The following is a 72089-nucleotide window of genomic DNA, read 5'->3' as shown; positions in this document are numbered from 1 at the left end:
CGAGGTTAATGAGTGACCTCGTCCCTCGTGGGCGTGACGTTGTCAGATCAAGTGTATTTGGATGTCCTATGAGTTTACACCCAATCGACTAGTAATATAGGAGTCGCCATTCAGTTTTTAACGACAATGAGAAAAACTGACAAAACCCGGTTATCGTGACATAAAGGGAGTGTAATTATGTTCGACCACGACGGCCATAGGTTCCCTTGTGATCCCTGGTGTGGGGATCGCTCAACGTACACCCGCAGGGCAGAGATTGAGAGTTCGGGGGACTGTAGCTACCGAGAGGAGTGCTCATCGATAATACTCCAGAGGCAGGTTATCCTTACTAGCTCAGCATAAATAATTGAAGGGACATGTGTTAAACTATTAAACTATTCTGAATTGATTTTAGCAATATGCAACACATAACGCTAAATCGATCATGATTATCTTATTTAGATTGATTTAAGGTACCTAGCATGATAATTCAATTGTCCAAGGTATTATGTTATTAGGCGTGATAGATCAATCAAGTTAACAGTTTGACAATTTTATAAAAGGGTGATGAAAGCGATTAAATGATATGAGGGACACATTGCAACGCACCCTTGAGAGGTGCGTTGTGGTTCTCAGAAAACTAACCACTTGGCTTTGCTATTTCTCCTTTTATTTAATGAATCTCGGGTTTCTAAGCAATGTTCCAGTATTTAGGCTTAATTCATCAAGCTACCAGGGGCAGGATGCGTTCGGTTCGACTTTTGGGACGATTGCGACAGAACGCTGGATCAATTTCGCAGCGTGAGGCTTAGGCTTAAGGATAGAGTCAATACTCAGGTTATGCAATTGTGTGTTCTTTTCACGTCGGTTTTGAGGCTGTATTTATAGGAAAAGGGTGTGTCGAAAGATAGATTTTAAGATACGGATCCAAAAAGAATCCGGAAATAAAACGGCCCCAGGCATTTTCAGCGCCCAGGGCTGGGCGCCGAAGATTTCGGCGCCGAGATTCAGGCGTTGAAAATGGGATCTGGGCCGAGTTCTTTGTCAGATTTGGACTAAATACGGAGCTTTTGAGATTTATCCGAGTCTTTTAGTGCGTATTAACTTTATGACGGAAGCGTCTGGGCCCGTTACGAACTCTAGGTTCGTTAGGAATTTAATTAATACGTAACTCTTATTTTCGAATTATATCAGGAATGCAAATTCTATCTCTTTTAGGATTTATGTTGGAGTGCAACACCTAATTCAGACAGGTTTCTATCTTTTATGACTTTGCCACTTTTAACAACTACCTTTTACGGCAGTTACTATTCTTAGCAGGTTTCTATAAATAGCAATTTTGGCTGAAATGAAAGGGTGATTGAGATTCGTTATTTTATAGGAGACGCGTTGCCAAGTGGAGATTTATGTTCTCATCATCGAACCTTCCCTTTCGGGAATGGGGACAAAAGTAGGTGTCTACACTTTTCCTAACAAAAAAACCTCAGTCAAAGTGGGGGCTTATAGTGGGTATATACACCCGAGAAAAAATGGGCAAATTTTTTCTAATTTTTTGCAAAATTATCATGCATGCATACAGCTACAAATTTCAAGGCACACACAATGCATACAATTCCAAGCATTCAAACATACAAAAGTCAATCTTCAAAAAATTTACAAACCAATTCAAGTTCAAAACCATAAAACCATACAAAAATTCAAGTTCCAAACCATACAAATCCATACAAATACAACCCAGCCTATACAAAATCAACCCAGGCAAGCTGGAACTCGTTTCCATGCAGGGTCAGTCTGAGTCATCATCAGCGGTGACGTCCACCACAGGCTCCTTGTCCGTGTTTTGCCTCCTGAGGCGCTCCAGATCCCGATCCAGCTCTGTCCCAGGGGTACTAGGATCCTGCTCCGAGATACGAAGTGTGCCAGGAGAGGGATGGACTCCCTGCTGAGGAGAGGGATACTGATAAGCATCGCCATGTACTGGTACGACCCAAACATCTGAGCCTGACGCATCCTCTCCATCTCCGCATAGTAAGCCCAGGAATCTGCACCCCAAGGCTGAGGACCACTCCCTCCGAAGTAGTAACCGGGAGGAGAAACAAAGGGCCTCGAACTGCTTGCACCTCCAAACGAATGCCTGGTAGGATCAACATGTACAAAAGAGGCAGCCCTCTGATCAGCATCCGAATGCCTCTGATGAGCTCCAGCACCGGACCCCTGCCCTAGGTCCAAGCTCGGTCCCTCCTGCCTCAAGGACGTCTCCGCCTAGGGCTCCCTATCAACAAAGCCTCTGCGGTCTCGACGGCGCTCCTATACAAAATACAATTTCAAGAATCAACATTCAAAGTTCAAATTTCCAGAATACAAATTTCGAGATCAAGTAAAGCACCTCTCTGTCCCGGCCAGAAAGCTTCAGGGTCAGCTTGGCACAATGCCTCTTCCAGGAATCAATCAAGAGCATCCAGCGACGCACTCTCGCCCGAGGCGCCTGCATACAAAATTCAAGATCAAGTTTCCAGATACAAGATTACAATCAGTTTCAAGAAAATGCAACAGTACTTACAGCGGCATAATGCTCAGGTACAACATCATACGATCTCCGGTGCGGAGGAGAAGCTACATGAATGGTCACCTCCACCTATTCCCCGTCCGGGTTCTCATAGCGGAGGATCCTATCAGCATGGGGAATGTCCTCAGGGTCAACCTCCTCCTCCTACATACAATCATACAAGAATACAATCATACAAGAATTCAAGAATATAAGAATACAAGATACAAAGTTCAAAGCTCACCGGCGGTACAAAGCGTACTGGTGGACCCAGCCTCCTCAGGAAGTCGTCATAGATACCCTTCCTCTGTACAAAATCCCTCCAAGAGCGGCAAACCGCATCGCCCCTAGCGTTGACGTAGAGCCAGGCAAGATCTTCATCCGGCGCCAGCATGGACTCCGGTGGGTCCTTGGGGACAAGCCTATTCTGCGAATGGTGCTGAAGGGACACTCGCTCCCCCAAATACCACATATGACGGTACACCCCTGGAAGCAAAACCCGCCGTCCAGACAAGAAATGGGCGCGAGCAGCCGAGGCAGGTACATGCGCATTGGCAAAAGGACGCCACACGACCTGCAAAGCAAACAACTCAGACAACTATACAAATACAAATACAAGAGAGCAAAATAGTACAAAAAGATTACCTCATCAGCAGGTAGAACTCTCCAAGCTCTGCGGGAGGCCGCCAGAGGCACCCTCCTGCGCACCGCTCCTATCCAAGAGGCAACATACGGGTAAGCCGCAACTCCAGTACGATCCGGCGCCAAAGTCGGAAAGTGCTCATATATCCAAATCTTTCAAAAAGCAAGCAAAGCATCAGTCAAGTTCAAGATACAAACATACAAGTACAAGGTACAAAGTACAAGGAGTCTTCAATACCTCAAGCACACTCCACAGGGCAGCCATGAAGGAAATAATGCCCTTGGTCCAAGTATGCATTCTATGTTAAGTCTAATAAATGCGGTTCAGTATTAATTAACAAGTTAATAATTCAGTAAGATCAAGTGAGCTGAATGCCTAGCTAGAGGCCGCTTCAGTTCAAGTGGAATTAATGATATTAATCCACAGCTTACTCTTGACTGAACCCGTAGGGTCACACAAATAGTACGTAAACGGATCAAGTATTTAATGGCATTGAATACTCCATCTATGAATATTCGGAATCGACGGATCTTGGTTTCAGTGGGAGCTGAGATCGTCACAGGCAAGAAATGAATACTCCGGAAACGATGATATTACCGGAAACGGAAATATGGATCGTATCGGAAATATAAATATTATCCAAGTCGTAGATGTTGCCGGAAACGGAAACATGGTACGTATCGGAAAATATTATCGGAAATGGAAATATTGCCAGAATCGGAAATATTGCCGGAAACGGAAATATTGTCAAAATCGGAAATATTATCGGAATCGGAAAATAATTCCGGAAACGGAAATATTAAATATTTGTTCGAAACGGAAATTAATTCCGGAATCGGAAATATTAAATATTGTTCGGAAATGAATTCCGGAATCGGAAATTTAATCGGAAGCGTATCGTACGAATAAGCATCGGACGAGGCCTGCCGGACGAGGGCCCAGCACGAAGCCAGGCCATCGCCCAGCAAGCCAAGCGCGCCACACGAACAGCCAAGGCCACGCTAGGCCCAGCGCAAGGCCAGGCCCAGCAGGCCGTGGCAGCGCGCACAGCGTGCGCAGCGCGCGCAGGAGCTACGTGGGCTTGTAGCTCGCGTAGGCCTCGCTGCGTGGGCTGCTGCTCGCACGCACGCGCATGGGCGGCCCATCGTGGCTGCCGTGTGTGTGTGCGTAAGTGTTTGTGTTCATGCACGATTCCTAAAACGTGCAGAGTTCGGTTAATGATTAAATTCCTAATTCTATTTGATAAATTAATTAATTAGAGTTCTTGTAGGATTCTAGGTTTAATTAATTTGTATCTGAATAGGATTCCAATTCCCTTTCCATACCCCTATAAATATGTGGCCTGGGTTCACAATTTATAACGAGTTTTAAAAGTATTCAAAGTGAGTTTTTGAGAGAAAAATTCAATCACACATCTTGCTCAAAAGTGCCGAAAATTCTAGTACCTTAAGGGCGATTCTAGTTGGTCAATCTTAAGGCGGATCCGGACGTGCTGTGGACTATCTACGGAGGGACGACACTTGGAGTCCTAAAGACTTGTTCTTGCTCGGTTCGGGCGCAGCTAGGGAGGGCACGCAACAAAGAGTATGCATCTAAATTATGCTATATGATTATGTGTAAATAATATGTAATCCTGGGTTAATGGTTGTTTCCGCATGATTTATGTAATATCATATGTATCATAACCTAACAGTGGTATCACGAGCCCCTTATTATTTTCATAATCTAATTTGCATAAACATGGTTAAATATTACAAATTTGCAAGAATTAAAAGGGGTGATTATTTTCGTAATTGTTAATTAATTGCAAATTGCGTTTATTTAATTATACGTACGCAGTTTTTCGGCAGTTTCTTCGTTACTCATCCAAATCGAGTGATTTTTGTGTCAATTCCGCATGTAAAAGGCATTCTAAAATTTTGACAAAAACAATATTTTTCTGCCGAACTCAGAATTCTCAAATTCGAAGCCTAACTATGACCTTTCGAAGGTTTTAGTTTTTCGAATGCAAAATTTCGTAAATTTAAGATGTTAAATTAAATATTTGCGATTCTTGTTGATAAATCTTGAATTTTTGATTGACCTACTGTATATATTTAACAAGTTTGAATGCCTAGCCTTGTTAATTATGCAATCTAATTTGTAATTATGATTAATTTGTTGAAAATTAGAATAATTTAGAATTAATTTGATTTTCATAATTAATTATAATTTAATTAGAAACCTATGATTATAAACCACCATAAAAATTGTAAATTTATGATAAATTTTAAATTTTTATGACCTAGACTTGAATCCATGACAATCGGAAATCAATTGGATAATAAATTTTCGATTTTTTCGCCCTAAAATTATGAAATTAATATTATTTATTAATTTGTCATTAATTTTAAATATAAATTTTAAATTTTTATGCGATTCGTTCATAAAACTTGCACGCACAAAGCAATGGACGCTTCGTGTTATCCTTAAGGGGTGTTGTATAGTGCGGGCATGCGACGACGAGCAAGGGAGCTCGTCGCCCGTGCGGCACGAATGCAATGAGCAAGGGCGTAGTGCACGAGCACAAGGCAGCAGCCCTGCCTTGTGTCGTGGGCCACGAGCTATGAACAAATGGGCATGGGCGAAAGGCAAGCCAAGGCAGTCGCGTGTGGGCAGCGAGCGAGCTGCGCCACAACGCGCACTGCCTCGCGCAAGAGCGCGCAGCCTCGCGCGCAGCGAGCGCAAGCTCGCGTGCCACGAGCGCTGCGCCCAGCGTTGCTCGCGCACACAGCGAGCGATGTCGCGCGCCCAGCGAGCGATGGCTCGCGCGCACTGCGAGCGCTGGCGAGCGCGCACTGCGAGCGATGGCTCGCGTGCGACGAGCGCTGGCGCGCGCGCAGCGAGCACCACAGCGTGCAATGGCTTGCGATTGGTAGAGCAGCAGCTATGCGACGAGCGCATGGGCTGCGCGCATATGGCCAGCAATGGCTGTATGCGTGCGGCCCATGGGCGTGCAATGCGTAGGGTGTTTGCGTTACGATTAGATCGTTTTGAATGTTTAATTTGAAAATTTCAGTTCACGTAATTTTAATTAATTTTAAAATTAATAATTTAAATTATTTTCTTGGATTTTAATTTTGAATATTGTAATTATAATAAATGTTATTTATTCTAATTATTTTACTAAAATTAAAATCATGAATTAATTTAAATAACGACTAAAATTAAATTAAACTTTTTGGATTCAATTATAAATTTATATGAGCTTTAAATTTTAATTAAAATTGTATGTTTCCGGTTAGACTAGAAATACATTTTTATGTTTAAAATTAGTAAAGCATATGAATTTATTGGTTTAAGTGGGAGCGCTTTTTAGTCATAAACTCTTGATTAGGTCTACAAATCCTTAAGGTTAAAACAACTTGATTAGAATTAATAAGGACTGAATAATTGGTAGATTATTGGTGCCCTTGATTAATTGCTGCAAATATTTACGTGATGCATAATGTGTTTTATTAACCAGCTAAGTGGGCCATTCATGATAATGAATGGGTGAATGGTATATATTGTATATGTACTGTTTTGGAGGTTATGAAGTGACTAGTATGGCCCAAATAGGATAGAAAATATGGTCTGCGTACCATCAATTTGCATGTAATTGGTCTAAAGTACCAAAGTTATTTTTCAATTCAAATATGGTCTGCGAACCATCAAATAGTTGTAATTAGTTATAGCTTATCCTATTTGAAGAAAATAGTGCCTCCCACGGAGATTTTCAAGACGGACTTTGAAGTCAAAACTTCAAGATGAAGTCGGGCCATACTAGATCACATTTATCTTATGCATGTTTTAAGTTATTTATCGCTTTTAAATATGTCTTAAAATGCATGAGATCAAAAGCTTGATTATATTGCATGATTAAGGATTTTAGTTTACTTAAAATCTAACCAACATAGTAAGAGCCTTAAGTTCCAAACTTAAAAAAAATTGAGTTAAAAGGTGCCATGCCAAAATATACACTTGCTTGGAAATCCTTTACATCAATCTAGTAATATTTTTCGCTCAGCGAGGTGTTACTTATTGGTCCTAAAGGGGCAAGGTATACAAATAATTGTGAGTACATGTTAGTTTTGGTGAAACTCAACGATATAAGTAAGGAGTCCTTTTATGTCGTGGCAAAATCGATAGGTTTACCTAATAAGTTCTTAGACGTACCTATCAACCAAGAATAGTTTCTAGACTATTAGCAAAAGGCTTTTGCTTACCTAAGATGTTCTAGGATTAAGTCGACAAACTGTGCTTAGTTCTTCAATGATTTTAGGATCTTGGAATCATTTTATTCACACCTGCCGGAACACATAACTTGAATAAAATGCTTAATAAACATTGAATTATGCATGTATGCTAGAATTTAAGTTTATTAAGAGAAACTGTGAATGATTATTTATTTGTTTATACTTTTCAATTGTAGTTTTAATATGGCAAACAACAATCAAAACATCATCATGGGTTCTGAGCTTATGGTCAAGCTGAACCTGGCAAATTTTCTTGAATGGGAAGCTAAGCTAGTTGAAATAGTCAAACTCAATGGACTTGAGTATGTACTGTCACATCCCATGCCAAGCTACTATGCCAGAGACATGACCCCTGAGAGATTTTACGCCTGGGATGCGGATCTCAAAAAGGTTATGAGTCTCATGCTGAACAATATCCCTGATGATTGGGCTAAAAGGTTTGTAGCCTATGAACCTTTTACGCTCATCAAGAATCTGAGGGATATCTGTCGTGGAAGTACGGAGGACAGGGACCTGAACGTCCATGAGTTGATTGAATCAATGTCTGGTCTAAAGGTTAGTTCTCCCAACAGGTGTTATAGGATGGAGGTCCAAGAAACACATGTTCAGCTCCTTCGCACTAAACAGAGGGTAGGCGTCCCACTGAGGTTCCATGTGGATCTTATGTGTTCATACTTTGATCGCCTAAGTCTACTAGGAACACCAATAAGCGAAAGGATGGCAGTCTCTATCTTGCTCAATTCACTACACAGTGGGTTTGGTCGCTTCAAGCAACTATACCTAAGTGAACCAAGAGAAGAAACAGTTGCAGAATTTGTTCACCTTGTCAGAAAGGCTGAAATAATACTGGACTGTGAAGCCAAAGATTTACTCAAGGCTAGAAGGAGACCGTTCAAGAAAGGTGGAAAGTCCAAGGGCAATGCTAAATCAAAGCAGGACAAGTCCACATCAAGCTGTCTTTATTGTGATGGAATAGGCCATTACAAAAGAGAATGTCCAAAGCTAAAGGAAGATCAGAAGAACGGAACAGTCGTTCCATCTTCAGGTATTTTCGTTATAGACTGTATACTTGCTAATTCAACTTCTTGGGTATTAGATACAGGTTGTGGCTCACACTTATGTTCCAATCCACAGGGACTAAGAAGAAGTAGAAAGTTAAGCAAGGGTGAAGTCGACCTACGAGTGGGAAATGGAGCACGGGTTGCTGCATTAGCTGTAGGAACTTACTATTTGTCGTTGCCCTCCGGGCTAGTTTTGGAACTGGAAGAATGTTTCCATGTTCCAAGTCTTACTAAAAACATCATTTCAGTTTCTTGCTTAGATGCTAAGGGATTTTCCTTTTTAATAAAAGACAATAGTTGTTCGTTTTATTTTAAAGAGATGTTTTATGGATCTGCTAGATTAGTCAATGGACTTTATTTATTAGATCACGACAAACAAGTATATAACATAAATACCAAAAAGGCCAAAAAGAATGATTCAGATCTCACCTATCTGTGGCATTGTCGATTAGGCCATATAAACTTGAAACGCTTAGAAAGACTTCAAAAGGAAGGAATTCTAGAACCATTTGACTTAGAGGATTATGGTAAATGCGAATCATGTTTACTTGGCAAAATGACAAAGCAACCTTTCTCTAAAGTTGGAGAAAGAGCAAATGAACTATTGGGTTTAATCCATACAGATGTATGTGGACCAATGAGTACAAATGCTAGAGGTGGTTTCAGCTACTTTATCACTTTCACTGATGACTTCAGTAGGTATGGTTATGTCTACCTAATGAAGCATAAGTCTGAATCCTTTGACAAATTCAAGGAATTTCAGAGTGAAGTAGAGAATCAATTAGGAAGAAGATTAAGGCACTGCGGTCTGATAGAGGCGGTGAATATCTGAGCTATGAATTTGATGACCATCTGAAAGAATGTGGAATTCTATCAGAGTTGACTCCTCCTGGAACACCACAATGGAACGGTGTGTCGGAACGGAGGAACAAAACCTTGCTAGACATGGTCAGGTCAATGATGGGTCAGGCCGAACTTCCATTAGAATTTTGGGGACATGCACTAAATACAGCTGCACTCACTATAAATAGAGCTCCGTCTAAAGCTGTCGAAAAGACTCCATACGAATTATGGTTTGGAAAGCCTCCAAATGTGTCTTTTCTTAAGATTTGGGGATGTGAAGTATACGTCAAACGATTAATTTCAAACAAACTTCATCCAAAATCTGACAAATGTATCCTTGTGGGCTATCCAAAGGAAACAAAGGGGTATTACTTCTACAATACATCTGAGAACAAGGTATTTGTTGCTCGAGATGGTGTCTTTTTGGAGAAAGATCACATTTCCAAAATGACAAGTGGGAGAAAAGTAGACCTCGAAGAAATTCGAGTCGAACAACAAACTCTAGAGAATGCTCAAGATGACATTCAGGATGAAACTCAGAGATCTTTAGAAGAATCTGGTGAGAATCATGGTCAATCTAGAAATGTTACCCCGCGTAGATCGCAAAGATATAGATCTCAACCGGAAAGGTACTTAGGTATTTTGACGAACGAGAGCTATGACGTTCTATTACTTGAAAATGATGAACCTGCGACTTACAAACAAGCTATGACGAGCCCTAGCTCCAAGCAATGGCAAGAAGCCATGCAATCTGAATTAGACTCCATGTCTGAAAACCAAGTATGGGATTTGGTCGATTTGCCAGATGGCTACCAAGCCATTGGAAGCAAATGGGTTTTCAAACTGAAAAAGGACAAGGATGGGAAACTTGAAGTTTTCAAAGCTAGATTGGTTGCAAAAGGTTACAGGCAAGTCCACGGTGTGGATTACGATGAAACCTTTTCACCAGTTGCAATGCTAAAGTCTATTCGGATAATGTTAGCAATCGCTGCATATTACGATTACGAAATATGGCAGATGGATGTCAAAACTGCTTTCTTAAACGGCGTTTTAACAGAAACTGTGTTTATGACACAGCCTGAATGTTTTGAGGATCCAAAGAATGCTAAAAAGGTATGCAAGCTAAAGAAGTCAATCTACGGATTGAAGCAGGCATCCAGGAGCTGGAATATACGTTTTGATGAAGCAGTCAGTGACTTTGGTTTCATCAAGAACGCAGACGAATCTTGTGTATACAAGAAGGTCAGTGGGAGCAAAATTGCTTTCCTAGTATTATATGTCGACGACATATTACTTATCGGAAATGACATTCCTATGTTGAACTCTGTCAAGATTTGGCTTGGAAAATGTTTTTCGATGAAGGATCTAGGAGAAGCACAGTACATATTGGGCATCAAGATTTACAGAGATAGATCTAAAAGGATGATTGGACTTAGTCAAAGCACTTATATCAATAAGGTGCTTGATAGGTTCAAGATGGCGGACTCCAAGCGAGGCTACCTACCCATGTCTCATGGAATGACTCTAAGCAAGACTCAGTGCCCAAAAACACTTGATGAGCGTAGACGAATGAATGGGATTCCATATGCATCATTGATTGGTTCAAAAATGTATGCTATGATATGTACACGCCCGGATGTTGCGTACGCACTCAGTGCTACGAGCAGATACCAGTCAGACCCAGGAGAGGCGCATTGGACTGCTGCCAAGAACATTCTGAAGTACCTGAAAAGGCACAAAGATGACTTCCTGGTCTATGGTGGAGATGATGAATTAATTGTTAAAGGCTATACGGACGCAAGTTTCCAAAACGACAAAGATGATTTCAGATCACAGTCTGGGTTTGTCTTCTGCCTCAACGGAGGAGCAGTAAGCTGGAAAAGTGCTAAGCAAAGCACCATTGCGGATTCTACAACTGAAGCGGAGTACATTGCTGCACATGAAGCAGCAAAGGAAGCTATATGGCTAAGGAAGTTCATAGGTGAACTTGGTGTAGTCCCCTCCATTAAAGGACCAATAGCCCTGTATTGTGACAATAACGGAGCTATTGCACAGGCAAAAGAGCCTAGACACCACCAGAGAGTCAAGCATGTACTTCGTAGATTTCACCTTCTACGAGAGTTCGTTGAAAGAAAAGAAGTCGAGATAAGCAAGATTGGAACTGATGACAACATATCAGATCCATTAACTAAACCTCTGCCGCAAGCGAAGCACAACTCGCACACTGCAGCTATGGGAATCAAGCATATTGGAGAATGGCTTTGATATCTCTGTTTAATGTTTTAAAGTTTTAGAGTTTAAATCTTTGTAAAACATTATTGGTTAATCATTCACAATAAATGAAAAGAATTCATTTTTCCATTTAATTTGTGGTTTATTAAATGATGAGTCCCTTCAATTTGACGATATATTCAAGATAGACTGTCAGGACCAGTCCTGTGACTAAGAAATGTCAATCAAGTGAACTTGAATGTCAAAGGTTGAAAATGGTCCCTAATCGGAGTTTTCTATAAAATTGGACGCATAGAAAACGTTAGACGATTAGAATGCAAGATGACTAGTAGTTCTGTTTCTTGAACTATGTGGACATGGCAATGTCATAATCATTTGCATAGATACTTACTTTGGAAAGACTAGTATCGGACAAGACCTATGAAACTTTACTGTAAGAGATGAAAATCTGTCATAAGTAAATTTCATTAAATTATTAGACACTAAATCCTCAATACCTGAGTGATTTGAGATTACTTGTTTGAGAACTGGTTGCTTTGACGTTGACCAACCGTCGCACCGTAAAAGGAGGCTATAAAGGCAACGCTCAGGTAATCACCTATCAAACGAAGTCTAATCTCAAGATCGCAAGATTGGGATTGTCCTCCCATAAATCGGGATGAGATGCTTAAAAGTTGTACAAGGCCACTCGGAGAGCTAGAAACTGTGAAATGCATGGCCGTGCTCGGATGAATCATAGGCTATGATTATCTGTTTATTTGATCAGTTGAACTCTGAAACCGAGGAACACCTCTGGACATAATAAGGATGACAACTCTTACCTTATGTTCAAGAGCAAGCATCGAGCGACAAAGGAATTAGGAAATGCACACTTGTCCCTAAGGACAAGTGGGAGACTGAAGGAAATAATGCCCTTGGTCCAAGTATGCATTCTATGTTAAGTCTAATAAATGCGGTTCGGTATTAATTAACAAGTTAATAATTCAGTGAGATCAAGTGAGCTGAATGCCTAGCTAGAGGCCGCTTCAGTTCAAGTGGAATTAATGATATTAATCCACAGCTTACTCTTGACTGAACCCGTAGGGTCACACAAATAGTACGTAAACGGATCAAGTATTTAATGGCATTAAATACTCCATCTATGAATATTCGGAATCGACGGATCTTGGTTTCAGTGGGAGCTGAGTTCGTCACAGACAAGAAATGAATACTCCGGAAACGATGATATTACCGGAAACGGAAATATGGATCGTATCGGAAATATAAATATTATCCAAGTCGTAGATGTTGCCGGAAACGGAAACATGGTACGTATCGGAAAATATTATCGGAAATGGAAATATTGCCAGAATCGGAAATATTGCCGGAAACGGAAATATTGTCAAAATCGGAAATATTATCGGAATCGGAAAATAATTCCGGAAACGGAAATATTAAATATTTGTTCGAAACGGAAATTAATTCCGGAATCGGAAATATTAAATATTGTTCGGAAATGAATTCCGGAATCGGAAATTTAATCGGAAGCGTATCGTACGAATAAGCATCGGACGAGGCCTGCCGGACGAGGGCCCAGCACGAAGCCAGGCCATCGCCCAGCAAGCCAAGCGCGCCACACGAACAGCCAAGGCCACGCCAGGCCCAGCGCAAGTCCAGGCCCAGCAGGCCGTGGCAGCGCGCACAGCGCGCGCAGCGCGCGCAGGAGCTACGTGGGCTTGTAGCTCGCGTAGGCCTCGCTGCGTGGGCTGCTGCTCGCACGCACACGCATGGGCAGCCCATCGTGGCTGCCGTGTGTGTGTGAGTAAGTGTTTATGTTCATGCACGATTCCTAAAACGTGCAGAGTTCGGTTAATGATTAAATTCCTAATTCTATTTGATAAATTAATTAATTAGAGTTCTTGTAGGATTCTAGGTTTAATTAATTTGTATCTGAATAGGATTCCAATTCCCTTTCCATACCCCTATAAATATGTGGCCTGGGTTCACAATTTATAACGAGTTTTAAAAGTATTCAAAGTGAGTTTTTGAGAGAAAAATTCAATCACACATCTTGCTCAAAAGTGCCGAGAATTCTAGTACCTTAAGGGCGATTCTAGTTGGTCAATCTTAAGGCGGATCCGGACGTGCTGTGGACTATCTACGGAGGGACGACACTTGGAGTCCTAAAGACTTGTTCTTGCTCGGTTCGGGCGCAGCTAGGGAGGGCACGCAACAAAGAGTATGCATCTATATTATGCTATATGATTATGTGTAAATAATATGTAATCCTGGGTTAATGGTTGTTTCCGCATGATTTATGTAATATCATATGTATCATAACCTAACAAGCCATGCTCGGCTCACTCTCCGGTGCAGTCCGGGAAGCCCACTTCATTTCATACAAGAGGTGGCCATATGCCATACCACCCCAGTTGTAGCTCAATACAGCCCTCAAGTCCGGCAGAACTGACAGGAATCTAATATGCACCCGACTGTTCCTGCTCGGGGCCACAACTCTCCTCACCAAAGCTAGAAGGAAGAGCCTAACCCTCTGCTCTGCGGACACACCCCCACCACAGATAGCATTTACAATCACCGTCACGGAAGCATGGGTGTCATCCTCTGACAAGTCAACAACAGGGCCGAGCAAGTCCCTGGCAGCGGCCAAGCGCCACGTCAGCTCCGAATCAAAGGTCACATTCCTCTCAGAAAAAGGAAGACCCGTAATCATAGCAAACTCAAAGGGGGTAATGGTGATCTCCCCCCAGGTTATGTGGAAGGTGTTGGTGGTATCCCACCACCGCTCCAACAAAGCCCACAGCCGGGGTTTGATCCCCGTTCTCCTCGAAGTGCCTCCCATGGCACGCCACAAATCAGCCAGGCCCGTCTGTGACCAGATCTCCATGGCCTCCTCATCAGCACGGAGGGCTTTAAAGGCCTTTTGAACCTCCGTCAAGGACCCAAAAGTGCGAAACGGCTTTCCATCGGCCTACAGGTGAACGAGTCAGCTCAAAACCTATACAAGTACAAAACACAAATTCAAAACATAAGTACAAGACTCACCAAGCCAGCGCAAGGCCGCTGAGACAAGTGGAACTCCGGTCGAAATACCAGGTCGGAAGGACTCAACCCAGTACCAACGAAAATAGGTGTTCCCCGGGGAATCATACCCCCATCCGGCGCATTTATCGCAGCCGCATCATCATCCGAAGCATCCTCCTCAGCGGCTCGAACCACCGAAAATTCGGCGAGCTTCCTCCGAGTATGACGAGGCATACTAAATCAAGCGGAGTACAAAGTGTCAAAATTCTAAACTGGGGGTTATCCTATACTAGCCCATGCAAAATCGAAATTCAAAAGGCTATCCTATACTAGCCTATACAAAGTCAAAAATTCAAAAATCCCCAGCATTAATCCAGCCAGGGACCTCTAGTTCAAAATACGAGTTCCACACCAACGCCTAGGCTACCCACGCCGAAGCAGGTATACGAGTTCTACACCAACGCCTAGGCTACCCACGCCGAAGCAGGTATACAAGCTCTACACCAACGCCTAGGCTATCCACGCCGAAGCAGGTATACAAGTTCAACATCAACGCCTAGGCTACTCATGCCGAAGCCCGCGTCCCAAAACTCTACAAACAACATTTAGGTATCCTAGCTTATTCTCTACCTGAGACCCCGCAAGGTCACCAGTGAGACCACTATCTACAAACACCAGGTACAACATTCAAGTCTACAAGTTCCAACAGTTTAAGTTCGGGTGGCTATCCAAACAATTTTCTACAAGATTCAAGAAGCCTACTATCATGCAATCATCATTTCAAAGTACAAGAAAATCAAAACTACATGCAATCCTAGAGTTATTTCATAAGCAAAAAAACATGAAATACTTACACGGACAAGGCAAGAACAAGATCAAGGGGAGAGGTTAATCGACCTTTGAGAGAGGAAAGCAAAGAATTTCAAGTGAATGTGCCTCAAAATGGCACAGAGAGGGGTGCTTTTATAGCACAGCCCCGGGCCTGGCGCCGAGGCCCGCGCTGGGCGCAGCCTGCTGCATGCGCAGATTCTGCCGCGCGCAGTCTCCCGTGCTGATTGCACGTCCTTTACTGCTACGGTCTTCCGCACCAGGCATCAAACGTCGCATCAGGCATCTTTCGAAAATACCGGTATACACCCGTATCTCCCAGTACAAACAGATGAATATTTCAAGAATACAAAGTCAAAAAAATACAATGACTCAGGTGTTCGACTCCCAACGGACCCAAGCTCCAGGAAAGTCAGCCGAAATATCAAAATCTTAAGAGCCAGTAAAAAGCTCCCCTCTGGGATGATGACGATACCATTATCCTTACTAGGCGGTTGGAATAACTCCGTGTGGAAATCCCAATTGCTAATAACATCTCCAAAATACAAGATCCAGAGTCCAATCCCCGAGGTCGTTCCCCTCCCGGAACTCAATACAAAATACATTCTTCAAAAACCAATTCCAAAATCCAAGTACAATCACATCTAGTAGACCATTCCATTGGTATTACTAGGCCTTTTCCACTCAAAATCATATAAGGCAAGTCAAATTCGGGTGCCAACCCACGAAACCGAGCAAGCTGGGCCCCGCCCCGTACAACCGGAAATCAAAACCCGCAACGGCTTGTTTTTTTACGCAAAATCAAGTCTTAACCTCCAAGAAAGAACTACGTGCCAAGCATCGTACTATTCGTACGGGGGTACACCCATACAAGACAAATCAAGGACGGCATCTTTCCGTCCTTTTTGGCGGCATTCATGCCACGTCACCAGCGCCCAGCGCTGCCAGCTGCGTGTTGCGCTGGCGATGGCTGTCGTTTAGCAGCCTCTTTTCCTATAAAAAACCCCTAATTCCCAGCATTATGGGAGGAAACTTCAATATACAACGTCGTAATACAAAAATTACGTCTCAAATTCAAGTCCAAAAATCCTTCAAAATCACATACAAACTTCAAGTTCTAAGCAATTGGGAGCTCTAAAAGGAATTCTTGCCTAAACCTAAATAGGTAATTCCGAATCCCACAATATCCAAACATGTTTCTTTGATTTTCCTACTTCAAAAATGATTAGCAAGTTGGCATTTTTATTACTAAAAATGTCACTTGCAACAATCATACATCTTTTCAAAATGCAAACTTTTCAAAATACAAAATGCAAACTTTCAAGATTCAAGGATGTTCAAAGTTTCTTGCAATCACCTCTTTGAACTAGAATCACTTTCAAGTATGGAGTAATCAAAGATGATACCTTTCTAGCTTTAAAGGTTTAGTCTTTTGAGATTCAAGACTCCATTTTTCAATATACAAGTTCAATTTTTCAAATTTCAAGATCCCACAATGTTTAGGGTTGCTCATGACTACTTCCCTAAACTAGGATCCTTTCAAAGTAAGAGAACATCAAAGATCTAACCTTTTCAACATTAAAAGGCCCGATCTTTGAGATTCAAGTCTCTTAAGTTTCAATATTTCAAGTACAAGTTCAATATTTCAAGTTCAAGTTCAATTATTTCAAGTTCAATATTTCAAGATTCAAACTTTCAAGTTCAAATTCTATATGCAAAATCTAGGATACTTTGTGGTGAGCAAATTCTCCCAAGTTGAGATTTTTGGCTTTGAATTCGTGTCGGGCGCACTTATTTATAAGGAGCCGCTTGGCGTTCGAATCTCATGTGCCCAAGTACAAATTTCAATATTGCAATTTCGATTATGCACCTTTCAATATTGCAATTTCAATTATGCACCTTTAAATACCGCAATTTCAATATCGCACTTTCAATTCCACAATTTCAATATCGCACTTTCAATTCCGCAGTTCAATTCCGCATCTTTACTTGCCTAGTCTTTCTAGGCAATGTGGACCTACTCCCTAGTCCTTTTCTAGGGGATCTTGTATTTACTAATTCCGCACTCATTTACAATTGTGATGTTGCTTTATTTGCTTTATTTCTTTCATCACCATACATGCTAAATACAACAAAATGCAAGGTTACATCACGCTTAACGAAGATAATTTCTTGGACAAACCAGCCTTCGGTTCCTTTAAATTATCTTTAAAGCAAAGTGACCACCATACAATTAGAAATTCTATTTGCTCTAAATTTCAAACCCACATAGTCTAATCTAGGGTATATTTTCGAAAATGCTATGTCACGTACTCGAATAATTTCTAAAGCTCGCAGAATAAGCATCTCGTTCCCGTGCCCCGATCTCACCCATCCGTTTCGAGGATTCAAAGCCTTATCCAAAATAGAGTCACTTGTGGTCTTTCCAAACGAGACTTTAAATAACGTTTGGTGGCGACTCCTTCGAGGTACAAAAATACAATGGTTTTCGAAAAAACCGCCACTTGTAGGTAAAGAGCATACTTGCGATGCGAACTCAAAAACACCCCCTACAGATGTATAATGCTATGATAACAATTGTGGATAATTTAATGTTTAATATTGTTTGTGGATGCTATAGTAATAATGGCACTTGTATTGTAAACGTGATTAAAATTCATGTTATCAATTACACGCAAATCAAACTTTTGCATTGTTTTTCTAGCATTTACCCTACATTTGTAGATGTCATTTTTTACGTATATTCTACAAAATATTTTTTTTATACCTTGGGGATCGTGTGCGCTAACGCACGGTTCAACAACTAGTTTATAATAAAAATTATGAGAAGGAACTTTTTAAGAATTGGAGAAAAGATCTAGATTAAGTTGATTGAGGGGTTTATTGATTGATTTGCAGCCGTATGTGGCAATTTGCAATTAATTATCGCCGTATGTGGCAAGATGGTAAACGTCCTCATATCTAGTGTGACTATTAAGAAGTTTATTGAATGTACTGTCAGGGGCTCTCGGGTACACATTAATTAGACTATCAGGGTCTCCCGGGTCTATCTATTGTTCAGTAGATTTTCAGGGGATCCCGGATCTACTTAGAATGGAGAATTACAAGAATTTGGGAATATAAGAGATAAATATGATTAGAGAAAGAGCTCTAATAGAGAACCATTAGTAAACTCTAGTACTTACTTAACTACTAACATGCACCTACTAGAAAAAAGGTTTATAACGACAAACATTTTCGTCGTTATAAGTCTAAAAAGTCGTCGTTAAAACCTTTAACGACGAACAAAGTTCGTCGTGAATTTTGTCGTAATAGCTTCCGACGTTATTAGCATTAACGTCAACGTTCGTCGTGAATTTTACACCACGAAATCATTGTTTGTCGTTACTTATTAACGACAAGTTTGTTCGTCGTTATTTATTAACCACAAAATGATTGTTTGTTGTCATTATGTATTCAATGACGTCAAACAAACAACAAATAACGACAAACAAAGTTGACGTAAAAATAGAATCAAATTGACACACTAATATCCGTTGAACAATAAAGACTAACTATTACGTCATTGATATTAAAATTATATCATAAGGATATTTTTCCCTCAAACTTTATTTTTCAAGCTATTACTCCGTAAATCTTTCTTTGGATAGAAGATCTATTGAATGAAATTGAAAACAATAAAAATGACTTAAAAATTAGACAATAATTTAATTAATCCTCTAACAAAAAATTTGAAAATCAAAATCAAGCTTCACACAAATTGAAGCCAATAATCATTTCACATTGATGTACAATAAAATCTTATGTCTAGAATGTATACATTTCCTATTCTTAAACAACAGAGAAAAAAAAATCAAACAGAAACTAGTCCAGACTCATAGCAGCTTCTTTTTTTCACAAGGTTTACAAACAGAGAAAATCACTAAAAAATACATAAGCTCACCTTTTCTAGCCATGACAACCAACTGGTGAGAAGTAGAGACACTACTCCTAACCTTACAAAAACTATAGTAGGAAACAACTTGTTGTAAGCCTAATGTCATGAGTAATAGAAACCAGTTTTTGCAGACAAGCAGACCATCTCTTTAGAACAACACAAAGAAGAGCTGAATCCACGTGGATCTTGATAGTGCTTATATTGATGCCTACAACAGCCTTCAACCCATGTAAAATTTCCATTCCTTCAGCTTGTAAGGGAGAATGGACATAAATCATTGTTCTTCCCCTAACTTGGACATAATCATCCAGAACAATCACCCAACCAACTCTAGAATTATAGCCATCTTTTTCTCGTCTTATTGTTAATTTTCCAATCTCCATCAGTAGCAAGGACATGATCCGCAGTGGTGGTAGAATCTGCATTAGGATTGCATCGGTATTAGCAGAGCCACTCAATGGTAAATCAATATTAAGGCTCGGAGTATTAAAATTGTTGAGGAGACTACCAGTCTACCACTACCACAGGTTGGATGATAGGCATAAAAAGCTTATATCTCCCAAACTATTCTGCATGTGAAATGAAAATCCTCACATACTGGTTCATCTTACTGCTAACAAGTGCAAGACTAAAGATTAACTTACCTGCAACCCCTTGGGTATTTTTCATAGCTTTTAGATGATACCGCTTGTATATTTCCTTTAATTAATATTCCACCCTGATAAAAAAAATATATATAAAAAAAATATATTTATACATAGATCATATCTACTACGTTCGGGGTTAAAAGTTAAGGAGTATCACTAAAGACTCCAAACTGGAAAAGATATTACTATATAAGACACCAATTCAAATCATAACCTTGTCTATTTTATAATTATGATCAAAAAATTATTTCCATAATAAATGCATAATAGGTAAGAGTCGTCATAAAATCACAAATTATCAATACGGTTATCAATAGGAGCATTAAAGTATAGACATGAAACAAACAAGTGATCATTAAAACTGATCAGCCTCAGAGCGTAGTTCTACTCTATATTAACTGATCATTAGCCAGATAAAATAAAGACTATATAGTTTCATCATTTTGTCTTTTTTAGTTCACCTAACCTTCTTAAAAATAATTATAAAAAACCTTAATATCCCTTCTTCTATTTTATTTTGGGCAAATTTGCCAAAAACAACCTTTTATAACCATCTTTTTTCAAAAAACAACATTTTATCATTTTTTTTGCAAAAACAGACCTAAAACTAAAAATAATTTGCAAAAGACAGCCCTTTCCCATTTTCAGGCGTTGACCTCAAATTTTCCGGCTTGACTTTCACGTTTTTACTTCTTGCACCCACTTCCCTCCCTTTTTCTCACTTACACCCATTTGGAGCCAAAATAAAACCCAATAATTACACTTTCCCTCCCTTCTCTCTGTTCTTCATCCTCGTTCTTCATCCTCCCCCCAAAAAAATTTCCTCTCCTTGCTTTATCATTTGATTGAAATTGATAGTTTACTGCTATACTAAGTGATTTTCGAGACTCTACCACTAATTTTTTATAAGTTTTGTTCATTAATTTTGCCTAATTTCAATGTAGGAAAGTTAGGGTTTTTGCCCCAAAATTCTAAATTGATTCAATTTTTTTGAAGGAATTGCAGGACCATGGCTCATTTGAATCAAGTTAGGTGTGGATGTGGTTTTCCTGCACCAAAGAGGACCGTGTGGACTCATGAAAACCCGGGAAGGAAGTTCGTGGTGAAGGAAATAATGCCCTTGGTCCAAGTATGCATTCAATGTTAAGTCTGATAAATGCGGTTCAGTATTAATTAACAAGTTAATAATTCAGTGAGATCAAGTGAGCTGAATGCCTAGCTAGAGGCCACTTCAGTTCAAGTGGAATTAATGATATTAATCCACAGCTTACTCTTGACTGAACCCGTAGGGTCACACAAATAGTACGTAAACGGATCAAGTATTTAATGGCATTAAATACTCCATCTATGGATATTCGGAATCGACGGATCTTGGTTTCAGTGGGAGCTGAGATCGTCACAGGAAAGAAATGAATACTCCGGAAACGATTATATTGCCGGAAACGGAAATATGGATCGTATCGGAAATATGAATATTATCCAAGTCGTAGATGTTGCCGGAAACGGAAACATGGTACGTATCGGAAAATAATATCGGAAATGGAAATATTGCCGGAATCGTAAATATTGCCGGAAACGGAAATATTGTCAGAATCGGAAATATTATCGGAATCGGAAAATAATTCCGGAAACGGAAATATTAAATATTTGTTCGAAATGGAAATTAATTCCGGAATCGGAAATATTAAATATTGTTCGTATCGGAAATGAATTCCGGAGTCGGGAAATTAATCGGAAGCGAATCGTACGAATTAGCATCGGACGAGGCCTGCCAGACGAAGGCCCAGCACGAAGCCGGGCCATCGCCCAACAAGCCAGCGCGCCACAACGCACCAGCCAAGGCTGCGCCAGGCCCACCGCAAGGCAGGCCCAGCGCGCGCCAAGGCTGCGGCAGCGTGTGGGCCTCGTGGCAATGGGATGCGAGCTCGCGGGCTGCGCGCGCGCGCATGGCGCCCCTCGTGGGCTGCTGTGCGTGCGTGTGTGTGTTTGTGTGCTATACGAATCCTAAAGCAATCAGGTTTCGACATATGATTAAATTCCTAAACCTAAAAGGATGAATTAATTAAATAAGAATTCTATTAGGATTCTAGTTTAATTAATTCGTATCCTAATAGGATTCCAGTTCCTTTTCCATACCTCTATAAATAGGTGCCTAGGGTCATAATTTATAGACACAATTAAAGTATTCAAAGTGATTTTTGAGAGCAAAAAATTCAGTCATTTACTTGCCTACATTAGCCGAAAATTCTAAGTACCTTAAGGGCGATTCTAGTTGGTCAAGCTTAAGGCGGATCCGGACGTGCTGTGGACTATCTACGGAGGGACGACACTTGGAGTCCTAAAGGCTTGTTCTTGTTCGGTTCGGGCGCAGCTAGGGAAGGCACGCAACAAAGTGTATGCATCTAAACTATGCTAAATGATTATGTGTAAATAATATGCTTTCCTGGCTTTATGGTTTTTCCGCATGATTTATGAATTGTCATATGTATCATAACCTAACAGTGGTATCACGAGCCTCTTATTATTTTCATAATCTAAATTGCATGAACATGGTTAAATATTACAAATTTGCAAGAATTAAAAGGGGTGATTAATTTTCGTAATTGTTAATTAATTGCAAATTGCGTTTATTTAATTATACGTACGCAGTTTTTCGGCAGTTTCTTCGTTATTCATCCAAATCGAGTGATTTTTGTGTCAATTCCGCATGTAAAAGGTATTCTAAAATTTTTCGGCCGAACCCAGAATTCTCAAATTCGAAGCCTAACTATGACTTTTCGGAGGTTTTAGTTTTTCGAATGCAAAATTTCGTAAATTTAAGATGTTAAATTAAATATTTGCGATTCTTGTTGATAAATCTTCAATTTTTGATTGACCTACTGTATATGTTTAACAAGTTTGAATGCCTAGCCTTGTTAATTATGCAATCTAATTTATAATTATGATTAATTTGTTGAAAATTGGAATAATTTAGAATTAATTTGATTTTCATAATTAGTTATAATTTAATTAGATACCTATGATTAAAAACCACCATAAAAATTGTAAATTTATGATAAATTTTAAAATTTTATGACCTAGACTTGAATCCATGTTAATCGGAAATCAATTAAATAATAAATTTTCGATTTTTCGCCCTAAAATTATGAAATTAATATTAATTATTAATTTGTCATTAATTTTGAATATAAATTTTAAATTTTATGCGATTCGCTCATATAACTTGCACGCACAAAGCAATGGGCGCTACGTGTTACCCTTAAGGGGTGTTGTATAGTGCGGGCATGTGACGACGAGCAAGGGAGCTCGTCGCCCATGCGGTACGAATGCAATGAGCAAGGCCATGGTGCACGAGCACAAGGCAGCAGCCCTGCCTTGTGTCATGGGCTGTGTGCGATGGGCGAATGGGCGAGGGCGAGAGCAAGGCACGAGCAGTCGCGTGTGGGCAGCAAGCGAGCTGCGCCACAGCGCGCACTGCCTCGCGCAAGCATGCGGAGCCTCGCGCGCAGCGAGCGCTAGTGTGCGTGCGACGAGCGCTGCGCCCAGCGATGGCGTGCAGCGTGCTTGTTGCGTCGTGCGACGAGTGCTGCGCCCAGCGATGGCGAGCAGCTTGCTTGTTGCGACGTGCGACGAGCGCTGCGCCCAGCGATGGGCTGCGGCAGCATGATTGTTGCGTCGAGCGGTGGCGCGCGCAGCGAGCACCAGCTCGCGTGATGCCTTGCGATGGTGAGCAGCAGCGATGCGACGCAGCGCATGGGCTGCGCGCACATGGCCAGCGATGGCTGTGTGCGTGTGGCCCATGGGCGTGCGTTGCGTGGGATTGTTGCGTAGCGATTAGATCGTTTTGAAATTTTAATTTGAAATTTTCAGTTTACGTAATTTTAATTAATTTTAAAATTAATAATTTAAATTATTTTCTTGGATTTTAATTTTGAATGTTGTAATTATAATAAATTTTATTTATTCTAATTATTTTACTAAAAGTAAAATCATGAATTAATTTAAATACGACTGAAATTAAATTAAACTTTTTGGATTCAATTATGAATTTATATGAACTTAAAATTTTAATTAAATTTGTATGTTTCCGGTTAGACTAGAAATACATTTTTATGTTTAAAATTAGTAAAGCATATGAATTTATTGGTTTAAGTGGGAGCCCTTTTTAGTCATAAACTCTTGATTAGGTCTACAAATCCTTAAGGTTAAAACAACTTGATTAGAATTAATAAGGACTGAATAATTTGTAGATTATTGGTGCCCTTGATTAATTGCTGCAAATGTTTATGTGATGCATAATGTGTTTTACTAACCAGCTATGTGGGCCATTCATGATAATGAATGGGTGAATGGTATATATTGTATATGTACTGTTTTGTAGGTTATGAAGTGACTAGTATGGCCCAAATAGGATAGAAAATATGGTCTGCGTACCATTAATTTGAATGTAATTGGTCTAAAGTACCAAAGTTGTTTTTCAATTCAAATATGGTCTGCGTACCATCAAATAGTTGTAATTAGTTTTAATTATAGCTTATCCTATTTGAAGAAAATGGTTCCTCCCATGGAGATTTTCAAGACGGACTTTGAAGTTAAAGCTTCAAGATGAAGTCGGGCCATACTAGATCACATTTATCTTATGCATGCTTTAAGTTATTTATTGCTTTAAATATGTCTTAATTATGCATGAGATTGTGGCTTAATTATGTTGCATGATTAAGGATTTTAGTTCACTTAAAATCTAACCAACATAGTAAGAGCCTTAAGTTCCAAACTTAAAAATTGAGTTATAAGGTGCCATGCCAAAATATACACTTGCTTGGATATCCTTTACATCAATCTAGTAATAGTTTTCGCTCAGCGAGGTGTTACTTATTGGTCCTAAAGGGGCAAGGTACACAAATAATTGTGAGTACATGTTAGTTTTGGTGAAACTCAACGATATAAGTAAGGAGTCATTTTATGTCGTGGCAAAATCTATAGGTTTACCTAATAAGTTCTTAGACGTACCTATCAACCAAGAATAGTTTCTAGACTATTAGCAAAAGGCTTTTGCTTACCTAAGATGTTTTAGGATAAAGTCGACAAACTGTGCTTAGTTCTTCAATGGTTTTAGGGTCTTGGAATCATTTTATTCACACCTGCCGGAACACATAATTCGAATAAAATGCTAATGACTTGTTTAAATTGCATGATTGCTTTCATTTTCAAGTTATTATTCATGATAAATGTTTAGACTTTGCATGCTTCAATGTATGTTTTAATTATTGTTTATAATTAAATATCTTGCACTGCAATAAATCCTTTTAGAAAGGTAACAGTAAATTTCCTCAATTGGTAGTGAATCCAAGAACGATTCACGGAAATGAGAGAAAATGAGCAATTTAAATGTACGTTTCTTTTAGCGACTTTTATGGTTGTTTTCGAATATCAAAGTCGAATGGCAAACCGATTGGTGCTTGTGAATTCAAAATACAATGTAGTTTTGAGATCATAAAGCATTGGGTTTAAACGCTCAGCTTTACCAATGGTTAACAACCTAATATCTTTGTCCATTTAATTCTCGAATGAGTCTAGTCCCTAGACATTCGAATAGATCAATGCTTAGAGAACTTTAGAAGCTTCTGGTAAGATCATCTAGTTGAAACAAAATATTCAACATAAATTAAATGGTAAGAACTTTGTTGGAGTGACATTGGACATGTCTAACAAAGTATAAAAGTCAACACTAGAGAATTCAATTCTTAAAACTATAAGAAAGGGTACAAGAAATAGGAAAACAAGGAACAAATGAAAGGAACTTACAATTCCGTTTCTACCTAAAAGTAAATGTTTAAAGAACAGTGACCTAGCAATCAAACTTCCTTGGTATCATATACCGCTTGAGGTTCTTACTTCGGTAATAACTCAAACAATGGAAGCTAGGATACACTAATGACCTACAAGTGGGAAATGAAGCATGGCAATGCTACATTAGTTGTAGGGTCATCTAGTTTGTTTTAAGTCCTTTCAAAGGCTGGAACTTAATGGCTATTTTGTTCCATAATCAACATACCTTAATTTCTGTTTTCAAACACAGAAAGACTCACATTCAAGAAAAACAAAAACAATGTTTGTTTGTTTATTTGAATGAAATGGTCAATTACAGGTTGAGTCAATATGCTTGATTAAAACAAACAACTCTTTAAAGAACTTTACTAGGTTCAAATCAATCTCTTGATTTGAGTTCCACTAACCTTTAGCATTGTTGCTTAGACCATATCAACAAGTTAACATTCATAAGCTCTATTTTGATGGACTTTTGAAAGTTGATTGATTTCTAGATCAATTCAAGACAAGCTAGTCTTACTTGTTGAAAGTAACAAAAGATATGAACTATTGTTAGAACGCCTAGACAATAGAGTTCAAAGCTAAAGAAAGATTTTATGACTTTATTATTTCACATGGATTTGAGTGAATATAGGTTTATTTACTCAAATGTGATATAAGTTGAATCTGTTTGGCTAGTTCAAAGATTCAGAAGTATAAAATCCACTTGGCAAGAAATCATAAAGATCTAGGTTAGATCATGTTGATGATTACTTGAGACCAAATATGATCATCAATGATTGTGTGTTGTAATTTCACAATCTAGGTCCATAAGATATGGCATATCTTAGTTGGAATAATCGAAGTCAATTAGTACTTGATTCGATTAATGATGAATCATAAAGACTTTTCCTATAATTTCTAAAACAAAATGCTCAACTACCACCAAACTAAACCAAATTCGTCAAAGCTATTGAAAAGTAACTTCAGAATAACTTTTCATAAAATATATCTAGAGAGTTGCAAAACTCAGTGGGAGCTTAGTGTTTGTCATTCGACAAACTAAGGCCCAAGTATAGATATATGTTTCATTTATTCAAATGAGGCACAAGGGTATTGTTTCTACCACGAATTTTTGAGAACATAATGTTTGTTTGCTCGAAATAATGTCCTTTTGGAGATTCGTTTCCAAAATGACAAGTGGGAGAAAATAGACCTCGAAAGTCTTCGAGGCGAACAACAAACATAAACGGACATTCCGGAGGCTTTTCGAAATGCTTCATAAAATCCGAACTTATTCTGTAAGGACTTTACAAGTGGCTTTAAAGAATAGACATCTCTTAGAAGACTTTACAAGTGCTTCAAGGAGAACAGAATATTCAAAGGACTTTCAAGCGGCTATTGATATTCTATTGTTTGATGTTCTATACCCAAGTAGGCATAGAGTTCAAATCACTGAAACTATGAGATTCTTCTATTAGATAGTGAAGAAACATGGAGTTCAGGTCACTGAAGCTATGCAATTCTTCTATTAGATAGTAAAGAAACCTACAACTTGCAGTCAAACTATTAATGAGTTTGTGACCTGTAATAAAGCTATGACGAAACCCAGATTCCCTAAAATGGTTAGAGGCCATATATAGACTCAAATGTTTTAAATGGTTAGAGGCCATAAAACGTACTCAATGTTTTGATGACAAAATTGAAATTTTGTTGATTTGCAAGAATAGTTTCACACCTATTGGTTGCAAGTTTGTTTTAAGGATAAAAACCATCAAACATGAAATTGTGTTCACAACACAAAGCTAGATTAGTTGCTAAAAGGTTACAAGCAAATTCACGGTGTGGATTGTATTGAAACCTCATGCATAATCGTAATGCTCAAGTCTATAATTCAAGCAATGATTGCATATTGGTACATATAGCAATTGGATAACAAAAACGTATTCCTCAATCAAATGTTGGAATAAACTATGTACATGGTATGTCATAGGATTTGTGGATCCAAATAAATGCTTGAAAAAGGAAAGCTAGCTTATAAAATCTAAGTACAGATTTAAGCAAGCAATTGGGAATTGGAATTGTATTTTAGTGAAGCTAATAAGTATTTTAGTTTCATAAAATGTACAGGATTCTTATAGACATATAAGAAGTTTAGTGGGAGTACGTAAAACTTAATTGGTCCTATGTGTATCACACACATATCTCTCTATTGAGAAATAACATTCAAATGCTAATGACTTAGATTTGAGATTATTCATCAATGATGGACCATGGCGGAACTTAGTACATACTGGGTATTAAGATCTATTTACAAAGATCTTATATTATTGTTTTGGATTAAGTAATGGCATTTACTAAATCAAACATGAAATACTCCATTGGAGATATTCGACTCATGTGAATAAATCTAAGTAAAGAATGTTTGAACTATGTATAAGCATTTACTAAGTTAAACATCAAAGGATCTGAGTAAGATTCTTAACCTATATTATATGTCAAAGAATTTAGCTGGATTTAGTATCTACTGAAACTAGATGAGCTAAAGTTACATGAATAGAATTCAATTGGAATTATTCTGCAAAAGAATTTATCATGTATGATATAATATGAGGATCGCCAAAAACGTATCGTATGACTCTAGACATGACGAACATATACCAATCTCTATTGATCTAAGTGAAGATCAACTAGATTGAGATCAAGAATACTTATGGTACTTGAAAAGGTACATAGGAATAGTTCTTGATTCAAGGAAATAAAGATATGCTAAATATTGATGCTACACGCATAAACACTGGCAAAGGATCAAGCAAAGACCCTTTGGAGTTAACCATTGACAAGGACGAGCTAAAGAGCATCGTGTTTCAAAATGGCAACATGGATTGAAGACCATGAGTTGTTGCGTGGGAAATTAAATATTAATTTCTATATTCTAAGATACAGCTGGAAAGTCTTCCACGTATCTGTGAACTGCCTGGATAAGTAAATCCAACCAAAGCATCACTAGCAACCTATATAGTTGAAGTAAAAGTAATTATTGCCTAAGAAGCAATAAAACAGGGTTGTTTAAAGTTCTTCACTGAACTTGGGTAGATCACCTATCTGCTGGCTTGATGGTTCTTCATTGAAAAATGCGTAGAACCACTCTTGAAGCAAGAAAAACGTCTGCTAACTTGATGGTTCTTCATTGCAAAATGAGTAAAACCACCATCAAAGCAAGAAAGACTAGATCACAAAATAAACATACTCAAAAGATCTTATCATCATATCTCGAAGAACATTCGATGAAAAGGATGTTAAGATTGGCAAAGCGTGATAACTAAACCTATGCAACAAGTGAGAAGCAACACTCACGTTGTAGCACTGGAAATCAAGCATAGCTTTGAATTCCATGAAATGTTTTAAAGATGGGTTTGAAGCCCATGGTTGTAAAACATTGGGGTTGAACATTTATCATATATGAAATGTATTTTCATATTCCATTTAATCTTGGTTTAGTATTAAATGATGAGTCCCTTCAAATTTGACGAAATATTCAAGATAGACTGTCAGGACCAGTCCTGTGACTAAGAAATGTCTATCAAGTGAACTTGAATGTCAAAGGTTGAAAATGGTCCCTAGTCGGAGTTTTCTATAAAATTGGACGAATAGAAAACGTTAGACGACTAGAATGCAAGATGACTAGTAGTTCTATTTCTTGAACTATGTGGACATGGCAATGTCATAATCATTTGCATAGATACTTACTTTGGGAAGACTAGTATCGGACAAGACCTATGAAACTTTACTGTAAGAGATGAAAATCTGTCATAAGTAAATTTCATTAAAATTATTAGACACTAAATCCTCAATACCTGAGTGATTTGAGATTACTTGTTTGAGAACTGGTTGCTTTGATGTTGACCAACCGTCGCACCGTAAAAGGAGGCTATAAAGGCAACGCTCAGGTAATCACCTATCAAACGAAGTCTAATCTCAAGATCGCAAGATTGGGATTGTCCTCCCATAAATCGGGATGAGATGCTGAAAAGTTGTACAAGGCCACTCGGAGAGCTAGAAACTGTGAAATGCATGGCCGTGCTCGGATGAATCATAGGCTATGATTATCTGTTTATTTGATCAGTTGAACTCTGAAACCGAGGAACACCTCTGGACATAATAAGGATGACAACTCTTACTTTATGTTCAAGAGCAAGCATCGAGCGACAAAGGAATTAGGAAATGCACACTTGTCCCTAAGGACAAGTGGGAGACTGAAGGAAATAATGCCCTTGGTCCAAGTATGCATTCAATGTTAAGTCTGATAAATGCGGTTCAGTATTAATTAACAAGTTAATAATTCAGTGAGATCTAGTGAGCTGAATGCCTAGCTAGAGGCCGCTTCAGTTCAAGTGGAATTAATGATATTAATCCACAGCTTACTCGTGACTGAACCCGTAGGGTCACACAAATAGTACGTAAATGGATCAAGTATTTAATGGCATTAAATACTCCATCTATGGATATTCGGAATCGACGGATCTTGGTTTCAGTGGGAGCTGAGATCGTCACAGGCAAGAAATGAATACTCCGGAAACGATGATATTGCCGGAAACGGAAATATGGATCGTATCGGAAATATGAATATTATCCAAGTCGTAGATGTTGCCGGAAACGATACATGGTACGTATCGGAAAATATTATCGGAAATGGAAATATTGCCGGAAACGGAAATATTATCAGAATCGGAAATATTATCGGAATCGGAAAATATTTCCGGAAACGGAAATATTAAATATTTGTTCGAAACGGAAATTAATTCCGGAATCGGAAATATTAAATATTGTTCTTATCGGAAATAAATTCCGGAATCGGGAAATTAATCGGAAGCGTATCGTACGAATTAGCATCGGACGAGGCCTGCTAGACGAAGGCCCAGCACGAAGCCGGGCCATCGCCCAGCAAGCCAGCGCGCCACAACACACCAGCCAAGGCTGCGCCAGGCCCAGCGCGCGCCAAGGCTGCGGCAGCGTGTGGGCCTCGTGGCAATAGGCTGCGAGCTCGCGGGCTGCGCGCGCGCGCATGGCGCCCCTCGTGGGCTGCTGTGCGTGCGTGTGTGTGTTTGTGTGCTATACGAATCCTAAAGCAATCAGGTTTCGACATATGATTAAATTCCTAAACCTAAAAGGGTGAATTAATTAAATAAGAATTCTATTAGGATTCTAGTTTAATTAATTCGTATCCTAATAGGATTCCAGTTCCTTTTCCATACCTCTATAAATAGGTGCCTAGGGTCATAATTTATAAACACAATTAAAGTATTCAAAGTGATTTTTGAGAGCAAAAAATTCAGTCATTTACTTGCCTACATTAGCCGAAAATTCTAAGTACCTTAAGGGCGATTCTAGTTGGTCAAGCTTAAGGCGGATCCGGACGTGCTGTGGACTATCTACGGAGGGACGACACTTGGAGTCCTAAAGACTTGTTCTTGTTCAGTTCTGGCGCAGCTAGGGAAGGCACGCAACAAAGTGTATGCATCTAAACTATGCTAAATGATTATGTGTAAATAATATGCTTTCCTGGCTTTATGGTTTTTCCGCATGATTTATGAATTGTCATATGTTTCATAACCTAACACGTGGCTTGAAAATTTAACCCAAAAATGGAAAAAAATACACTTCAATTTAAGTAGTTGAGTGGGGTGACGTTTGAATGAGGATGACTTACCGCATTCAATGAAGCTTCATTGATGGTGGAGCTACATTAATGGCGACAGAGATATTGAAAGGTTTTCTCAGAATTTTTTTTTTTTTAGGTTTTAAGTCTTCCCCATTTATATGCCAAGAAAAGGGAGGGAAAATGGTGCACTTAATGAAAAACGAAGGCACGTGCCCTGCACGTGAGAGTCAAGCCGGAAAATTTGAGGTCAACGCCTGAAAATGGGAAAAGGCTGTCTTTTGCAAATTATTTTTAGTTTTAGGTCTGTTTTTACAAAAAAAATTATAAAAGGTTGTTTTTTGCAAAAAAATGGTTATAAAAGGTTGTTTTTGGCAAATTTGCCTTTATTTTGTTTACAGGCTAAAGCTTGTTGCTTTCTATCCCAGTGAAAGGAGCACAAAAAGAGTGACAAATGATAAGCAATAGAAGCTACATATACAATAACTAACCTCATATGGTTCTTACCCTTTCACCGAGAAAAGTGTCATATCTGAATACCTTGGCTCTCCTTCGACCTCCTAAATGCTTCATCTAGTTGTTGCAGATGATTTATCATGAATAAAGATAATTACTTGATACAATGGCGCGAGAGCCAGGGAAATGTTATAAAAATTGAAAGAAACAAGAAGAAAGAAAAAAACAGTTGAAACACTAGCCTATCAAATAAAGCCATAATTACCTTCCCACCTCGAAGAGGCGAGCCCCTGCAGCTTATAAATTACCAGGATCATCCTGCTACCATGAAACATGATTTCATGAACAAATGAGTGTCAGGAGTATATATATATATATATATATATATATATATATATATATATATATATATATATATATATATATATATATATATATATATATATATATATATATATATATTCATGAGGCAAAATGAAAACTATCCAGTAACTTCTCCCAAAGTAACTCATGGAGGGGCAGGAAAACAACAGTCACGCATATTCTTGTTATAAAAATTTACAGAGATGCTTTACTAAGATAAGTGCACTAGAGAGAAGTCACTATATCCATAGCATTAAGCATTAAAAATATTCCAAAGCTCCAACTACTATGCACCAATAAGAGCAAGTCAGAAGAGTTTATGCCATCATAAAACTTTAAAGCAAAATCTAACATTGTAATTAAGATAACCAAACACTCTTGTGTAAAAGAAGTAAGTCATGACATCAACCTAAAATGGCATAATACTATTAATGTCAGGATTCAGATAACCAAACACTGCTAGTAATCAGGATTCAGATATCAAGATAACCAAACACTGCTAGTAATCAGGATTCAGATATCAAGAGCTGAAATTCTGAAAACTAATTTTCTGCTGCAAGTTATTTAAGTAATAAAGATTCATGCATCAAGAGATGCAGTTTGTGTTTACAACACCCAAATTACTTAACTTTAGAGACTGAAAACTCAAAAGGAGGAATTCAAATTAAATCCTTCTGCAGTTGGCACTGAAAGGCACCACTAGACATTCAAACCGAACAAAATATCAAAACATTCAAATCAATTTCAACCACACTACAGCTTCCGATGGTTATTCCTTGATCCAATGATCCTTATCCACAAACAATGAACATATCAATACATGCTATTTATAAACTGTAACCATAGGTGACAATATGACGTATCAACACTAAATGCATACCATATCTAGAGTAACGACGCTTCCTCATGCCTTATTCATACGCCTATCACGGGCCTCGACTTGATCTCGGTAGGCTTCCCGGTGACAAAACCATCCTTAACCAAATTAAGAATATTTTGGCCTAAATAATTCAAACAAACAAAAAAAAACTCCAATCAGCTAACTCGATCATATAGTAAATAAAACACCATTCACATGGCATATAAATCAACAAAATCATCAAACACGAATGAGCATATCAACTTTCTTATTTGAATTTTAGCAGGGTTCATAAATCTACCACGGGAATAAAATTATCAGGCTGCGCGCAATTAACTGTATAACTGCATAAGAAGGATGAATATATACCCGATGTAGACATAAACATTCTTCCCTTCCATTTGAATAAATTAAAGAAATCAAATCCCAAAAAGAAACGAAACAAGATTTCAAACAACTAATTCAATTATCAACAAGTAACACTTCAAAAAAATCGTATAAATGAATAAAAAATCAGGGGATTTACCGAATTTACATTGTTGCGGTAAATTGTCGGCGAAATATGAAATCAAATTTCAATAAATTGAACCAACAGGCTAAATCAAACCATATATCCAATTTCAAAGGACAAATCTTTGCAAGTAGAAAAGAGATGAGAAATATACTAATCATCGTAATTCCAGTTCACTCATGCGCGCTACTTTTCTCATCTTAGGTTTCTTCTGTGACTCAAACTGAATCAGTTCGTCGAAATCCAACTGCATCTTTGGTGAGAAAGATAGATAAATTTGAATCGAATAACTTAGGCGAGTTAAAATTAGGGTTTTAGACTTCTAGGTGGGACTAGTGAAACTTGAACGGATGTTCACAAATTGAAAGCGGCTCTGAAGAGTGCATAAAGGTAGAATGGTGGATATAACGACAGACAATTTCCTTTAATATTTTAACTTTATCTTTTCCTTTAACAATAACGACATGCTGTATTTAGTCATCGTAGTAGAGTAGCGCGCTATTGCTTCTAACGATAAAATATTGATCATTAATATGTTGTCGTTAAATCTATAATTTCTAGTAGTGATGACTCAATTTGTTTCATCTTTTGTTATTCAAAATTTATTTGGGAACGATGTCTTTGTGTGTATTCCTTATTTGGTATTTTATCTTCATTTACTTAAATGTTCACATGAGTTTTCTTAGTACTTGATTAAGGTAGGGTAGTGGTACTCAGCTTTCGTTGACATGTGTATTCCTTGTTTGTTGTTTGTGTTGTTCTCCCATTTGGGATTGAACCTGCGACGACCCATTTAATTATGGCGAGCAGGAGATGCGGGTAATGGCGTTAAATTTTGGGTTCACGTGAAGTAAAGTTGGGAACATAGCTAAAGTGTACTTATGTGGAAGACTTTAATAATTATGTATAAGTAATTTGAATTCTTTTAGTTATGTAATATGCATAGTATTTAGCTTTTCATCTACTTTATAAGTGGGTGTAGAAGTAACACCCTGATGGTGTATTGGAAAATTTATATGTTTGAATGATGTAATTGAAGCAGGTTAAAGAAAATATGAAGTAATTTCCTAAATAATATTTTAGTTTGTCCATATTTAGGAGAAGCGCTGTCGAAATTTTTAATAATTAATTAAGTTTAAAATTTCATCAGTGTCTTTAAGATTGGCTTAAATAGGGGGGTGTTACAAGTGTATTGCACGGGGCTTGTTGTACATAATAAAACCAAAAATGGTGAAAATTATTAGGTGTTTTTGGGTGCACCGTGCATCCAAGTTTATTTTTATGTCAATAGGTGGTCCCTATCACATTTTCTCCTTATATGTAATATGCTCCAAAAACGTTGGACTTTGGTAATAAATAATAAAATCAAAAACATTTAAAAAATAAAAAGGATTAAAATATGTGGATTAGTATTTTTACTAGAACTAATCGAATAAAAAGTGTGTTGCCGGTACAAACCTTTCTAACATACTACATAGATTTTATAGTTTTACTCCAAAAATGGATGAGATAAGTAATTAAAAGCTATTTTGACTCTAAAATCAGAAGCGGGACATCACTGCCATTGTTCATCAAATCAAGCTGATTGCTTACATTAGATGTCTGCAAAAGAGGAATCTGAAGGTTTTAGTCCCTTAGTTTCTTATTGTTTTTTGATTTTGAGTGTTGTGTTGTCCTCTGGGCAGTCTATTGGCTGTTGTTCAGTCTGTTGACTGTTTGAGTTTTCCCCTGGTTGTGTTTTCTTTGCTTTGAAGCTGGTTGTAGCTTCTTTGTGTTTGTTGTAGTTTGTACTCTATTGGTTTTGGTGTAAATATATTCCCTCTATTAAAACAAAAAAAACTAACTCGACTTCGTTTATAAACTAATTCATACTTAAAACATGTAACCTTAAAACCGTGAGACGTTCTAAAATTACCTAAAGGACCTTGATAAGACATATGGTTATCAGATATAACCCATTCATTTGTATCTCGTGGAAGCCATAGTTTTACTTGAAGTAAAAATAGCTAATGCCGAATTGCACCCTTTGCATGAATATGAAAACACGACAAGAACATCAATTAAATGATCCATCTAAACATATGTAATCAATTAAATCCTATATAAAATATATTTTTATTAGTAGCAATGCATCATTCTTAACTATTTTCACAAAGATAACTTCATCGAGAAACAAAACAATTTTTAAAAAAATAAATATAGAACAAAACACATACTTCTTCCGTTCCGGATATATCGCACCATGGTTGACTTTTACTCTTCTAACCATTACTTTGACTATTAATATCTCTAACCGTGTGCAACTAAAAATTTTAAAAAATTAATATTTAGAAAATATATATCGATACGAATCTAACATTATCCACATTACTAAAATTTCTGTGCGTACGAATCACAAAAAATGGCCAAAGTTGTGTTGTGAATAGTGAAAAAAACAAATGGTGCGATATTTTCGAAACGGAGGAAGTATATATATATAAACTCAATACTATGTTATCAATGCACAACGTACATATCATGCAAGCTAAGCATATAAAAATGGGAAAATGCTTTGGACTTCATGATTAGTTGTTTAATCGGAATCATGCCACTAATACGGTGCAATAGGCCAAGAAAGTTTAGTAATTGCAAGACCAACTTTAAATTTGAAATTTCCATAAGAAAAAACAAACGAAGAAGAATAATAAGATTTATCAAGGTAACCATTAGTAACGGAGATAATCATTAGACCTCCCATTATAATGAGTTTCAGTTAGCGAAGACAATCCCAAAACGCGATTTTGGAATCTTTGATTGGAAGCAAGCATAGGCAAAGAAGTTATAACATTATGATGGGGTGCCGACGACGCCAATGTCTGTATTGTGCCCCTCTCTAGCATTCTGATCCACACACAAAGCAAGGACATAAATAGATTTGTTAGTCAAAAGATCCAAAAATAAGACCCACTCTATAGAGAGAGAAAGTTAGAGAGAAGAGCTCTCAAAAGAGGAGGATTTCCTCCTAAGTTTTGTCCGACTTTCCTTCTCCGCCTCTTACATCCTTGATCCTCCAACCACAACGCGCCGATGGTGCAGGGGCCTGCACGTAGATCTACGTGCACCGCACCAAAACGCAAAAATATTAAAAGAAAACGCAAAAAAGGAAAAAGAACATAAGAAACTAAACAGAAAAAACATAATAGAGTAAACGAAAAGAACATTAACCAAAATATGAAAAGAACACTAATGTTAAAAAAACTAAAGAAAATGTACAAAAATGAAAATGGCATATTTTCTCTCCTGATAAACTTTAAAAAGAACAACTATTTTTCAAAAAGAACATCATGTGAAAAATGCAACAGAAAAACAAAAAAAAAACATATTATCGATAATATTATAAAAAATTAAAAAACAGTTAAAAAGAACACAAAATAATTAAAAAAAGAACAACAACTTTTTTACAAATCACAAATAACAAAATCAAAAGAAAAAAAAAATAACAAATACTCAAAAGAAAAAGAAAAAAACGACAACAAAAAAAATAAAAAATAAATAAAACACATGAAAAAGAGCAACATTTTCTTTTTCCTTATCAAAAAAAAGATTAGAATGAAAGGAACAAAAAGCATTACAAATCTATGTTATTTTATTAGTTGTATTTGTTCTTTTCAAACCACTTACTGTTCTAATTAAAAAGACGAAAACGACAATATTTTGATGCACTTAAAACTAGATCTATATTTTTATTTAATTTTTTTTTTGTTCTTATCCCACGCATATAATCTATGTTCTTTTATTAAGTATTATTTGTTCTAGTCAAACGATTTTATGTTCTAATTAAAAAGACAAAACAACCATTTTTTGATGCACTTAAAACTAAATCTATATTTTTTTTAAAGTATTTTTGTTCTTTTATCAGGAATCAGACTATGTTCTTTTTTAAGTGTTATTTGTTCTTTTCAAACCATCATATGTTCTTTTTTTTAACAATCTATGTACGTTGATATAAAAGAACAAACTATGTTGATTTAAAAGAACAAACTATGTTGATGACACAATAAAAGTAAAGTTGTGAAAAGAACATTACATTTTGAAAAGAACATTACAGGAAAGAACAAGGAAATGTACCTTAAACACTTGATCAACATTTATCAGGAGCATCAATATCTCTTAATAAATCTTCAAAAATTGATCTCAATCCTCGAAAAATATCACGCTCTCCAGAGATTCTCTTGCTTCGAAAACTAGCCAAATTGAACTAGTATTTTTCTTAATTTACTCATTTTAAACAAACGAGAAACATTGAGAATGAATTTTAGAGAGAAAATAAGGAGAAAATGTAATAACCGCATCAGGTAGGGGTCAAACCTACAACCTACTACGTAGTAAACAAATGCTCTATCCACTGAGTTACAGACACTAATGTTGATAAGTTAAATTTGGTAATATTTATAATTAATATATTAAGAAATGGCTAAAAAGAAATAAGTGCATCAGGTAGGATTCGAACCCACGACCTTCTGCTTAGAAACAACACACTCTATCCACTGAGCTACAGACACAATTGATGTCACAAGATGTTACTTCTAAGTTATATTTCTATTTAAACTGTAATTCATGTTAAAAATAATTTACAACTAAGAAAACCGCCATCTGAGATAGCGGTTTTGTTTTAATGCAAACCGTTATCTCAGATAGCGGTTTATAACATAGAACCGCCATCTGAGATGGCGGGTTGCTTTAAAACGAAACCGCTATCTCATATGGCGGTTCAATGCTGAACCGGAAAAAAAAATTACTTCTCTTTCTCCCTTGCTTACGTGGACTGTATGGTGGGAAATAACTTAGAAAGTAACGTATTTAGGGAATTATTGAATCTTTATGCAATATTGTAGGAAATCGCTCCATTATCAAGTTTAAGATATTAATTTCTTTTTTTCTTCTGAGACAGCTAAGTGTTACTGAGCGATTTCCTTCAATATTGTTTAAAGAACGTCAAATTCCCAAAATACGCCACTTTTTAACTTAATTCCCACCATACCGTCCACGCCAGCATTAAACCCGGATTTTTTTTTAACGAAGCGGCACTAAACCGCTATCTCAGGTAAACCGCTACCTGAGATAGCGGTTTATAATCACTATTTATAAATGGTAAAAAAAAATAACCGCGTCAGGTAGGGGTCGAACCTACAACCTACTGCGTAGTAAACAAATGCTCGATCTATCCACTGAGTTACAGACACTAATGTTGATACGTTAAATTTGGTAATGTTTATAATTAATATTAAGAAATGGTTAAAAACAAATAAGTGCATCGGGTAGGATTCGAACCCTCGACCTTCTACTTAGAAACAACACGCTCTATCCACTGAGCTACAGACACAATTGATGTCACAAGAGGTTACTTCTAAGTTATATTTCTATTTAAACTGTAATTCATGTTAAAAATAATTTACAACTAAGCAAACCGCCATCTGAGATAGCGGTTTTGTTTTAATGCAAACCGCTATCTCAGATAGCGGTTTATAACATTGAACCGCCATCTGAGATGGCGGTTTGCTTTAAAACGAAACCGCTATCTCATATGGCGGTTCAATGCTGAACCGGAAAAAAAAATTACTTCTCTTTCTCCCTTGCTTACGTGGACGGTATGGTGGGAAATAACTTAGAAAGTAACGTATTTAGGGAATTATTGGATCTTTATGCAATATTGAAGGAAATCGCTCTGATTCATAAGTACAATTATTATATATATAGTTGCTGAAAAATAGAAAATAAAAAAATAGGAAGTAGAATCAAAGAAGAACAGAAGAACAGAAAAGGAGAAAGGAAAATTTCTTAAAGAGAGCATAATGAGAACCGTGTACGTGTTTTTATTCTATTCTTTTAACAGAGTATTATAAAAATAACAAATGAAAAGACTAAAAGAACAAATATACAGACGAAAAGAACAAGTCAAGTACTTTGTCCCACAATAACATATGATTCTGAATCATCATTAGCATCATTCTGTTATGAATTACCAAGCATATTATTCATAATATCTGAAAAAATAATAAGTTAACATGTATAATAACAGAAAAATAACGCAATCAAAAGAACAAAGGATAAATAAAAAGTAACACGAAAAATAACACAATACAAAAAAGAACAAATTATGAAACGAAAATGACATTGAAAATAATAAAAAAGAGCACAACAAAATAAAAGAACAACTTATGAAACGCAAATGACCTATTTTTCTACTATAAAGAAAGTGTTCTTTTAATACGAGCATATGTTCTTTAAATAAGTTAAACTGTTCTTTTCTGGAAAAAAAATTCGTAATTACATAATAAAAATCTTCAAAATCAACGATTTCAACGAAATCAGCGTGTTGTTACATAATTTGATTCATTAAAATCATCAAATTCATCAAAACATGATTATTACAAAATCAAAATCATCGAAATATATAGTCAAAATCATCAAAAGCACGATTATTACAAAATTAAAATCATCAAAATATACAATTTATTATTACAAAATTGAAAAATTACCTCCCAAAATCTGATTATCAGCTGCAGAATTCAGATATGAAAAAGAAGAATCAATTTAATTTGATGTTGAAGCAAAAAATCAACGAATTTTTGAGAATTTCCATTACTTTCTCTCTCTAAAACCCATTTAAGAAAACCTAGTTCACACTTTCTCTCTCCTCTTCACACTTTGAATTCAAAACCTAAAACCCAGAAGAATATTTATCGCAAAAATAACAGCGAATCAAATAAAAACGCGAAAACATAACTGAAAAGAACAGAGCCTTTAATGTTCTTTTTTTTTTTTTTTTTTTTGGCAAGCAAGTAATAATTTTATTGATCAACCAACTCAACCATTACAAACAGTCCCCTGAATGGTCCCAACAGACCAAACAGGCAACAGGACAACAAAAGGCTAGGAACACCAAGCCAAACAAGACCCTAGCTCCTCAAAGGCTAAAAAACCAATCCTTATCTCTATTACAAGTTTTCTGACTAAGCAAGTTTGTCACTCTACTCTTAACTTCAGTTTGGATGATTTTGACAGTGCTCTTAATCACTGGTACTTGAGCTCTCCAAACAGCTGAGTTCCTAGCTTTCCAGATGTGATAAACTAGGCCAGCTACAGCTGTGTACATAACTGTCTTCTGTACCTTGCTCTTGGCATATATTTGAATATGTTTGAGGAGGATAGCAACAGAATTCCTGCTGTGTTGGAAACCCAGCCAACTCATAATCTGGTTCTTACAGTTGACACTGAAATGGCAATCAAAGAAGAGATGGTTTGCTGTTTCTGAATGTGTACCACAAAGGGGGCAAAGGTCATCAGACCCTACCATTAACTTATACAACCTGTCTTTTGTTTTCAGTCTATCAAGCATAGTAAGCCAAAGAATGAATCTGTGTTTTGGCACAGAAAGTCTGTTCCACACATATTGTTGCCAATGAACCTTATCAGTTTGATGACATAGAGTAGTGTAGGTTTCTTTGATAGAGTACTTAGATGTTCTCAGCCACTGGTGAGAATGCAAAAGAGTGTTGCAACTGTTCTTCACCAAGCAAACATACTTCACCACCCAGCTTGCTGCAGTAGGGGCAATGAAGTCATCCCAATTCTTATTTTTCACATAAACAGAATGAATCCATTTCACCCATAAATTGTCTTGTTTTCTAGAAATAGCCCATGCTAGTTTTCCCACTGCAGCTTGGTTCCACAGGAGCAGATTTCTGAATCCCAAACCACCCTGATTTTTTGGAAGACAAAGTTTATCCCATGCCACAGGGCCAGGTCTGGAATCATCATAGTTCCCATACCAAAGGAAGGATCTGCAGATGGAGTTGATTCTTTTCAGGACAGTTTTGGGGAAAATAAACATTTGTGACCAATAAACAGTCACACTCATAAGCACAGTATTAACCAATAGAGCTCTCCCAGCAAAGGAAAGATGTCTTGAACTCCAAGTTTTTATTTTGGAGGTCATTTTAACAATGAGAGAATCACAGTCACTAGCTTTCAACTTCAGAGGGGAGACAGGAACACCCAGATATTTGAATGGGAGAGAACCCATGCCAAAACCAGTCAACTCAGTAAAAGAGGGGAGTTGATGATCTGGAATTCCACAGCAGTACAGGGAAGACTTGTGAGGGTTAACCATGAGTCCAGTGGTGTTAGAAAACACACCAAACCCATCCATCATGAGTTGAACTGTTTCCTTTTCTCCTTTACAGAACATGAGGAGGTCATCAGCAAAGCATAAATGATTAAGTTTCATAGGTCTACACCTGGAATGAAACTTGAAAGAGGGGTGTTCACCTACTGTTTGCATAGCCCTTGAAAAGTACTCCATGCATAGGGTGAAGAGCAAGGGAGACAAGGGGTCCCCTTGTCTTAACCCTCTTCTAGGATGAATCAATGCAGAAGGGGTACCATTAATCAAGATGGAATACTGAGTGGTGGTGAGGCAAGTCATAATGAGTTTAACAAAATGGCTAGGGAAACCAAGATCAAGCATAATCTCCTCAATGAAATCCCACTCAACAGTATCATAAGCCTTTTTAAGATCCAGCTTCATAAGACAGTTAGCCTGCTGTTGCCCTTTCCTATAGATCTTGACAATGTCTTGACACACAAGAACATTGTGAAGAATGGATCTGCCAGAAACAAATGCTCCTTGGTTATGGGAGATAATGTCAGGGAGAACTCCACCTAGCTTCCCACAAAGAAGCTTAGAAATGCATTTGTAAAGCACTGAACAACATGCTATGGGTCTAAAATCACCAACTGAAGAAGGGACACTGACTTTGGGGATCAAAGTGATGGAAGTCACATTAATCTCCTTCAACATTTTTCCAGTTCTGAAGAAATCATTAATGGCAGCATGCATATCATTCTTAATGAGATCCCAAGTGCATTTAAAAAAGTGACTATTGAACCCATCCAATCCTGGTGCCTTAGTGCTTGGGATATCATCTAACACTCTTTTAATATCCTCCATGGAGAAATTGCAATTCAACATATTAACATGATCCTCAGTCAGTCTTGGCCCTCTATCCATGATTGCCTTCTTGATAGGAGATCTAGTATCCATTCTTGCCTCAAATAAGTTTCTGTAAAAATCCATAAAGGATTCCTGAACTTTTTCCACTGAATTCACCCATTCACCAGTGGAATTCTGAATAGAGTGGATGTTGTTGTGTTTTCTTCTCTGTCTGATACTCTGGTGGAAAGCTCTGCTATTCTCATCACCTTGTTGAAGCCAGTGAGCTTTAGAAATTTGGTGAAGGAAAGAAAGATGGTTCTCATTTGCAGTTCTGTATGCAGCAGCAATTGTTTTTTCTTCTGTTGCTAGAGTGAAATTGGTAGGGTCATTATGGAGCTTGTTTTGAATAGCAGCAAGTTGGTGTTGCAGTTGAGTTTTGGTTGCTTCAAGATTACTATAACCAGATTTATTCAGGACCCTTAGATCCTGTTTGATCCATTTGAGTTTCTGAGTGATTCTAAACATGTGGCATCCATAGACAAACTTGTGCCAGTGTCTTTCCACCAGTGGAAGAAAGTCAGGAGATGAAGTCTACATGTTATAAAACCTGAAGGGTTTCTTTGACTGATTGGTAGTGAAGGTATTCAATATCATAGGGCAATGATCATAGGTCCCTTCAGGCAGATACATTGCTTCAGCAGTAGCAAACATGTCATCCCAAGCAGTATTGGACAACACTCTATCTATTCTGGAGAAAACCCTAGCCTCCCCTTCCTGCTTGTTATTCCAAGTGAAATGCCTTCCAACTGTCTTGACTTGTGAGAGTTTGCAAGTGGCCATGCAGTTCCTCATTGGTTTGATATCAGCCAACCTCACAGGTGAGCCAATTCTGTCCTCCATTTCCATGATGGAATTGAAATCTCCCATAATCAACCATGCATGCTGGTTAAGGGAGGCAAAAGAAGACAAGGTGGACCATAAAGGTTCTCTCTCAGCAGGAGTGTTGAAACCATAAATGAATGAACAAAAAAACCCCTTATCGGAGCTTCTTACAGTGATGTATGTGTGGATCAACTGACTTCCCATATGGATGATATCCATTTTGAACACATCAGAGTCCCAGGCAAGAATAATCCTACCATTATAATGACAACTTAGATTGGTGGTAAAGCACCAGTTTGGGCAAACTGTGAGATACAAATCACCCATTCTTGGTGCTTTAACCCTTGTTTCCAGGAGGCTAAACAATTTAATGTTGTGAGATTGGATCAGTTGTCTCACATTAATCTGTTTTGAGTGTTTGTTCAACCCCCTGACATTCCAGCAAAGAATTCTATCCATTAGACAAAGGGGATGTCACCCCCCTGTCTGATGGACTCACAGTGCTTAACAACACCTCCTTTTCTTCATGAACAACCTCAGTATCGGAATCAGATAATGTTTGGAATGAGTTTGCAGTGACCACTGGTTTCAATTGTCTGCTGATTGTCTTGCTGAACTTAGTGGCTTGAACAAAACCATCTCCTAGTGGCACAGGAGGTGGCACAGGTGCAGTGACTGGTTGAGTTGCTTTCTTTACCCAAATTTTCCTAGCATTTCCAGTTTGTTTCTTGCTACAATGATCATGAGTGTGGCCCATCCCCTTGCATACAGAACATGTAATTGGTAACCAATCATAGTTAACCTGCTGGCTAACCATAATGCCTATTTCATTCCTGAAATGGATCACATTAGGGAATTCTTGATCAATCTGCACCTCAATCATGACTCTGGCAAACATCAGTTTGTCCCTATTTTTTGTGGCTTGATCAACTTTGATCAATGATCCAAGTTGGCTCACAATCTTGCCTAGGCTTTTCTCCCCCCAGTACTTAACATCCAAACCATGCAACTGAATCCAAATAGGCAGTTTCTTAACAGGATCTTTGCTAAAATTAACATCAGCAGACCAAGGTTTCACCACTAGTGGTTTGGAATCAAAAAATTGGTATCCCCCCTGCAACACCTTGGAGCAATTCTCCATTGTTGTAAAGCGTACCATGTAGATACCCCTTCCCACCTGTGCAACCTTATCTACCCCATACTTCCCCCAGATTCTGCGCACATAGCCCTCCATAACATTCTGGGGTGGGTTAGCCCCAATCACATAGCAAACAACAGCTGATTCCCAGTAAGCAATTTCATCTTTAATATCATCAAATTCAATCTGGACTATGGGGGTTTGGGTACTAGATACAGTATTAACAACATTGTCATCAAGAATCACAGCATTATGTTGAGACAGATTATCATCATCATTCATAGATTGAAACAGAGTATTCCCGCCAATATTTGAATGTGAAAAATGGGTACGAACATCCTTACCACTGTGTAATCCACTTAGCCACGCATTAAAGTCTCCTCTGATTTGTGATTGTTGTTGCAAATCTCTTAAGCTTGATTTTGGGGTTAATATTTGATTGAAATCGTCCGATTGATTTTCTGGGTTTATCGAGTGTTCGGAAACATCATCGGAATCTGCCATTGATGTACCCTTGTCAAGCTTAGGATTAGGTCGGCCCTTCTGTTGCACTTTAGTTGTCTTATTCTTTGACTTGCTTCCACCATTGTTGTGTTTTTGAGCTTGCTTGCGCGTGTTTGCCATGGCGACGAAGGAGGTTCTCTCTTCGAACCCTCGCAAGCAATCCCTGTTCGCTTTGTGTATTATTTTATAGCTTCATTAGTTTAATTCCTTTAATGTTCTTTTGTTCAAGGGAATTGTTTTTTTTCTGGGAATTTAATAAAAACGAGCGTTTTGTGTTTAATGTTGGTCGTTTTGATCCTGGTGCACCTAGAGCTACGTGCACATGCCTGCACCATCAAAATTGCGCTCCAACCATGGTAAAATATGTATAGCTAATTTGTTTTCTGAAATTAAGCAAGATTCTCTCTTGCTTCTTGATCCAGCATCTCATGATGCATCAATGTTATTTTTTTATTTTAATTTGGCCCAATTTAATTCGAAATTTAAGCGAGCAATATTCTTTGCTTCTTGACCCAGCATCTTATGATACATATGAAAATATTTATATGATGTTCATCTCCTTCTAAATGGTTTAAACAAATAGATATGTTATGTTTCTTCCGAAATTAATCAAGCTTTTGTCTTGGTTTTTGGCCCTGCATCACAAGATGCATATGACCATGCTTATGAGGCCTACATTGAATTTTATTTTCTCTTCCCTGCCTCATCAGGCACAGAAACATAATAAGGCCAAATCTTTGCTTGTCATCTTTGTTTTTCAGAAATAATGGAATTTCATGGTCAATTTCTGTCATATGTTCCGTAAAGAAGTTCTTATAGTTATTTTTTAATTTCAATCATTTTTAGATTATTTTCTGGTTCTTCTATTGGCCATGCCCATAGACGATGATCTGTTTTTACAGCATCGTTCCATCTGTTTATTTTTATTTCTTAGAAATTTTAAGCAAGATGTTCTTGCTTCTCGACCGCCTCATTTCCTTGGCTAGCATAATACCCTTTGCTTCTTCGTTATCGGTGAACCTCAGGCACCTCCATACTCGTCTTCAGAATACCACTATGAAAATTTTCTATTCTACATCAATCAGATCGACACAGGGTGAGTTGAACTCCCTAGTTACTTTGACAAATTGACACCTCTCTTGTATTAGCTTCATTGAGAAGCTCTGTTTATTTGGCTTCCTTGAGAAGCTTTAGTTTTAGTTTTTTATTTTCTTTTTTTGTATCTTTTTATTTTCTAATCTATTAGTCTTTTCCTGAGATAAGGAGGCTTTTAGATTCTTTGGTCTTCCCTGAGATAGGGAGATCTTAAACCGTGTACCTTTCCTTTAAAAAAAAATTATAATATATATATATATAGGGTCCCCCTCCAATGAGAAGATCCTTATAATGGGAAGAATGAGAAGGGATCTCGACCATACAAATAATCCAACGGCCCACGATTAAACCAGTAATAAACCATTAAATGAAAGGAAAAAAATCCCGAAAACCATATCCCCAGTACCCACCACTGCACCGAGAAACCTCATCCCTCATTCTTTTCTCTCTCCTCTATTTCATGGCTTTCTCCTGTGTAATGGGTATACTGAATATACATGATCTTCTCCTCTTCATCCCATTCTTCCATTTATAATTAATCTATCTTTAACTCCTAGAATCTCATCTTTTCTACGATTTGTGTATTGCTCATATATGTTTACAATAGTAGCTGTAGAATTGGCTTTGATGGTAGCTTTGACGCTTAACAATCTCTGCATCAATGGAGGATTCGTAATTAGCGTTCATTGTAGCACACAAAAAATGGCGTTGAACGGATTTTTGTTCTATCGAGCTTTACAACCATGGATTAATTAAGCATCGTATCTCTGGTTTCAATTGATTTTAATTGTTTTGATGTTTGTGGATTGTGTTTGTCGGTGCTTGATTTTGATTTCGTGTTGATTGGAAGGAGTGGGTGTGCTGGAATTGAATTTTGGTTTCAATTGAAACCGTTTTTGATAGAATATGTTAATTGATGAGTTAAATGAGCAAAATATTTAAGTCCTGATTGCTGCAATCTTCAAGATATCATGGTTAAATTCCTTGCTTATTTACTTTGTCTTCGTCTGCTAATCTTCATGAGCAAAAATACAGAGAAAAAAATTAATGAGCAAAATATTTTTAATGAGCAAAAAAATAAAAAGAAGTAAATGAACAAAAATAGTAATTAAATGAGCAAAAAAGGTTTAAATGAGCATGTTCAGATTTTAAAGTTTTTGCTCGTTGTGTCTAAATGAGCGAATACTAAAATCCAAACTTTAAACTTTTGCTCATTGGTTCTAAATGAGCAAATATTATAGTTTCTATTAAATTTTTTGCTCATTGTGTCTAAATGAGCAAATATTAAAGGATTTTAAACATTTGCTCATTGTGTCTAAACGAAATATTAAAATCCGGACTTTAAACTTTTGCTCATCGTGTATAAATGAACAAATATTAAAGTTTGAATTTACAACCATGGATTAATTATCGTCCTGTTTGACTAAAAACACGAATTTTAATATTTGCTCATTGTGTCTAAATGAGCAAATATTATAGTTCGATTTTAAATTTTTGCTCATTGTGTCTAAATGAGCAAATATTATAGTTACGATTTTAAATTTTTGCTCATTGTGTCCAAATGAGTAAATATTAAAGTTCGGACTTTAAAGTTTTGCTCATTGTGTCTAAATGAACAAATATTATAGTTTCAATTTTAAATTTTTGCCCATTGTATCAAAATAAGCAAATATTAAAGTTCGGATTTTAAAATTTTGCTCATTGTGTCTAAATGAGCAAATATTAAAGTTCGGATTTTAAACATTTGCTCATTGTTTTTAAATGTGCAAATATTATAGTTTCGATTTTAAACTTTTGCTCATTGTGTCTAAATGAGCAAATATTATAGTTTCGATTTTAAATTTTTGCTCATTGTGTCTAAATGAGTAAATATTAATGTTCGGATTTTAAAGTTTTACTCATTATAACTAAATGAGCAAATATTAAAATCCGAACTTTAAAATTTTGCTCATTGTGTCTAAATGAGCAAATATTATAGTTTCATTTTAAATTTTTGCTCATTGTGTCTAAATGAACAAATATTAAAATTCGAACTTTAAACTTTTGCTCATCGTGTCTAAATGAGAAAATATTATAATTTCAATTTTAAAATTTTGCTCATTATGTCAAAATGAGCAAATATTAAAGTTCGGATTTTAAACATTTGCTCATTGTTTTTATATGAACAAATATTAAAGTTCGATTTTAAACTTTTGCTCATTGTGTCTAAATGAGCAAAATTATAGTTCGATTTTAAACTTTTGCTCATTGTGTCTAAATGAACAAATATTAAAGTTCGATTTTAAACTTTTGCTCATTGTCTCTAAATGAGCAAATATTTTGCTCATTTTATAAAAATGAGCAAATATTTTTGCTTATTTTACATTAACAAACCCGGACTTTAAAATTTTAAAATGAGCAAAAATATTTGCTCATTTGTGTAAACTATAAAAAATGAGCAAATATTTTTAATGTTAAGTAATCTAAGATTTTAAAATATTTGCTCATTTTGAAACAACGAGCAGATATTTTGAACGTTAAGTAATTTGAGATTTTAAAATATTTGCTCATTTAGAAACAATGAGCAAAAGTAATCTGAGATTTTAAAATACTTTTTCTCATTGTGTCTAAATGAGCAAATATTAAAATCCGAACTTTAAACTTTTTTTCATTTGTGTTTAAATGAGAAAATATTATAGTTTCAATTTTTAATTTTTACTCATTGTTTTAAATGAGCAAATATTAAAGTTCGGATTTTAAACATTTGCTCATTGTGTCTAATTGAGCAAATATTAAAATTCGAACTTTAAACTTTTGCCCATTGTGTCTAAATGGGCAAATATTAAAGTTCGGATTTTAAAATTTTGCTCATTGTGTCTAAATGAGAAAATATTAAAGTTCGGGTTTTAAACATTTGCTCATTGTGTCTAAATGAGCAAATATTAAAATCCGAACTTTAAACTTTTGTTCATTGTGTCTAAATGAGAAAATATTAAAGTTCGGATTTTAAAATTTTGCTCATTGTTTTTAAATGAGCAAATATTAAAGTTCGGTTTTAAACTTTTGCTCATTGTTTCTAAGTGAGCAAATATTAAAGTTCGGATTTTAAACATTTGCTCATTGTTTTTAAATGAGCAAATACTAAATTTCGATTTTAAATTTTTGCTCATTGTGTCTAAATGAGCAAATATTTAAGTTCGGATTTTAAAATTTTGCTCATTGTGTCTAAATGAGCAAATATTAAAGTTCGGATTTTAAACATTTGCTCATTGTGTCAAAATGAGCAAATAATAAAATCCGAACTTTAAACTTTTGCTCATTGTGTCTAAATGAGCAAATATTAAAGTTCGGATTTTAAAATTTTGCTCATTGTTTCTAAATGAGCAAATATTAAAGTTCGGATTTTAAACATTTGCTCATTGTTTTTAAATGAGAAAATATTAAAGTTCGATTTTAAACTTTTGCTCATTGTGTCTAAATGAGCAAATATTATAGTTTCGTTTTTAAATTTTTGTTCATTGTGTCTAAATGAGTAAATATTAAAGTTCGGATTTTAAAGTTTTGCTCATTGTGTCGAAATGAGCAAATATTAAAATCCGAAGTTTAAACTTTTGCCTATTGTGTCTAAATGAGCAAATATTATAGTTTCAATTTTGAGGATTTTACATGTATGTGGACTTGGAACAGTAAGTTTGATGTCTAGATTCTGTTATGTTAGCTTGGCAGATTATGCTGCTTTCCATTACATAGAGCTATTGTTCTATTTGGGTTGCTATGTGATTAGCAAAGGGATGACATCTTCCCAAAGCAACTAGGTTGTTTTTTCAGTCCTGTTATCCAGTTGTTCAATCAGCTTAGCAATCAGTGTAACATCTTCAGTTGACAAGCCAATTCCTAATGCCACTTCCTGATGTTCCTCCACGAATTTCTGAATTGTATGATGTTCGAGTAAGAACTCAAAGCGAACTGTATTTTGTAGTACACTACCTCCAAAATCAGTAATCTCGAGGGTCATGATATCGTATCATTGTCCTTCATCGTCCCTTTCAACTGAACTTTCTTATCCGTACCATCAATTTCCTTCACTACTTCCAATTGAGATGCAGCAGGAAGTTGTACACCAGAAGTGTTCTCAGCAAACAAATTCTGCAGATCTAGTTGTCCTATAGTTTTCAGGCAGAACATCTCCTAATACTTGTTTCCATAACGGAATACAAAGAGTTGCCTATGTAGGATTCGAACCTACATCATTGTGCAATCGCACAAAGCTCTACCAATTGAGCTAATAGGCATTACTTACATGTTAGGTACAACAACAAAAAAAAGTTATTTTTAATGACCTCTAAGCGGTAGAATTTTATAACATACAAGTCTATTAACCAGCATTGTAAAGCAGAGGCTTTCTTAGGTATAAACCATCTGGACTAAGTTAGAATTGATATCAATAGTACCTGATGCTGCCCTTCTTGTAAGTTCTCTAATCTACAGAAGGCCTCTAAAAAACTCCTCGCAGCTGCTACAACATCATCAGGGGCCATAGGTGCATTCCCTACTCTATATACTCCTCCATTGCCCGCACCATAATCCCACGACCAGCTGTGTCTTCCTCAAGTTGTCCTAGTGTGTAAGTTTTGCCCGTTCCAGTTTGTCCATATGCCATAATTGTTCCATTATAACCATCCAAAACACTCTGCAGATTATGATAAGATACATAAACATATTAAGTCCTTTGTATGGAGTATGATAATTTCAATAGCAGATTTATAATGAAATGAAAAAACTTAAACCATAATATGTAAATTAGACTTGCAGACACCTCAACAGAAAAACCACCAACACCTATCAGTCTAGCAACAAATACTATGCAGCAAGATGGACTGTCTAAATTTATATGAGGCTGCCAGGCCAGCCTGCCACCATCAACAAATTCAGTTTCTAACTTGCCTCTAGCACCAGGAGCTAGAAGTATTAATTCTTCAGTTGTTTCAGTAATGAACTATGGAAAAGAAAGAATACATACCTCAACAACAGGTTTTGCCACAACCTCGTATACACGTTTTTGAGATGCAAATTCGGTCAGAACCTCATCAAACCCATAAGTATCTGAGTCCCAGTTGTTCTTGCGAAGCTTTAATCTTTTGAGCTGCGGTACAAAACTCAGTAAACTGATAAAGGAAAATTAAAAAACTAAAAAACATAATGGGTAAGTAATATTAGTTCTAATTAATTTAGGAAAAGTAAGTTTTTATCAATAATAAGCAATTCATTACAGGAGTAATATCAGTACTAACATTTTAGAAGCTCTTGAAAACAAGAAGACAGAATCATTACAGGTGATTTGTTTCAGTACTAAAATTCTAGCCAACAAAAACAATAGAGTTTGAGGACTAATTAGGCAATATAAGAGATTACAAGTTTACAGTTTGCTAGTTCCTCAACTAGCTGACAATCAGACCTCATATCATACCCAAGAAGAAAATCAGGTTTGAAATTATCAATCACTCCATCAATTAAGACTAGCGATGCGAACAATAAGACGGGAATAAAAAAAGATGAGGTTCCGGTAGCAAATGCAGCAACACACCTCAAGGCATCAAAATCGAAAGTGCCAAGTGCCAACATCACCAGTAAAGAAGACAACTCAAAACTTCCCAACAATGTCAATTGGCAGCAACTCAGTTCACTGACTTCATAATGAGCTAAATGGATTGCACAGCCTTCTATGTTCATTGTCAGCTGCAGCAAATGGCCTGATTGATTCATAGTTGGCTTGTTTCTATTCTATGTAACAGATTATATGTGGCTTGTCCTGTTCTATGTAAACACTTAAATTTGCTCATTTGCACAAATGAGTAATTATAAGTTTTCTCATTTGGAATAAATGAGCAAAATTTTCAGGCCCAACAAGCTTCAGAGTAGATTCTAAAAGTATAATCAATTTAACTAAACAACACTGTAATTATCAACACAAAATCACAAGAAATTAAAGAACTATCAACAACCTACTCAATTGCAAGAAATCGAAATTAAAGAAATTATTTATTTAATTATTTGGAATTAATGAGCAAGTTTTTTAGATCAAGAACAATACGAAAATTGCTAATGGATAGAACAAATCAAACAAATAAAATCACAGGAAATAACTATCAACTACCTACTTAATTGCAGAAATTTTGGACAGAAAATACAACCCTAAAATTGAATAGAAACCTAAAAATAACTCACAAAAGGAAAAGCCGTAGACATGGTGGCGGTCGGAGATGGAAGGTTGGAGACGTTGGCGGCACGGTGGATGGTGGCGGCGCGGAGATGTGGCTGCGCGAGAGGAGACAGTGGCGGAGAGGAGAGCGAACGAAAATGGAGGAGAGAGAATACGGAGAGGAAACTCTCGAGGAGAGAGAAAAGATAGCAACGGAAATGAGGAGAGAGAAAATTAGAGTTGTTTTGTTTGTTGGAATGTTTTCGGAATTTTTTTTGGTGAAATTTACAATTATGCCATGACTAAAACGCGGTAGGAGTCGTTAGATCAGATCTTAGCGAACGTATGAGATCACTTCTCATTCTTCTCATTATAAGCTCTCTTCTCATTTGAGTGTAAATCTATATATATATATATATATATATATATATATATATATATATATATATATATATATATATATATATATATATATATATATATATATATATATATTGCATCAACTTCATCAAATATACTGTCTTATTATTCAAGAAAACTCATGTAGGTTTTTCTCACTTTATTAATTGTAAAAGATTACGTACTACTACGGTACAATGTTAGGCTGGAGTTTATTGACAACCTAGCTTAGTCACCAACAAAAACTAACACATAACATATACAACATTATTGATGAGCTGCTCCAAAGCTGCTAGAATACAAAAGTTATACTTATTTAAGATTTTGATTATACCCAACAAAATCCGATTAATAAGTTTAAGAACATTCGAAGCCTTCAGGTATCTTCTTACCACAATTGTTGAGCAACACATTTATGTTGAGCGTAGCATTAACTTTGATCCCTAAAACATTAGCTTTAATGACAGTACAAAGACAAACTGCTGCTTCAAGGTCAACCAACCCTTCAATGAGAGAACAACATTGAGGGGTGTCATTCGTGACTTTAAGCAAATCATTCAATACATTGGCACACACCTTCAATTTTAGCGTATCTATGGGGCAACTGTTGCTAGGAGGTGACACGGGTGGGGACGCCATCATTGAAGGTGGTGACCTGGAAGGTGGTGGTGACCTGGGACGAGGTGGTGGGGAGCGGACATTTTGGGAACTCACCATAGTGAAAAACACTATGTTGAGACATAGGAGGAGGGCAATTGATGAAAATGCTTTTGAAGACATCTTAACAACTAATTAAAATAAGGAAAGGTTTTTATATAATATTAAGTAAAAATGGATAGTGAATTGTGATTGTGGTGCCAGATAAATGAATAGAGTCCAGTCTTTTTATAGTCGAATTTTAGATGAAATTACTTTCGAAAAATAGATACTACATAGTAGTATTATTCTTTTTCTAAATTTATTTAAGGCGCATGAGGTGATCAAAGCATCACATACGAGAACATAAGAGGGATTGTGGACTTTTTTTACCCTCTATATTATGCGTGTTGGGCAACAGGTTTTTATAAATTAAAGTTTGACTTTAATTACTCAAGTACTACACATTGTCAAGTGTCTACACTACTACTCAAGTACTGAGTGAGTGAGATTGTGTTATTGAAAAATCGCAAGAGATATCCATTTATAAAAAACTACTCAAGTGTTCTTAATTTGTGATTATGCCGTAACAAGCATGTCCAATTTGTGATTAGTGAGCACGTATAATGTGCCTTATATAACCCTGGTTGTACCGTGTTACCCGTGTAAGATGAACATTTCCGTTGCTTGAATTGGAGGGTCCTTGTGGTAACGATAATTGATTGTTCTCATTAGTATAATTAGGATTATATACATGACTTACGAGAGTGATTATAAGGTATAGTTAAGATAACCAGTTATATATATATATATATATATATATATATATATAAAACAAAATATATTCATTATACTACTCCAATATTTTAGAACTTGAAAATTTGTATGTCACTTGTCATTAATTTATTAAGTTTTCATTTTCTTTATTTTCTTCTAAAATATTGATCAACCTTAAAGAACGTTTAATAATTATAACCTCTCATTTCTCAATTCTCGATTATTTGTTTTGATATGTCCTTTCAACTTCTCTGCAAAATCTAATACATATTGTTGGGAAAGATTACAAATAATATTGCAGCGATATAATATTCGTTTTTCCTTTTGTGTATAAATAAAATAGGCTAATTAACAATTATATCTCTATGATCTAATAAAATAACTCATAAAGTGTTTATAAGATATAAACTAATATTCCATGGTATACTCTCAAAATGTAATGTTTCTCTATATATATGCACTATCTCACAATGTTACAATTTCTGAATATTTTAACTATCAATATGATTATATTTTTATAACCAACATATTACTAAGAAACTAATGATGCAAATTGTCGCAAAATAATTTGCCAATAAGTATTTCTTGCTTTCTCACTTCTCTCCTTCTTTTTCTCTCCTTTTATTTTTCTTTGTCTTTACTAATTATATCTTCTCTAAATAAGGAGGAGTAACCAACAAAATCTCCCCCTTCCGGCTTATTATAAGATTTTTGATAAACCTGCTTCCCCTCGACAAACATCTAGCTTTTGCATGGTCAATACTTTGGTCATCATATTTGAGCCATTGTGGTCAGTATAAATCCTTTATCAAATGCAACAACTTGGCTTCAAATACCTTTCGTATCCAATGATACATTACGTCTATATGTTTAGAACGAGCATGAAAGGTGGGATATTTCGCCAGATGAATAGCACTCTGGCTGTCACAGTAAGTATATAATTTTTTTGTTTAATTCCTAGCTCTTGTAGAAAATTCTTCACTCACAAGAGCTCTTTGCAAGCTTTTATCACAACAATATACTCGCCATCTATTTTTGATAATGCAACACATTTTTGTAACCTTGATTGCCATGATATAGCTCCCCTGCAAAAGTCATCATGTAACCTGATACTGACTTTCGCGAATCAACATCATTAGCCATATATGCATCTGTGTAACCTTTTAACACAGGATCTCGCAGACCAAAGCATATGCACATTTTTGGCGTGCCGCGTAAATACCTTAATATCCATTTTACAGCTTCCCAATGTTATTTCTCTGGATTAGAGAGAAACCTAGTAACAACACCTACTGAATAGGCAATGTCTGGTCTTGTACAAACCATAGCATACATCAAACTATCAACTACAGATGCATAAGGAACTTTATCCATCTCTTTTTTTTCTTTATCACTTGGAGGACATTGTTGAGAGTTTAATTTAAAATGACCTGCAAGTGGAGAGCTCACTGGTTTAGCCTTATGCATAATAAACCTCTCAAATAATTTCTCAATATATATTTCCTGTGACAGCCACAACTTCTTATTTTTCCTGTCATGAGAGATTTTCATGCCAAGTATTTGTTTTGCTGGTCCTAACTCCTTCATAGCAAAAAAACTTATTCATCGCCTTCTTCAAATTGGCGATTTTATTGGTATCATGACCAGTAATTAACATATCATCAACATATAGGAGTAGACTGATAAAATCTCCCTCTGAAAATCTTTTAATGAACACACAATGATCTGATGTCATCTTTTGATATTTATAATATTTCATAAAAGACTCAAACTTGTGATACCATTGTCGCGGTGCTTGCTTTAAGCCATACAAGCTCTTATTCAAATGACATACCATGTGTTCCTTTTCCTTAACCTGAAATCCCTCAGGTTGTTATATATATATATATATATATATATATATATATATATATATATATATATATATATATATATATATATATCTTCTTCCAAATCACCATGTAGGAAGGCTGTTTTCACATCTAGTTGTTCAATTTCCAAATCCATGCATGCTGCCATGCCAAGAACAACTCGCATTAACGACATTTTCACCACTGGTGAGAATATTTCTTCAAAGTCAATACATTTCTTTTGACTGAACCCTTTCACGACTAGCCTAGCTTTATATCTTGGTTGTGGATTATTTTCTTTAGTCTTTAATATAAACACCCACTTATTCTTGAGTGCTCGTCGCCCCTTTGGTAGTTGTACTAAATCAAATGTGTGATTCAATTCTCATGCAAGGATTTTATCTCATCTTACATGGCTTCCATTCACTTTTCCTGATGTACATCTCTCAAAGACTCTTCATATTACTCTTGTTCTCCCCCTTCAATAAGTAACTGATATTCACCTCCAGCCAATTTTGCTGGAAGTCGTCTATCTCGAGTGGATCTTCTTAATTATGTTTCATGAGATGATTGATTTTCTTGTTGTGGAATATGTTCCACATTCTCATCATCATGAGGGTGATCATCTTGGTGTAATTCTCCCACGTGATCATCAATTGCATCCGAAGAAGGAACTGGATTCATGATTATAGGCAATTCTTCATGGGATATTGTAGATTTTCCCAATTTTTGTATGTCTTCACTGGTTTGATCTTCAAAGAAAACAATATCTCTGCTTCTAATAATCTTTCTTTCAGCAGGACTCCATAAACTATAACCGAAATCATCTTTAGGATAGCCAAGAAAGATACATTGTTTTGTCTTGCTATCAAGTTTTGATCTTTTATCCCTCGGGATGTGAACAAAGGCTCTACATCCAAACACCTTCAAAATTTCATAGTTTAATTTTCTTACAGACCATATCATATGTGGAACATCACCATCAAGTGGAACTGAAGGAGAACGATTAATCAGATGAATTGCAGTCTTTACTGCCTCCCCCAAAAAGATTTGGGTAACTTTGCATGTGATAACATCGAATGAACTTTCTCCGTGATCGTTCGATTCATTCTTTCAGCGAGACCATTTTGTTAAGGTGTTTTTGGGGTTTTCTCGAGCTTTATCCCATACTTCCTGCAATATTCTTCAAATGGACCTCTATACTCTCTACCATTATCGGATCGCACACATTTTAATTTTATGCCGATTTCTCTTTCTACTTTTGCATGAAACTCCTTAAACGCGTCAAAGACTTGGTCTTTACTTTTTAAAAGAAAGACCCACACTTTCCTGGAATGGTCATCAATGAATGTAACAAAATATGATGCACCACGAAGAGATTTCTCTGCCATAGAAACAAACGTTCAGATGAACCAAATCTAGAACCTGAGATCTTCTAGGTGGTGGATTTCTTCGAAACGAAACTATGTATTGTTTTCCTTCTAAACAATCAACACATGATTTAAAATTAACATTCTTGAAAGGAAGGAGTTTCTTTCGAGTGAGGATTTGGAATCCCTTCTCACTCATACACTACAAGAAAATAGAGTATATATTGACGCTTTTGCTATGACGCTTTTATAAAGGGTCATAATATTTTTTTTGGTCACGAAAACTAAATATGTATATAATGACGATTTTAGGTGTCTAAATAAATATTGGCCACAAAAAGAGTCACAATGTTACAAAAATAACCATTGCACGTGACCACGTGTTTAACTCCCGCTTATTTGGAGATTTCAGAAACCTCACGTATACACTACACGACACCCACGAAATTCTCAACCTCCTCCACTCTAACAACCGACTCGCTGCTCCCTCCTCTATTCTTCAGCAAAAAATCCCAGAAAATTCTCAAAAATTCCCCAGATATTCTCACCAAATTAACGATCTCCGATCCTCAACTCAAATTTCTCTCATTCCATTCCAGTATAAATGGGAAATCTGGAGAAGCCTATAATTGCAAGCTAATTCTCACTCCACCCTAAATTCATCTTTAGTTTCAAGTTTCTTTGGATTTTCAAGACTTGATTTCGTAATTGCAAGAATTCATTCGAACCCAATCGTAGAGCCGTAACAGAGCCATCGCAGAGCCATTGCAGAGCCATCGCAGATTTCACCGGTAAGTTCTTGATGTTATACCCGTTTTTTATGTCAAGTTAATTGTAAATTACTTTTTGCAATTGAATTTTAGGGGAGAGGTGTCCATGAAAGTATGGGGTTAAGACGAAGGGGATATTTTTATGAGAACCAGGGACACAAGAATTCTACATATTTTTTTTGGACCTTCGAATTTTAAGGGGCAGCATATTCTAATTAAAAATTCTGCAATTAGTTTGTGTTTTTATGTGAACTTCCATACTGAATTGAGTGAATTTCAATTCTTTTAGTTATATGGATTGGTTATGAATTTGTTGTCTAAGACACTTGATTTTGATTAAGAAATGGAAATTTAATTTCTTATTGTTGAATAAGCATATTGAGTCAATGCAGTGTATCACAAACTGTATCACAAAGTAGGGTCTAAATGTTAACCTGAATGATCAATTTCGGAATGATCATTTTTAGGATTTGTATGCTAATTGAGAACCTTTTAGGTGTTTGTGTACCTAGATGTTTCAAAGTGGTATCAACAATCCATGGTAAAAGAAAAGGGTCAATAAAAAATTATGTTTCTTGATGAAATATTATGGTAATTTTTTCAGCATTAGTCCTAGTTGATGATGGCAGCATTGTAATTTTGAAAATCACATTTTCGTAGCACTACTTTATTTATATTTCAAGAGTGGTAAAACACACTCCTTAGTCTTTACATTCACATACTAGGAAAGGGAAAAAAAAAACACAAAAAACTACAGAGTGAAATCAAACATCACTCTTCCTGAACATACAATTTATTCATCTAACACCAGACTTCGAGCTACTATGAAACAACACTCTTCCTGAACATACAATTTATTCATCAAGTCATCAACACTAGCCTTCAAGCTATAGCTGGTAAAAGGAACTTGGATAGGTTTCTGTTCAATTAAGCAGGTAACAATGTAGGGAGTAACAATGTAGGGAGTAAGATGGAATTTGCTTTTTTCTTGAGTGTAACACATTTAGAAAATTTCATTGATACCAAAATTTTGGTTGAAGCTGTTACATACATGATGGTTATTATGGTAGATTATTGGTTCTTTTAGAATTAGGAATTGGATGTATTGTATGGTTTGGTTTTTTTTCCTGTGAACAATATAGCTTACCTGTTCAACGAGATTGAATCGTGTGACCCTTTTCTCAATACACCAGTAATTCATAATCAACCTGGTTTTTAAAAGATTGTACTTCTAGAAAATGTGGATAATCTTATACCTAAAATCTCATCAGCCTATGCTAAGGAGAGACCTTTATTCATATCCAAATTCAACCTGAAACTTCTGGTGAAGCTCTTATAGCAACAGGCTGTTCTGTTTATTGATATAATTAGTTGACAGATTGGAGTTGAGTGGTTAAGATGTTTAGTGTAGGCCGTAGGGTGTCAGTTTTTCAGGGTGTTCAATTTGCAGTCTGGTTTTCAGTCTGTATCATGTTGCAGTTCTGCTTTGTGCCTCTGCTTCTGGTTGTCTGTCTGCGTTTGTGCAGCTGTTTGGCCTGCTGTTTGAAGGGCTGCTGTTCTGCTCAGCCTGGTGTGTGGTCAGTGTGTGCAGCTACGTGTTGTGTGCTTACTGTAGTTGTAGTGTAGTTGTAGTGTACCAGTTGCTTGCTGCATTGTTGGTTGCTTTCTGATGCAGCTGCTGTTTTGTTTTGCTGTTCTTTTGTGTTGTTCTCTTCTGCGTTTGGTTTGTCTCTTTGTGGTTGCTTTTGTGTTTTTAGCTTGGGATGCGGGTTTGTGCTCCCTTAGCTGTTTTTGTTTTGTTGTTTGTTTGTTTCAATTCTATTTGGCTTTTACCTTTTGGTAATAAAATATACCTTATTTACCAAAAAAATATAAATGCCTTGGTCTTAAAAAATATTTCCAGAATAGGGTTTGATTTTCCGTAGAGCTACAACAGAATTATTCTACTCTACCAAAGCCACAATAAAGGGTTGTGCATTGAATCTATACTGTCCAGGCTTTAATCAGTGTCCTAGTGGCTTCTTGGTATCACAATTTATCTGCTAAAAAAAAAACTTTAATCAGGTCAATGGAACAAGAATCATGTAAAATCGGAAACCTAAATTTCACGCAGCGGTTTCCCTTTGGCGTCGAGGCCATAATGTCGAGAATAACTAGGTTTTGTAGTAGTGTGAACTGCTACTGCTTGCTGCTGTGAATCTGATCTGCTAATGATATGCTTTTTCTTCGATCTGATATTCTGTATCGTGATTTTCTACCTAATCTACTGCCAATATGCTGTTCGTGTTTTATTCATTGTTTGTCTTTGTTAATTGTAGTTCTTTTGTTGCATTTTGTTTTTGATGTTTAGGTTGTTGGTTAGTTGTTGCAGTTGTTGGTTGATTGTTTAGAGTTCTTGAACACTTAGGTTTAGAGTTTGTTAAAGAGCTCTTCCATCAAAATTAATATAAAATTAAGGAGCTCTTAATTTGATTAATAAATTCTCATGGTGAAATGAATTTGGTGTGGAAAATGTAGATCGAGATATAGGAAACTAGAAATTAAATTAAATGCCTAGAGTATGCGGCATTCTATGTTCATGTGTACGTACTTGGTTAGAGACAAAATTTATGATATCATGGACACTAAGTCGTTCCTGATGTTATTTTTAATTCGTGAAATTTTGTTTGAAGTATCTTTTTGCAGAAGCAGCGGAAGTTTTTGGACTTCAATTCAAGTGGCCACCGGTTTTAAGAGTTTTCGTGGAGTTTAGGATCTACTTTGTCCCGACATCTCCTTCCCAGGCGTTTTACAGGTGCTTATTGTTAAATTTGACATTCTTAATATTATATAAAATTTGCCTTTATTTTCCTACTCGACTTGTGGTTGCGTAAATTATAAAATGATCAATTAATACGTATAATCAAACTAAAATTTGAGTGCAATGATTAGACTTATGACTTATTATTTTCTTTTAGCTTTTACCATCTTATTTATTTTATTGAAACTTTGGTGTTCATAAATTTGTGAAACTCGCATGCTTTATTTTCCTTGTTGAATTCATGTGAAGTTGAAAGTATCATCTTGTCTGCTAAACTCACATGCTTTATTTTCCTTGTTGAATTCATGTGAAGTTGAAAGTATCACCTTGTTTGCTAAAAAAGATATGATATGGAATTGAATGAAAGTAGTTTCTAGCAAGAAGATGAACATAGATACTGAATATTAGTAGAGTTGTGCATGGAGGTGTATTGATTTTATATTCACTTGAATTAATCTCCTAAGTAAATAATTATTTTTAACTAGTTCCTATTTGAATTATATGTAATATCAAGGTTCTAAGAATGATCATAACGTTTATTTATAAGCAATTCCTATTATACGACGTATGATAATTATATATCTTATTACTATATTAATTTCATATAGATATGGATACAAGTTGGATCGATCTACCTATTGGCCACCCTAAGTATGTCAAGGGTTGTATGCAATTCATTGAGTTTTCTAAAGAAGATCTAGTCCATGGAAAAATTAGATGCCCTTGTAAGAATTGTAAGGTGGAGAAATGGTTCCTGGTAAATGTAGTAGAGGGACGTATTTTGTTTAAGGGGTTTTATAAGTCGTATAAGAAATGGATCTTTCATGGTAAAGAGGATATGATTCATCGTGTGGTTGGTAGTGATGGAGGGAATACTAGTGAAGGATCCCTAAATAATGAAAGTGGGTTTGTTAGTCGAGATAATGTGGGAGGACTACTAAGATCAGCTTTTTGTGTTAATACGTTTCCCAATTGCCCAACTTTTGAAACACGAGAGGATGATGAGTGGATTGAGGAGCCAGTGACCTATGAAAGTGATGCTGAATATGATGATTCTACAAAAGAGGAAGAGGCGAAGTATAAGAAGTTACTTGAAGCTTCTGAGGAGAAATTATATGAAGGGTGTACCAACTTTTCAAAGTTATCTTTTCTTTTACACTTGTTTTACTTGAAGTGTATGAATCATTGGTCCATTGAATCTTTCAATATGCTGTTGAAGCTAATTCTAGATGTGTTTCCCCAAATACTTGATTTTCCCTCATCCTTTTATTACAGTAAGAAAATGATAAAAGACTTGGGTCTTGGGTATGAAAAGATTGATGCTTGTCCGAATAATTGTATGTTGTATTGGGGTGAATTTTTAGAGAAAGACAAGTGTCATGTTTGTGGTACATCGAGGTGGGCGAAAACTAAGGGTAAGGGTGGCATTACAAGTGATCAAGGTACGGATACTCATAAGAAGGGCGTGCCGGCTAAGGTAATGCGATATTTCCCTCTTATCCCGAGGCTAAAAAGAATCTACATGTCACCAGAAACAGCAGAAGATATGAGATGGCATGATACAGAGCGATTGGGTGAAGATGATAAGAAGATTTTGAGGCATCCTTCAGATGCCTTAGCATGGAAGGCATTTGATGAGCGTCATAGAGATTTTGCATTAGACCCTCGTAGTGTTCGATTAGGTCTTGCGAGTGATGGGTTTAATCCTTATCGTTTAATGAACACCACTTATAGTACAGTGATATTGATTCCTTATAATCTTCCACCATGGTTATGTATGAAACCATCTTCTTTCATTTTATCCACACTTATTCCCGGAAAAGCAAGTCTTAGAAATGATATTGATGTGTATTTGCAGCCATTAGTGCATGAATTGAAATTGTTGTGGACTGGGGTTGAAGCTTTTGATGCTTTTGAAGGAAAGAAATTTAATTTGCGCGCGACTTTGCTTTGGACTATTAATGACTTTCCTGGCTATGCAATGCTCTCTGGTTTGAGCACAAAAGGTTACAATGCATGTCCTATATGCATAGATTCCACGCCTTCTAATAGATTTGGGAACAAGATTTGTTATTGTAGCTATAGAAAATGGTTACCTTCAGATCACCCATATCGTTCAGGGTGACAAATTTTGTGAGAAGTATGGAACTAATGAGTGTCTCGTCCTAGCGGGACTGATATATTGAGTGAACAAGAAAAGGTCGAGTATGTTTATGGAAAGTCGAAGGCACCACAGAAAAAGAGACAAAGAGGAGATAATGATAACAATTATGTCCAACATGAAAGTGCTTTTGGTACCAAGAGAAGCATAGTCTTTGATTTGGTGTATTGGGAGCATAATCTTTTAAGGCATAATTTAGATGTAATGCACATTGAGAAAAATGTGTCTGAGAATATTTTGGGAACTCTTCTTAGTATGGATAAGAGTAGAGATAGTAGGGATGATCGAAAAGCTCTTGAAAAATGGAGAATAAAGCCTCACCTTTGGCTTAGTACTAATCCTAATGGAAGTGAATACATGCCTCCAGCTTCCTATTCTATGTCTACGGAGGAGAAAGAGAGGTTCTTAAATGTTCTGCAGAAACTTAAAGTTCCGGATGGATATGGATCCAAGTTCCAACCTCTCTAGTTGTGTGAATATAAAGCAAAGAAAGTTGATTAACCTCAAAAGTCATGACAACCATGTTCTAATGCAAGATATCCTTCCTGTTGCCTTAAGAGCTTCTAACGCTACAAAAGTAATTGACTTGTTGGCTGGATTGTCTTCTTTATTCAAGAGGTTGTGCTCTACTACTATTGATCCAGATGATTTAGATGATCTTCAAGATGAAATTATTTTAACTCTTTGTAAGTTGGAAATAGAGTTCCCGCCTTCATTTTTCACAATCAGGGTCCATTTGTTGATTCACTTAATGGAGGAGGTTAAACTTGGTGGACCAGTGCAATACAGATGGATGTATCCCATTGAAAGGTTAATTGTCTTCCATGTCTTAATTATATTATTTTATTAAATATTTCACATTTATTATATTAAAAGTAAAAATATTTTATTTGAAAGGTACTTGTCCCATTTGAAATCACATGTAACCAATAAATCCCAACCTGAAGGATCTATTGCGGAAGGCTTCCTTTTAGAGGAGACAATTAGGTTTTGTTCGAGATATCTTGAAGGTGTTAAGACTATCTTTAACATAACTACGAGGATGGATGATGAGATTTAAAATTCCAATGATTACTTGTTTAACACTAGTGGTCGAGTTGTTGGGAAGAAGGTCACCATTCGCCTTGATGACAAAAGCTTAAAACAAGCTCATCGCTACGTTTTACTTCACTCTGATGCGATCAAAGGGGATATGGAGTAAGTATTATGTTAGTTTTCCTATGAATTATCTGTTGTTGAAATAGATCATTCTAAGTTATTTCTTCTTACATGAAGTGAATTTTTAATGGAGAAGCGTCAAATGAACTCACAAAGTTCCGCCACGGAGAGTGATGAAAGCAACTGGATCATCAATGAATTCGGAGGGTGGTTGCAAAATAAGGTTACTTTTAAATAAGTTCTTTTAATGTGAAATTAATACTTAGTTTTTTTTAAAAAAACAATGTATTTGATTTTACTATGTATCATCGTAGGTACATTGCATAGATGTCACCACCGAAGATGAGAAACTAAGAAAAGCTTTAGCGGGTGGTTTGTATTGTTATGGTAGAAAATTAAAAGGATTCATCATCAATGGATTTAAATTCCTTTCCATGGATCGCGATTGTCGTTTGCTGACACAAAATTCTGGAATTATGGTTGAAGCAGATGGAGAGGCATATTTTGGAAAAGTGATGATATCTATGAATTAAATTACTATGGAGCTTACAAAGTTGTATTGTTTCGTTGTGATTGGGTAGACATTCATAGGGGTGTAAGAACATATCCAAATGGCGACGTATGTGTCAATTTCTCGAAATTGATGCATACTGGCCGATTGTTGCAAGATGATCCATTTATATTCTCATATCAAGCAAAATAAGTTTTTTACATAGAAGATGAGATTCAAAAAGGATGGTTGCATGTTGTTAAGAATAAGCCTAGGGACTTGTTTGATTTAGGTGATTCTTTACCCGTAGAAGTAGAGGGAGAGGGTGGGTTAGATTGATCATGTTTATTTTTTTTATTGTTTCTCTTTGTATTTGTATTTGTATTCTATTGATTCCATCTATTGAATATTTTATTTTACTTTCAATCTAGTAATTACGTTCTATGTGTTCTATCCTATGATGCATATTGCATTGTGTTTAGTAATATCATTTATTTTCTCTCGTGTCTTGTAAATTAAGTATTGTATATTTTTCTTGCCGTTGATATGCTTGTGGTAGCTATACTTGATACTTTCAAACTGGACTGGAGTAAGAAGTGTTGGAGAAAGGCGAGTTCTGAATTAGATGACTATGTAGCATTCAAAATTTGTACTATCTCCTAATTCTTGCTCTAACCATTATTCTTTACTTGTGTATGACAGGCTGTTGGCGATTCTGCGAAGTTTTATACTTTTTATCAAGGAATTACTACGTCGTAGGATACAGGTTAGTGATGATTATTCCCTGTGTTATGTGACTGTTTTGTGTAAGATATCAGCAGCTGATTGAGTGTTCAGAAATATAGACTAGACGACTAGCTTAAGTGCTTTACAGTGTCTCCGTACCATTAGAATGTCTCATTTAATCTACAGTAGCTGCCATTCTCATGAAGATATAAATGAAAACATTTGTTATATTATGTGATCCTCTTTTTTACTTGCGGAACTATGCTAGTTCTCTTTGGTTTTACCATTAATTATTTCTTTGTTTAGTTTTTATGCAAATTCTGTGCACTCTTTCCTAAAAACATGATTTTTTTTCCTGTTCCAGAAAATGTTTAGCTTCTTTTTTAAGTAGTTGAAATTGTCTGCTTAATTTATCTACTTCCATGGTGTATCAAATCAATGCAAAACGGTTGAGATTACAGTCAGACTGAAACTCTGTTCCTTGCCTCTCCATAGCCTTGTAAAACAAGGGAAAAGAACACCAAGTTTAAAAAGGTAATTATGCCGAAAACAGAGAAGATACAACCTAGAAGCTAAACCAAACTAGTCATATTGAGCTAAACAACTAAGAAAAAAATGTAGCATAGAAACTGAGACAGTAAAAAAAACTACGAACACTAGTGGAAAAAACCCCTATTGAGGCGGGCTTTTAGGCCTTGTTGAGGCGGACATTGCTCGCTTCAACAGAGGGGGCTTCAACAGGTCTGTAGCTATTGAGGCGGGCATTGTTCGCCTCAAAATGTGACTTGTTGAGGCGGGCTTAGCTAATGCCCCCCTCAACAGACCCATTAAGTAGCATAATAATGGGGACCTGTTGAGGCGTACAATAACTATTGCCCCCCTCAATAGTTTGCTGGAAATTGCATTTTTGTATAATTTTCTTTTTCTTTCCTATTGTTTGGGTCTTGATAAGTGCACACATAATATTAAAGTTTTGGACATAAAAACCTTGATATACTAAACATGTGTCATTATTATTAATCAAATAAGGAATTCAAGAATTATAGATCTGAGTTTCTGTACTACTTGTATTACATTATAAGTACAAAGTAGTATCTTACAAAGTTGAATAAATCAAGTTACGCAAATTAAACTAAACAAATTGACAACGTATGTTTTAATTCTTCTAACTAATGAATCTCTCATCCATGACACACCTGAAAAAAAAAAATTAAGAAAGCAAGACATCATCTTATGAGAAAATAACAGTAAAACAAAATTGAAGATCCTTTAATAAGAAATATAGACACAATAATAAGAAAAAAAATTATAAAACAATTGGAATGAAAAAAACGATTATAAACCAGAAAGAAATAAGAAAAAAACGATTATAAGCCAGAAAGAAATATATTATTTCATTTTTCCAAAAATTACCTAAAAAATGAACAAAAGCAAAACAACAATTTAGATAAAAATTAAACTCCAGATCTGAAAGTTAATTTTTAAAAATATTCAGATTCTAAACATTTATTAACTAAAATGACCTTTTGTTAGATGAAAAAAAGACAATAAAATGAAACTTACTTATTTAGATCTACAAATGTCAGACGACGAGGTTTTTCGCCACCGAGATCCTAACGCCGGTGTCTTTTCATTACGAATACAGTCACCACTCATGTTAGAGATGAGCCTTATTGACTGAAGATCAAAATAAATCAATAAGCAGAACACCCAATTTTCCCCAAAAAATCGAATTAATTGAACAAGCAACATATTGTCGACTTTAGCGAAGAAGTCAAAGCATCCTCAAATCATGAACACGTTAAGAAAAAAAGGGAAAAAACAAAATTCAATCAAAAATTAATGTGAAAAGGAGATTGGTACCTTGCTAGTATCAAGATCTGATAATAGAGATGACGATTCAAAGCTTCAATTTCTCTATATTTTGTGAACCGCAAATACGGAAGGTGAGAAGACAACGGGAGATGGAGGAAGTACGACCCATGGCTGATTTTCTTCAAGAAATAATGGAATCCCAAAAAATAAAGGAGATGAAGATAAGAACAGATCTTGGAAATAAGGAGATAATGCTAAAACCGGCTAAGGGAATAAAAGGTAAAGAGAAATTTAGGATATAAAGAAACCCTAATTGTGACTACGGTACGTTGTATTTCTGGGCTGTAGAATTCATTAAGGCGGACTAAACCCAAAATCACTTCAACATAGTCTCTTGAAGCGAACAGTATAATGCCCCCTTCAACAGCTAATGCCTATTGAGGCGGGCATTTAAAAGCCCCCTTCAACAGCTTCTGCCTATTGAGGCGGGCAATAAAAGCCCCCTTCAACAGCTTCTGTAGAAGCGAACACCACAAAAGCCCGCCCCAACCTGTTAGTAAAATATTTGACCCGCGTTGACTAAGTGGCTATTGAGGCGCGCTTATGTATGCCCCCCTCAACAAGGGGGCTACAACAGGGGTTTTTTTCCACTAGTGGAACATATTCCATCTTTGTTCCCTTTTCTGACAGGGGGTGATTGAACAACTATTGTCACATAGAATTCTCTCTCTTAGCTTTGGGAAATGCAACAGTTCTCCTATCAGGATAAAACCCAACCCATACAACATCCTGGGAATCACAACTAAAATGTACCTTATTGCTAAAATGACTAACACTCTTTTACTTCCTCTTTATCATTACTTGGTACTGCAATCTCAGACTTAGGTAATCTGATTCCAGCTCTGTTGTCATCCAAGATTTGTAATTCTTGAACAAGCAGTTACAACCATCAATAAAAATTGTACGATAATTGAATTGTTGGAATCTAAAAATATAAAGAGGGGCTTTGCTCCATTGAACCTTCAAACATCTTTTCTTTGCTTGAGATACAAGTTTACATTTGCCCACTTGACTTAATATACCTGAGATCAAAACGAGCATCAGATCAATAAGTATAATAGCATGTATAGGATATGGCGTAATTGTGCATAAAATCAGAGGTTCTTCTGAAACCAAGTAACCGGTATCCTATCATAAACTGCAGGATTTATGGATAGAGCTTGCTACACGAACAAAGGTGAATGTTTCTTCAGCAGCAACTATATCCAGGGATGTAGTGCATAGTATGATACTAGTAGTTTGAGAGATACTACGGTTGACAATGGAAAAATATAACAAAAAAAAACTACAAATATGTGTTAGTCATTATGTTAGGTTATGATACATATGACAAAACATAAATCATGCGGAAAAACCATAAAGCCAGGAAACATATTATTCACACATAATCATTTAGCATAATTCAGATGCATACACTTTGTTGCGTTCCAACCCTAGCTGCGCCCGAACCGTACAAGAACAAGTCTTTAGGACTCCAAGTGTCGTCCCTCCGTAGATAGTCCACAGCACGTCCGGATCCGCCTTAAGCTTGACCAACTAGAATCGCCCTTAAGGTAGTATTGAAGGAAATAATGCCCTTGGTCCAAGTATGCATTCTATGTTAAGTCTAATAAATGCGGTTCAGTATTAATTAACAAGTTAATAATTCAGTGAGATCAAGTGAGCTGAATGCCTAGCTAGAGGCCGCTTCAGTTCAAGTGGAATTAATGATATTAATCCACAGCTTACTCTTGACTGAACCCGTAGGGTCACACAAATAGTACGTAAACGGATCAAGTATTTAATGGCATTAAATACTCCATCTATGAATATTCGGAATCGACGGATCTTGGTTTCAGTGGGAGCTGAGATCGTCACAGGCAAGAAATGAATACTCCGGAAACGATGATATTACCGGAAACGGAAATATGGATCGTATCGGAAATATAAATATTATCCAAGTCGTAGATGTTGCCGGAAACGGAAACATGGTACGTATCAAAAAATATTATCGGAAATGGAAATATTGCCAGAATCGGAAATATTGCCGGAAACGGAAATATTGTCAGAATCGGAAATATTATCGGAATCGGAAAATAATTCCGGAAACGCAAATAATAAATATTTGTTCGAAACGGAAATTAATTCCGGAATCGGAAATATTAAATATTGTTCGTATCGGAAATGAATTCCGGAATCGGAAATTTAATCGGAAGCGTATCGTACGAATAAGCATCGGACAAGGCCTGCCGGACGAGGGCCCAGCACGAAGCCAGGCCATCGCCCAGCAAGCCAAGCGCGCCACACGAACAGCCAAGGCCACGCCAGGCCCAGCGCAAGGCCAGGCCCAGCAGGCCGTGGCAGCGCGCACAGCGCGCGCAGCGCGCGCAGGAGCTACGTGGGCTTGTAGCTCGCGTAGGCCTCGCTGCGTGGGCTGCTGCTCGCACGCACGCGCATGGGCGGCCCATCGTGGCTGCCGTGTGTGTGTGCGTAAGTGTTTGTGTTCATGCACGATTCTTAAAACGTGCAGAGTTCGGTTAATGATTAAATTCCTAATTCTATTTGATAAATTATTTAATTAGAGTTCTTGTAGGATTCTAGGTTTAATTAATTTGTATCTGAATAGGATTCCGATTCTCTTTCCATACCCCTATAAATATGTGGCCTGGGTTCACAATTTATAACGAGTTTTAAAAGTATTCAAAGTGAGTTTTTGAGAGAAAAATTCAATCACACATCTTGCTCAAAAGTGCCGAAAATTCTAGTACCTTAAGGGCGATTCTAGTTGGTCAATCTTAAGGCGGATTCGGACGTGCTGTGGACTATCTACGGAGGGACGACACTTGGAGTCCTAAAGACTTGTTCTTGCTCGGTTCGGGCGCAGCTAGGGAGGGCACGCAACAAAGAGTATGCATCTAAATTATGCTATATGATTATGTGTAAATAATATGTAATCCTGGGTTAATGGTTGTTTCCGCATGATTTATGTAATATCATATGTATCATAACCTAACAGTGGTATCAGAGCCCCTTATTATTTTCATAATCTAAATTGCATGAACATGGTTAAATATTACAAATTTGCAAGAATTAAAAGGGGTGATTAATTTTCGTAATTGTTAATTAATTTCAAATTGCGTTTATTTAATTATACGTACGCAGTTTTTCGGCAGTTTCTTCGTTACTCATCCAAATCGAGTGATTTTTGTGTCAATTCCGCATGTAAAAGGCATTCTAAAATTTTGACAAAAATAATGTTTTTCTGCCGAACCCAGAATTCTCAAATTCGAAGCCTAACTATGACTTTTCGAAGGTTTTAGTTTTTCGAATGCAAAATTTCGTAAATTTAAGATGTTAAATTAAATATTTGCGATTCTTGTTGATAAATCTTGAATTTTTGATTGACCTACTGTATATGTTTAACAAGTTTGAATGCCTAGTCTTGTTAATTATGCAATCTAATTTGTAATTATGATTAATTTGTTGAAAATTAGAATAATTTAGAATTAATTTGATTTTCATAATTAATTATAATTTAATTAGAAACCTATGATTAAAAACCACCATAAAAATTGTAAATTTATGATAAATTTTAAATTTTTATGACCTAGGCTTGAATCCATGACAATCGGAAATCAATTGGATAATAAATTTTCGATTTTTCGCCCTAAAATTATGAAATTAATATTATTTATTAATTTGTCATTAATTTTAAATATAAATTTTAAATTTTTATGCGATTCGTTCATAAAACTTGCACGCACAAAGCAATGGACGCTTCATGTTACCCTTAAGGGGTTTTGTATAGTGCGGGCATGCGACGACCAGCAAGGGAGCTCGTCGCCCGTGCGGCACGAATGCAATGAGCAAGGGCGTAGTGCACGAGCACAAGGCAGCAGCCCTGCCTTGTGTCGTGGGCCACGAGCTATGAACAAATGGGCATGGGCGAAAGGCAAGCCAAGGCAGTCACGTGTGGGCAGCAAGCGAGCTGCGCCACAACGCGCACTGCCTCCTGCAAGCGCGCGCAGCCTCGCGCGCAGCGAGCGCAAGCTCGCGTGCCACGAGCGCTGCGCCCAGCGTCGATCGCGCGCAGCGAGCAATTGCTCGCGCACAGCGAGCGATGGCTCGCGCACAGCGAGCGATGGCTCGCGTGCATCGAGCGCTGGAGCGCGCGCAGCGAACGCTGGCGAGCGCGCACAGCGAGCGATGGCTCGCGTGCATCGAGCGCTGGCGCGCGCGCATCGAGCACCACTTGTGCGATGGCTTGCGATGGAAGATGCAGCAGCTATGCAACGAGCGCATGGGCTGCGCGCACATGGCCAGCGATGGCTGTGTGCGTGTGGCCCATGGGCGTGCGATGCGTAGGGTGTTTGCGTTGCGATTAGATCGTTTTGAATGTTTAATTTGAAATTTTTCAGTTTACGTAATTTTAATTAATTTTAAAATTAATAATTTAAATTATTTTCTTGGATTTTAATTTTGAATATTGTAATTATAATAAATTTTATTTATTCTAATTATTTTACTTAAATTAAAATCATGAATTAATTTAAATACGACTGAAATTAAATTAAACTTTTTGGATTCAATTATAAATTCATATGAGCTTTAAATTTTAATTAAATTTGTATGTTTCCGGTTAGACTAGAAATACA

General features: G+C 36.6%; 2 protein-coding genes across 4 annotated transcripts; one reads left to right on the top strand and one right to left on the bottom strand.

Moving 5' to 3' along the window:
• Nucleotides 1–52947: 52947 nt before the first annotated feature.
• Nucleotides 52948–53712, bottom strand: LOC130462597 (pEARLI1-like lipid transfer protein 1). The gene has a single exon (XM_056831224.1). The coding sequence runs from the start codon at nucleotides 53620–53622 to the stop codon at nucleotides 53200–53202; it is 423 nt and encodes a 140-aa protein (XP_056687202.1). The 5' UTR covers nucleotides 53623–53712; the 3' UTR covers nucleotides 52948–53199.
• A 1292-nt stretch (nucleotides 53713–55004) lies between these two features.
• Nucleotides 55005–65532, top strand: LOC110798860 (uncharacterized). Of its 3 annotated transcripts, none has more exons than XM_056833954.1 (6): nucleotides 55005–55184; nucleotides 60918–61039; nucleotides 61654–64016; nucleotides 64104–64403; nucleotides 64482–64587; nucleotides 64679–65532. In XM_056833954.1, exon 3 carries the CDS (start codon nucleotides 61656–61658, stop codon nucleotides 63168–63170), a length of 1515 nt encoding a protein of 504 aa, XP_056689932.1. In that variant the 5' UTR covers nucleotides 55005–55184; nucleotides 60918–61039; nucleotides 61654–61655; the 3' UTR covers nucleotides 63171–64016; nucleotides 64104–64403; nucleotides 64482–64587; nucleotides 64679–65532. The 3 variants fall into 3 exon arrangements, with proteins under 3 accessions (XP_056689932.1, XP_056689930.1, XP_056689931.1); XM_056833952.1 differs by lacking the exon at nucleotides 55005–55184 and adding an exon at nucleotides 56237–58266 and having other exon boundaries at nucleotides 60931–61039; XM_056833953.1 differs by lacking the exon at nucleotides 55005–55184 and adding an exon at nucleotides 56237–58266.
• Nucleotides 65533–72089: the final 6557 nt, after the last annotated feature.

The sequence above is a fragment of the Spinacia oleracea genome, chromosome 6, assembly GCF_020520425.1.
Source record: "Spinacia oleracea cultivar Varoflay chromosome 6, BTI_SOV_V1, whole genome shotgun sequence".
NCBI classification, from domain to species: domain Eukaryota; kingdom Viridiplantae; phylum Streptophyta; class Magnoliopsida; order Caryophyllales; family Amaranthaceae; genus Spinacia; species Spinacia oleracea.
The sequence above is the reverse complement of the archived record's forward strand: the minus strand, read 5'-3'. Positions and strand labels throughout refer to the sequence as shown.

Bases quoted from the DNA above. Each gene is read 5' to 3' on its own strand.
- LOC110798860 (XM_056833954.1), top strand. From the start codon at position 61,656: ATGGATACAAGTTGGATCGATCTACCTATTGGCCACCCTAAGTATGTC.
- LOC130462597 (XM_056831224.1), bottom strand. From the start codon at position 53,622: ATGTCTTCAAAAGCATTTTCATCAATTGCCCTCCTCCTATGTCTCAAC.